Below are 72,089 nucleotides of genomic sequence, written 5' to 3' on the forward strand. Positions count from 1 at the left end.
AAGGGGTGGCAGGAAGTGGGAGGAGGAAACTAAGTCATTGGAGTAGAGCTGTAGAGTATGCTGAGATCTCCAGTAGGAAATAAATGTAAACTTAAGTCTGAAGACAAAGAACTTCGTCAGAATTACTCTGTTTCATAGATTGTAAGACATTCATGGTCTAATATTTTAGCATCTCTGGCATTGGTTTGCACTTCACAATTGGTGACATACTGGATTTCATAAAATATGGTCTAGCATGAAAGGCACAAGCACACAAGAAAGAGGTAAATCTTTGGCAATAAACAGTTCTCAACAGACGTGAGGGGTAAAGGTATACTTTCTGTTGTTTATTAAGTGGGAGTATTGTGAACATGGCCCTTTTGCCTCTCACTGTGATTTTTCAAATGAAGTTTTTGAAAAAGTCTCATTCAGATGCTGGATCTCAGCTTTCTCTTTTCTGACATTGCCACACATTCCTTCTCTTTTTTTCTGTTTTGACTCCATTATCCTGTATCTTTTTTATTTTTATTTTTATTTTTTTTGGTTTCCTCCTGCCTTTATCTAGATTTACAATATGCCGACAAGAGCCTTGAAGAATGTACATAATTAATGTTAAAAATATAACCTATGAGTTTAGGCTTATTGAGTAATTGTTATTTAACTTTCTCTAGCTTTCTCTTTTTTGCCCAAATGTTGAGTGATAAACAAATGTTGTTACTTTTTTTTAATTATGTTATGTTAATCACCATACATTACATCATTAGTTTTTGATGTAGTGTTCCATGATTCATTGTTTGCATATCCTGTATTTAGAAGGAAGTGGGCGTGGTAGGAGAGCAGGTTAATTGTCAGCCCATCAGAGAGGCCTTCCCAGACTACTGGACAAGTAACCATCCTCCATTCGCTATCACATCACCCTGTGTTCTTCTTAGCATAGCGCTTATGCTTTTCTGATAGTTTCTTATTCATTCATTGATTAATTTTGTTTACGATCCATATACTCTGTTAGAATGTAAACTTAATAAGCATAAGGGGTTTGTTCATTAAAGTGTTAGAATCGTGCCTGGCACATAGCTGACTCTTAGTAAATGTGTGTAAATGAGTAAATGGGTGTATGACCTTGAAAAGAGTTGAACTCTTCCCTGGAGAGTTAGAGCTCCCTGGAGTAAAGTACTGAGCATTATATCCAACTAATGTGTGTTAGGATATTTTGTGGGTTCCTCTACATTTCCCATATATCTTTTAATCAAATAAAAAACTTTAAGAGTCATGTGATTCTGGGTCTTTAAGATAGCAACCCTAAAATATAGCTTGAGATTTTCCAGAATCTTAAATTAAAGCCTCCCCATCTCCCTGTCTGGACTTATGCATGCTGATCCAGCTTCAGATCAGCCAGCAGCTATTATTCACCCTAAAATTAAAAGCAAGAAAACAACCTCTCTTCTTGCAAACAGACATTCATGAAAAGTTTTGGCCTTGTTATGTTGGCTGTGGTCTTAGTGATCCATATTTATTTGGTTATAAAATATCTCTCACATGTTTAAGATAGATTTATCATTAATATTACACCAGTAGTTGTAATTACTAAGGTTATTACTGTAACACATTTAAACCAACTAAAAATGCTATCAAAAGAAATTAACCTACCTCCACATACAGACAGCTCTCAAAATAGCTCATTTATTGTCTAGAGATGGAGATCATGCTAGGGAAATTGTGAAAATGGACATGAGTCATGAAAGTAACTTTTAGCTTAAGCTACACTGATCCCTTGAATAAGCATCACTCTCAGAATGAAATTAACCTCGTTGATTTTAGCAGATCAAGTCCCATTATGCCCTTATTCTAAGTTAAAAGCAAAAATATAAACAAAACCTGTTAAAATTTTGAGTGTGTGTGATGCAGAGCCATCCAGGAATCATTTAGGAATCTCTCATGCTAAATTTAACAGCATTTGAAAAGGCAGGTCTATATAAGGAGAATAACCATACTAGGGTCACCTTGACGCTGGCCGGGGTCCTTGTTCATGCTGGACAAGAACAGTCTAGGCAGTCATCATCATCATCTTTAGCTTGATGGTTCAAGGATGAGGTTTAATACTTATAACAGTATTTGTTATTTCTTCATTCTGAAACCCTTGTTCTTCTGTATTCTACTTAGTGAGTGAATGTGTCTAAACTGTGATGACCTAAGGGCTCATTGGCTCATTTGAAGTTAGAATTCACTGAGCATCTGCTATATGGAAGGTGCTGAACTGGGTTCTGAGGATACTGAGGGAGACCCTGATCTTTTCCTTCAAACTGCTTAGGTACATATCTGGCTTTCCTGGCAATATTATGGCAGTGTGTAAATAACACTAGAGTGTCTGAGTCATCCGTGGAAAAAGACTCATCGTATGCCTGTGACATGTCTTACTTTGAGATTATTGAAAAGTGAGACCCAACTACCAAATGACTGGCAGAAATTTCCCTTTTGATTTAAGTGTTTTCATTGTGAATGGTCATGACCATTGGGGTTGGGCCATTCCTTGGGTACTTTTTGATTTGCTAAGATCTATAACCTTGCAGGGTATGTGGCATTGTTTCCATGTTACCTATGAGGAACCTGAGGTTTAGGTAGGTGTAGATTCCTGTGGCTGCTGTAACAAATTACCATAAACTAGATGGCTTAAAACAACAGAAACTTGTTTTTCACAGTTTTAGAGGCCAAAAATGAGAAATCAAGGTGTTGGCAGGGCCATGCTCCCTTTGGAGGCTCCAGAGGAGAGTTCTTTCCTTCCTATAGCTTCTGGTGGCTGTTGGCATTCCTAGACTTGTAGCCACAAGTCTACATCATTCTAATCTCTACATCTGGGATCATATTGCCTCCTCCTTTTCTGACCCTGTGTCTTCTTTGTGTGTCTGTCTCATAAAGATACATGTGACTGCATATAGGGCCCACCTGGAAAAACCAGGATCTCCTTCTCATCTCAAGATGAATAACTTAATCACATTTGCAAAGACCTTTTTACAGATTAGGTGATACTTAGAGGTTCCAGGGATCTGACATGGGTATCTCCCAGGGAGCTATTTCCAGACTATGTCAGAGGTTAAGGCTTTTCCAGGGTCATGCAGCTGGTGGAAATGGGATTTGAACATAGCCAGGTCTGACTCTAGAGTCCAGTCTCTTAAATCTCCATACTGACACTCTGGGATCTATGTGGGCATTTGAATGATGTTGGAGTTTTCAGTGCAATTACATAACTAGTTTTCACCTAGAAATCTAGCATGAAGAACTAAGATAAAGGTTTTATTGATAGAAATATTTTATTACTATCTTCCTCTTGATTCATTCAGCAAGGATCAACCAGTATTTGCAGTGTGCCCAGGCTGTTCCAGGTTCTGTACTGTCACAGAAACTTGATGTTAACCAAAAACAACCACTACTCCTGTCCTTCCAGACTCACTGTGCTGTGCAGGGACAGAGATAGATACTAAGTAACACACGAATGAGTGTGTAATCACCAGTTGAGAAGGAAAAGGGACATAGAACAAGGAAAGCTGACCCAGGCTGGATGTGAAGAAGTTTTCCCTAAGGAAGTGATATTGGAGTCAAGGTTTGAAAGCTGAGTAGGAGTTAGCTAGCTAGATGAAGGAGGCAGGCAGCAGGGAAAACCATTCCAGAAAGAAAGAATGGCATCTGTGAAGGCCCTGTGGCAGGAGAGATCCTCAGCTTTTTAGGAACTGAAATAAGGGTAGAACACAGAGTGAGGCAGCTTTCTCAATATGAGCATTTGTTTCTAGGTGTCTTCCTGGGTACAGAGTAAGACTCAATGAATTTTCTACGTTGGCAAACCCTTTGAAGGCAGGGAATGTGTTTTATTCATCTCGGGATGCTCTGGCCCAGGATAGTGTCTGGAACATTAGAATATATGTTCAATGCTATACTTGTTGATTGCCAGTGAATAGATGAATGAACCAATTAGCCTTGACCTTACATATACAGGGTGTTTGACAGAACAGGTGAAATAGCCATAGTCCCACTTGCTGGGCCTTCCCCTTCTAAACCAGAGGATCATAGTGTAGCCAAGTATATTCTGGCCAGTTGTTACACCCACATGATTGTCCCATGTGAGCAGAGGGCTGGTGAGGGAGCCAGGAGTCAAAGCCTTTTTGCACCTAGTTGTGAAAAACTCTGGGAAGGCCTTGGCTTGAGGAGAGAAAGCTGGGATAATAAAACCTGAAAGAGCTTTCTCAGCCCTGTTCTCAGCTTTACCCCAGCACAGACATTGCTGACTGCATCTGCAGGCCAGAGCAGTGCCCTTGGATTCCTCCATCTCCTTTGAGGGGAGAGACAATGTGAGGCTTTTCTGCAAGCCAACCTCTGTCTGTTGCTCCATATTTTGTTGCACCAGAAAAGAGCTAGCTTTGGGTCCTAAAAAAAGGGACAGGCCAGGAGGAAGGCTTTCCCATCCTCCACTCCGAGAGTTTAACGTCCCTTGTTCACCACATGCCAACTGGGCCGCCTCCTGTTAGAATGTATGCTTGTGAGATACATAACTTCTATTAACACTCATTTAGCTTCTTTATCTAAGAGAGAACAAAATTCATTTCTATACTGAACTCACTCAAAGGGATAAGGTTTCAGAGATTGCCTTAGAGCTCATGTTGAGAGTTCCGCATGGGATGAAACCTGGCTAGTGGTTTTGCCCACACAGAGGCCGCAGATGTGAAGGTCTGGTCATGAAAATCTCATGGGCGAGGGGATGAAGGCCCTCAGAGACTTGTGTCTGTAGCTGCCACCATTCATACAGGAAGCTCTCAGAGCTGACAAATTGTGTCATGTATGGGGTGTCCACTCAGAAGTATGATATTTTAAATTTTGTCCTAAAATAGAAATTCTGCATTGACCTACTGGCCTTGTACTTCTAAGATTATCTTTCTTCCATCCCTTCCCTACCGTCTTTCCTACTTCTCTCATCTTTCTTCTCTTGTTCTTAGTCTTGTCTTGAGATGGTATGAGGTACTAAAAATGGACAGTGAATCAGGAGAGCTCTAAGCCAGGCTCTGGCCCTAATAAGTAGCTGTGTGGGCTGGGGCATTCCACAGAATGTCCTTGGTCCTCAGTTTCTTCCTCTACAACATGGAGCTCTGGACTCTGCATACCCTGTGAAGCACTCACTGCAGTCTTCAGACCTTTCTTCCCTCTTTTCCCCCCAGACAGTCCACTCTTCTTTCCCCTGCCCACAAAGCCCTCATCTCTTTCCAGTTGTTTTCTGTACTTCCATCCCTCTTCTCCTGTCTTTCCTCTCTCTTCCTCGTTCTTGTGAGGAGTGGAGGATCACAAGTTGGATATGGTATTTATTCTCTTTGGAGAATAATGGAGAGATTTCTAAAGCCCGAGTTGATAAGATATATCAGCCGTAATTGTAAGGTTTGCACTACTCTAATTAGGACAGTTGGTGCCAAGATATCATGGGCTGCGAGAAGCCAGGGACTGCCAAAATGTGCTGGTGCATGACATAAAAAGGAATTGGGATGAGAGGGAAGATGTGAGGCATCTCTTTTCCTTCGCATATCTGTGCCCCTATTTGTTTTCCTTGTATCCGGGGCCACGGTCCCCATATCCTCAACTCCAAGGGAGGTCAAGGGATTCCTCATTTGTGCCCCTTCACAGGACTCCAGCTGCTCCCCAACAGTGGACAATGTTGGCTAAACTCGCAAGAGACTCTTCTCCTCCTTTCATCTGCTCTCCCAGATTATACCTTCTTTCTACTTTGTTTTTCAGAGACAAGACCACCTCAGAATGCGGCTTCTTCCAAAAGAGCATTTGGCAGCTTTCTTCCAAGCCTGAGGGTAGACTGAGAAGTGGTTTCTTCTTTTTCCTAATACAGGTATTAAGCTGACTTAATATTCACTTACTCTGAAAAATCCCACTTCACAGAAACATTTTTTAACATGAGCCAAAGTGTTTCTCCCTAATTCAGCACAATTGTGCCTGGTTTATATCCATTGATGTTAAATGATTTCCCGTTTAATATCAATTGGAAATGGCTGATTTCCTACCCCAAACAGTACTTAATGTCAATTATGGCAGGCAGGGCAGAGCTGTTTTTCAATTAACTACACCACTCCGTTTTGTTTCCTGGTGAGTGGTGCAAAATACATGCACACAGAGCCACCTTATGAAATAGTGACAGAGAGGGATGCAGTTTTGATTGTGTTCCCTAGTCCTGACCATTGGTTTGGGAGGTGATGGTGGGATGAGGGTTGGTAGGGGGTGGTGGGAGCTTCCCTTTTCCCTTCTCTCCAGGGACCAGGGACCTAATTAGAGTAGTACAAACCTTACCCTTCCATCAGAGGAACTGCTGGTCTGGTAAGGACCAGACCTTGTTAGGGAAAGCACAATGCTTAACCATAAATAGTCTTGCTAGAACAGAGTTCGCAGACATGTGGAGGGGGGTTATGGATTCATAAAGAGGATGTGACTGTGAGGTGGATTTTATAGTAATTTTCAGAGAGCCTGGGTATGGTTGTGGCATAAGGCTGAGAATGGCAGCTAACATCTGTTGAATGCCTACTGTGGGTCAGCAATGTCCTGTTATTTAATCCTCTCAATAACCTTGTAAGGGTGTATGCCTCTTACATAGATGTCCATAGCTGAGGCTGATAGGATTGTGTAATGCCATTGAGCTCTTCAGCAGTTGGAGGTAGAGTTCAAATCCAGGGCTGTCTGATTTTATCTCATGGGCCAGTCTCCCTTTCTAGTGAAACAAATGGTTGAAAGTATCCCTGGTATTGTCTGTTAATCAGGGCAGTGCTCCTTGGGACGTTGGAGGATAGTACCGGAAAGGAGTGGCATCCAGGGGTTTCTCTTCTCCTTGGTCTAGGATCCACAGCTCGACACAGTCTTTTCTCATGTTGCCTTGTGTTTTTCCATCTCTCTCTGTGTGGAAGCCTTTCCTCACACTCCTGTTTGTGCTAATCCCATGCCTTTCAGGGACTAGCTTGAGATTGTCTCTTAAACATTCTTGATGGCTCTGCCCACCTTGGGCACTACCCGCTGAGCTCTTTCAGCACTTGTGCTCGAAGATCCTTTGCTCACATTTTCCACATATGGCTGCAGCAAACTTTCTTCAGAAACCAAGCAGAAAAGAACTTCGCATGAGGGGGCTAATAGGTCAGAAATTGAAACTGAAATTCAGTTTTGTCATGTTTTACCTCATTTTTCTTCATTCAGCGAAGATTTATTAAGAGCCTGCCATGTGCCAGACATTATGCCAGGAGCTGTTGATGCCAAGGGGTGTGTACACTAGCGGAGGGAACAGACACTGAAGGGGCGCTTCGGTGAAGGATCATAGGTACCATGGGATTGTACCAGGACAGAAGCACTTCATTCCATGATGGAGAGAAATCAAGGGAGTTTCTCTGGGGTGGACATGTGAATTGAGTTTTGAGGAGGTGGCCAAGCAATGGCAGGTAGGGATCAGAAACCTGAGAGAACATTTTAGCGCAGGAGTCAGCAGCTGCCTAGGTGTAGGTGACACTGGACCTGGCAGGTTATTGACGCTCTTTAGGTTCCATCCTTTGTCTACACCTTCATCATAGGGATGGTGTGAGGATGAATAACAGCATACGTTTACTGTTTACTCTGAGCCTTGTGTTGTTACAAACCCTTTCCTTGTATGAACTCTTTGAATCTTCATAACCATTTTATGATGTAGACATTGCAGTGATGATCATTTTACAGGTGAGGAAAACTGAGTCACAAAGAGTTTACCTCTTCCAAAATAACCAAGCTAGGAAGCAATAGGGCTGGAATTCAGACCTGGCAGTCTAGCTCTCGAGGCTGACCTCTTAGCCATTAATCTCCGTTTCCTGAATGTACTGGTACGTACAAAGTGCATAGCGCAGTGCCTGAATAAAGTAATCACTCCATTAGTAGTTATTGCCTTGATTTTTGCCTGTACTTAAACAACAACAACAACAACAACAACCCCTCTCCTCTTTGGAAAGGTAAGTTCTTTGCTCTTCAGAATACCACTTTCTTAGGAGTAGGTCTGTGCTAGCTGCACGGTGACCCTGTCTCCCCTTCACTGTGGGATCTAAAACAGAACAAAACGTGGAGATAAATGCTTGTGTGCCAGCCAGATTAGGAAAAAGTGAAGCTTCTTTTTTCTAAGGTTTATGCTAAGGTTTATCAGAATGCAGACAATTTCTTGTCTGGATATTGCCAAGTGAATGGGCAGCTCTATTCTTGGCTACTCTTTCTAAGATGGTTTGTGAATATGCTTTCTTGGGGGGAGGGGTCCTCTTGAGCTCTCAGATTCCAGGATAACTCATATATTTTTCGAGGTGGTTTGAGTGTCATAGTTGTGAATATAAGTTTTTCTAACCAATTTATTTGGAGGAAACGTCAGATACCAGTGCACGGACTGATCCCATTGGTTGAAAAATACAGTATATTATCCAAGTATTGCTCTGACCAGCCCTTGAATCTGTACGTTTTTCTGTTTCTTCTTCCTGTGTCTTCTGTTGACCTACATGAGACATTTTGTATATCACATATGTGTTTGAGATGTTCAGGTTTGTGTAAAAATCTGTTGGATTATTTGGTAAGACCATTTGATGACAATTTGGATTTTCTTGAGAATTCTTATAGTAGTAGGAATTTATTCTTTAAAACTTAAAGCAATTACAATCACCCATAAATGCTAGTTATTTTTATTTTCCTATATGTTTTTGAGTTTAGATCAACTTAAACACTAAAAAGGAAGAAGAATAAAAGAGAATGGACATAGGGAAGGGCCGGGACTTAAGAGCCCTTACCAAGTTATTGAGCCAGCATACCATTGTTTCCAAAAATGGTACCAGTGATAACTTGTATGCGGTAATTTCTAGTCTAAACAAGCAAAAAGAATTTTGTTATTTGACATTAGACAGTATTTATGGACGTTGTTTCATTCATCCTTGCAGTATCTCAGAATGTTATGAGAATAAATATCTTCTTCAATTCAGACTGGCTCAAGGTCGATGCATGGAAGCCAGACCTTTGGACTCCTTTTTACTATAAGCTGACTCCCAGTGGTTATCCTTTGCCTTGATTGAAAGCATTATTCTCTAGAGTTGGGCTTTCAGAATTGTGAAGCCCGGACAAGGGAGAGGTTAATGAAGAAATGAGAAGTTTGTAAAGAATGCCTATTACATGCCCGGTACCAGGATGGGCAGATTTTCAATACATTCTTAATTCTTCAGAGGAAGCCAGTTCTCTATACCTGATGTATGCACCCCATTGGCATAGTATTTACAATAATAGGTGGTGATTATGCCAGAGAATCCCAGGCCTTGCCAAATGAAAAACAGGTATTTGGCGTGGTGTGGGGCAGTAGGTCCACATTATTGTATCCATCTCACAGGTGTGGTGGAAAGATGGTCTCAAGTTTGTTTGGGCAGAAATTCTTGACATTTGGTTCAGGTCTTTGGTGCCTTTAGTTGCTCACCTCTAGCGGTACCTAATCCGACTGCTAATTAAGGGAAAAACAGATAGCAGATGAGAAGTGTGACTTTTTTTTTTCCCTTTCAAAGCAATTTAAACCTTTGGAAGATACAGAAATGTAGTCCTGTTCTTTGAGCTAATTTACAGTCCTTCCCTCGTCCACCACAAGGAATTTATGAACCTGGAAAAGCTGGAAGTCCCTTAGCAAAGTAAACAAACTGTAACTCAGGGTTGCATACTTTCAAGGAGCCTCTATCAGGTTTTATTTTCACACCAGAGGTGAAAAGGTAGTTTGGTGAGCCATGCTTTGTCTCGTTGGGAGCAGCCAGCAGCCTGCGTGCACCGGGCAGGAAGAGAGGGTTACCGCACAGCAGTTGTCATTGTCCTGCTGAGAACAGTGATGCAGCGGGAGCTGGCATTGACTGAGCCTCGCCATGGCTCAGGGACCATCTCCCACGTTTCAGCCTCGCTGCACCCTTTGAACTAGACACTGTTAGTATCTACATCTGACAGATGAGGAAACTGAGGCTTTTAGGTGTTTGGATGTTTTTCCTCTAGAAACAAAGTCAGAATGTGACTTCACAAAATTTAGCCACGGAGGGGGCATTATCTGAGGTGGAGAATGGACTCTATGTGTGTGTGTGGGGTGGGGTGGGATTGGATAGGGTTTCTTTTTAGAAAGGGGGGAGATTTCTTGTCCTTCTGTGTTTGTAGCCCCTTGTTTTCCCCTTCCAAAGCCGACTATGAACACTGGACTGGAGGTCAGGAGGCCTGTATCCAGTCCTTGCCCTAAAAGATACTGGCCACATGATCTTGTACACTTCTTTCCCCTCATCTGGCATCAGTTTTCTTATTCCTAAAATGAGGAGGGCAACACAGGTAGCTGGTGTCTAGGACAAGTGGCTCCTGGTTTTAATGGCTGGAGGAGTTGGTGAACCAGGGCGATCGATCTTTGCCTTTCAACCCCTCCCTTATCCACCCATGTGTGGGAGACAGTGATGCTTCTCTCGGTTGTGCTAGGCCCTAAAAAGAGAGAAAGTTGTTTTTTTATGTGCTGTATACTAGACGACCTTGATGTGATGGACTGTGGGATCTGGTGACACTGCACACTCAGTACTATTCAACACTTCGCCTGAAAGGGAGGAAGGAATGGATTTATTGACTTGCGACTCTGACTCGGGCCTGTGTATCAGGCCCATTATTATGTGGAATGATTAGGCTGCAGTGGCAGGGACAAGTTAAACTAGAACAACAAAAGACCTCCTTAACCTTTACCTGGACACAAGGCCATTCATAATGACTTGCATGGTTTGGAAAACCAAGTCTCTCCTGGAGCACTCAATATTTTGCAGCCCCAGCAAATGAGCAGGAAAGGGGAAGATGGATGGGTGAGGGAGATGAAATGTAATCCAATTCTGCATAGTCCTGTTTAGAATGCTGAGTTCAGGTCTGTGTCAAAAAACAGCGATGCCTTAGAGATCATCATCATTTCCTTTGGCTTGAAAACGGAATTTGAAACCAGATACAATGGTTGCTCACTGAGAAAACTTCAAACTATTTGTTATCCACTAGAGCAAATTATGCTGTTTCTGAAAGATATTTTCCCTCTTGAAGGAACCATGTGCCTTCTATTAATGTGAAAGGAACTGGATACATGGAGCTTTCTCACACACACACATATGCACACACACACACAGAGTCTCAAATACAAGGTCTCCTTGAAAAGCTAAAATAACCATCTCAGGATACTCTTACTTCTGAAAAATACTCTCCCCTCTAACCCAGCTCCCTGGCTCATCCCGATGAGCCATAATTTTTGGTGCAATGGCTGTAATGTCAACCATTTCAAAATCTTAGGTAGCACTTTTTTTTGTTTTGTTTTTTGTTGTTTTTTTCAGACACCTTCCCCTAAATATTGTAAGTATTAATGGAGCTGGATGTGATATAAGAATTAGAGAATCACAGAGTATTGCGGCAGGAGGAGACCTTAGTGATCATCTAACCCAAGGGTAAACCAACCTTTTCTTCAAAGGGCCCAGTGGCAAATATTTTAGGCTTTGTAGGCTAGTCAGTCTTTGTCACAAATACTCAACTCTGCTGTTATAGCAAGAAAGCAGCCCTAGACAGTATGCAAACAAGTGTGTGTGGCTGTGTTCCGTAAAACTTTGCTTCTAAAACTAGAGAAGTGGCAGGACAGATTTGGCCCAGAGGCTATAGTTTGCTGATCCCTGATCTAAGCTGTTGATCAGATGATGGACACGGAAGCCCAAGATGTGAAGAGGCTCACCCAGGGCCACCTCAGCCAGCTAGCCATAGAGCTAGGACTGGAGATCTGTGGAGTGGGAGTCAGATGCTTCATTCTGGGGTGCCTGGTCTGGAGAATTTCTTTTAGCAGCATGGTCTCAGTCTACTTGAGCTCACAAATATTTCAGATTAGTTTATTGTGAAAATTATGAGACTATGGAAACTATAGAGGTCATGGCTGGTGTGAGCTGAGACTTGAGTGTGGTTGTTGGTGACCCTGAACCCAAACACTCCCTTACACATGTCATCCAGGCAGGCTCTGACGGTCTTTGGACTTATGTGGGACTGTGGGAAGGAACTTAAATCCTTTCAGTCACTGGGACAAGCCTAATTAGGAGACTTGAGTGGGGTTGGTTCCAACAGATGCCAGATTGCAGAAAAGGACACTGGAGCACAACAGAGTGAGCAGGTCTGGTAGAAGTGGACCAACTTAGCCGTATTTGGTGAAGGACCAGAGTTCTGGGACAATAAAAAGCTCTACTCAAATCTAGTTGACCTGGTCACCTGGGGGCACCCATGAATCCTGCCACAATAAAACTAAAAAAAAATATGAGATTACTAGGAACCCAAGCATCTCTGCAAGGAGCTTCTGTGTTCACTTAGTACAGCCAAAAATAGCACGTATTTCTTTTCCTGATGGAGATTTATGTAGCCTGGAAATGTGGAATGAGGCAGTAATGGAGCACCAGGTAGAGAAGCTGGGAAAGTGGACACCAGGGGGTGATGAAGGTCATGAGTGGGCCAGTACCACCAGCTAGGTGGCATAAATGGGCACTGAGGCATAAAACACAGAAGACGCAGAGGCAGACTGCAGTAACAAGCACAGGGCAGTGGCAGAGAGGAGAGACTACCTGAAGTGTTGGTTGCGGGTGGGGGTTTGTGATGAGTTGACATCAGTATGTTAGGGACTCAAGCTGAGCCTCAGCAGTATGGCAGGTCAGTGTGCTTGGCATAGGTGTGGATGAACCTCGAGAAACAGACCTGTCATATAACAATTTAACCATCTCTGAGCAGTTACTGAACGTCAGACGTTACACTGCCTGCCCTTCGGGTGTTATATTATTTGATCTGCATAACAACCCTTGAAGGTAGGTACTGTTATTATCTTCTGGGCCAGTCAGCTATTGCTGCAGTAACAACCCTCCCCAAATATCAGTGGCCTACAACAATACAGCATTTTTTTCTCATCCACATTTCATGAGGGCTGCAAGTTGGCTATAGCTCTGCACCAAGTTGAAGGTCAGTTGTGGGTCTGTTTATATGTTTCCTCATTCTGGGACCATGGCTGAAGGAGCAGTCCCTATCTTAGACATGTTGTTCTCATAGTGGGACAATGGAAGAAAAATGCCAAGAGCAGGTTGAACTTTGTAATTACTTTTGAAGCTTCTGCTTGGATGTTGTGTGCATCAGATCCACTCACATGCCACAGGACAAAGTAAATCATGGCCAATCCTGACAGTGGTGTGGGGAAGCAGTCTCTGCCTGCCAGGAGGCAGGACAAGTCACATGACAAGGAAAGGAAAGGGTGTTTGTGACTAATTTGATCTATCATGTCATCTCTGTTTTATAAATGAGAGAGGAGTCATTATATCACATAGCCATTCATTCATAGCCATTCATTACATTATACTTGCGGTGCGAAGGAATACACAGCTGACTTAATTATATGGGAGCTCTCTTATGCCCTTTTGTCCCCAGTCCATATATACACACTAAGGTGAGGCCATCTGGCAGGTGGAGGATACTGTGCCTCTAGAATGAGGAACACACACAGGGCATCTTAATTTAGAGTCTATAAAGTTGAAGCTCGGACAACATTGAGATTACACTTTTAAAATTCATGGCAGAAACACTTTCCTGCTATTGTATAAAAAGGCTTTTCTTCTACCATGCCCAGTCCTCTGTGGTACTGTAAGGACTCTGATCTTGCAGAGTCAATAGTATTATTCTAGAGATAGGACTGCTCTTTGAATCAGGCCGCCTTGTCAGATTGCTTTGGGTTATATTTGAAGAAGAGTGTCCCCCTGTCTTTTTATTATTTTCAAATCTGCAGAAAGGTTGGAAAGAATTGTACAGTGACCACCAAGTTTCAACAGTTCCTATTTTCTCTATCTGCAGATATCTAAACACACATTTATATGTACATATACATATATGTATATACTGAGCCATTTGAAAGTCAGTTTTAGACACCGTGATATTTCATCCTAAATATTTCTGAATGTAACTCCTAAAAATGGGCACATTCTTCTAAATACCCATATTACCATTACTATACCTAAGAATAATTTCATAAGTCTACAAGATGTCATTTGTAGCTGGTCAAAGTTTGGTACCAATCAGGATCCAGTCAAGGTTTATGCATTACATTTGCTTGTAACGTTTCTTTAGATTCTTTTATTTAGAAGAGTCCAACAGTACCCCCACTTTTTTTTAATAGTATAAATTTTTTAAAAGAGACCCGGACAGCTGTCTTGTAGAGTATCCCATCATCTGGATTTGCTTGGTCATTCTCTCTTGGTGTCATTTGATTTGTGCCACTGTCCCCTGTATTTCTTATAACTGGAAGTCAGCTCTAAAAGCCTGGCAGGATTCCCAGGTGACCTTGTTGGCCAGAATGCTTTACAGGAGGTTCTGTGTGCTTGACATTGCTTCTTACCAGGAGGCACATTGAGCAGGACATCCCATTATCAGTGATCTTGAGTTTGATCATTTAGTTAAGGTAGTGAGCACACTTTCCATGATAGGTTTATGTTTTTCCCTTTGCCATTTAGAGTGAAATCTTGTGACTATCTTGTTCCTTATAAACATTTTACCACATAATTGTAGCAAATAAAAATACAGATGCCCAGTTAAATTTGAATTTTGAACAAACAATATAAACATTTTTTTGTATAGTGTGTCCCAAATATTGCATGGGGCATATGCATATGAACATTTTTTTCTTGTTTATCTGAAATTCAAATCTAACTGGGCATCCTGTATCTTGTCTGGCAAGACCAGTTTCTGAGCTCAAGCTTGGGTATATTGGAGGTGGAGTGTTGTGGAAAAGGAGGGGAGAAGGGAAGGTACCAAATGCTAAAGACAACCTGCATGGATGTGGTGGGGCTGCATGAAAACAGACTTGTACCTCAAGGTTTGGACAAGTGTGTCTGGGGATGCTCAAGATGCAGCTGCAGAGGCCTGGAATGGTCGCAGTGATATGTGAGGATCATCTGAGAGGGCGAGCTCTTCTGCCGCCTCCCGCCATGTGCACCCTGGACTCAGTCCCAGTGCAAGGCAGAGTAGTGTTCTCATGCTTCTTTCTCCCGTTCTTCAGTGTATTTCGGACAGTGGAGGGGACTTTGACGCTTGAAGTCTGGGCAGTGGTATGGATCAGCATTTCTTTAATGTCAGTATTCATACAGGTCATCTGAGGACCTTGTGAAAATGTAGTTGGCATGGACTGAGGCCTGAATTCTGAATTTCTAACATATTCCTGTTGCTGCTGACTTCTCAGATGGTCTTCTAGCTGTCTCACATGGTGGGGAAGCGAATGGTATTGGAGCCAAAGAAGCCTGAGTTCAGGTCTTGGCTTTGCGGCTTCTGATCTGTGTCCTTGGGAAGTTATACCATCTTTCGAAGCTTCCATTTCCTCTTCTCTAAATAATTATGTCTAGCAAATAGGGTCGATACAAGGATTAAGTCAGGTGGTAGCTGCAAAGTGCTTATCATGAGGCCTAGCATATTGTAAAATATGCAATAAATATTTGCTGTTTTTATTAATATTCACAACAATCATATATGTGAAATGAATAGGTATCTACGAGCTCATGCATTTTGTTCTGCTGGAGTGGATGAGATCCACCCCCAACTTGATGTGACTTATTATACAATGTACAAAGTACAGTAGACAAAGAGGGCAGCTCTCCTCTTATTCAGAGTAGTATATTTCTGTCTAGGAAAAAGCATACATATTTTCCAAGAGAGGACAACAGATTAATTCCATGAAGGGAAGAAAGCTGTGATATCCAGAACTAGGGGCAGCCTGGAGATCTGAAAAGTAACAGGTGAGGGGTGGGGAGGAGTTGTTAAGTAGATAAGTCAGGGTGAATGTTCATCATTGTGGGGTTATTTAGTGTGAGGAACAAACAGCCTTGCTTCATTTCATAGTCACTACTGGGATCCAGTTTCTCAAAGAAAATTCGAGATAACCATAGCAAAGGCTGATATATGAGGACAGTAGAAATTCATTAGAAACAAATGACATTCAACTTCTGATTCTATACTGTAGAATTTCTTGGGATTACTTGATGATGGCAATATGGCTGGACCAAGAGGGGTTCATGACCTGTAACCAGAGTTGTGAGTTTGGAAGGGCATGTGTACACCTGGCTATAGCATGAGCTTTCAAGCCAGACAGATAGAAATCTTTATCCAGGCACTAGAGGGTAGTGGCTAAGAGCACTAGTTCCAGAGTCAGACTGCCTGGATTACATGCTACTTCTACCACTGATCAGCTATGTGACCTTGAGCTTATTACCTACCTTTTCGAAGCCTCATTTTCCTCATATGTAAAATGGGGATAATAATCATTATATCCTCCTCATGGCATTTTTATAAAGCTTAAATAGTTTATGTAAGTATATAATGTGTTCAGTAAGTAGTAGTTCAGTGAATAGCATCATTACTGATTTTTTCATTACTGTTATCAATGAGAGTCACCTTATTTATTTATTTATTTATTTTTATGTCCAACCCTGAAAGCTCAGTATTATCTATCAGGGATAAGGCTCTGCCAACAGCCAGGGAGCATCTTGCCCCCTGTTTTAGCCAGGATAGCAGGACGTGCAGCAGCTTGAACTGAGAGATCTGATGGGTTGAAGTTGAGGTGGAAGTGGGGAGGAGGTGGGGGTGAGGGCAGCTCAGAGGATCTAAGTCAGAGATGTGGAGATGTCATGGTATGGGAAGCTGGATAAATAACTGAAGGACGCTATCAGGAGACCTGGTCTGGAAGGTTGAGACTGAGACCAGCTAGCTCATTGTTGAGGTCAGAAGGTGAGGGACCAAGCATACACAGGTTGGAAAAGGTTAGACAGGTGGAGATGTGGTGGGGAACACAGATCAAGACCACAGTGCTAGCTGTGTTTTGGCCAACTGTCCCTTCAGTTGCACAAACCAGAAACCTAGATGTCATCTTGACAACCCCTCACCCACACGTCCAATGCAGCTCTCTTTTCTTCTACCTTCTAATGCATTTGCTTTTCCCCTCGTTTCCACCTCCAGCACCACCCTTAAGAAAGCCAAATCATCTTGCGCTTGGACTCTAAATAGACTCCCATCTGATCTCCCTGCTTCCATGCTTCCATGCTGGCTTCCTTTCTTTTTCCCATCCTGCAGCCAGACGGACTTTTCCTAAAACCAATAGGATCATGTTGCAGCCTGCAAAAGTCTTTCATGGTTTTGAGTACAAAGTCGCAGTTTCTAATGAGTGTGGTCGAACTCCCATGCATTCTTCTGCAGTTATGTCTTCTTCCAGGTGCTTCTTCATGGTGTTCACCTGTAACCCTGGTCTTCCTTTAGTCCTCCTGCTCACCACACAGTACTGAGCTCTCTTGATTGCATTTGCCTTTGCCTGGAGCACTCTTCCTTCCTCCTTTTATCTACCTAATATCTTCCCGTCCTTCTAATCAGAGGTCAAGCATCAGGAAAATTATCCTTGATCTCCCTTATCAGTGCAACCCTCGCCCTTCATTTTAGGCTCTCAAAGAGCACCATGAATTTCTCCTTTGTGAAACTTAACACAGTCGGAATTCCACATTTATTTGCAATTAATTATTAATAAGCTCCATGAAGGCAAGAATCATGTTTGATTTTGCTCAGCATTATATCTCTAGAGTGTAGCATGATGTTTAGAATATACTCTGTACTTGATAAATATTGGTTGAGTAAGTGCATGCATGAGTAAATGAATGGATACATATACAAAAAAGCAGAGATTCAGGCAGAATCAGGATGTGGGATTGTCTAACAGTACAGGTTCCTCAGGAGACATTGACAGCTGAGTCATCTTACCAGGAGATAGCTCAGATCTTCCCTGATTGTTCCATCCCTTGAGCTCACCCTTTCAACCATGAGGGATCTCTACTCTTCTACAAAGTTCAGGAATACAGAGGCTCCATTCTGGTTGGGTCGTCTCTGCATCTTCAGTTCATCATGTGGCATGCGGTGGGCACTTAATGCATTTTTTCCCCCTAATGAGTGAATGAATCATTGCCCAAGGGGAATAATTCCCCACATTCTCATCTTCCAGTTTACTCTTGGAAAGTTGGGCTGGGATGTCTGGTCTCTGTTGGAATTGGTACAGACAATGCCTCTGAATGTGTCTTAGGTCCACCTCTCCTTCAGAAAGGATTCTGAACACTGTACTTTGATGTTTTAGGTCATTCATGATCAGAGTTTTGGTCTCTCTGTCCCATCCCTGCTATGTTTTGACATACCTAACAAACCTAAGCCCTCTTATTCTGGGGTGAATTTGGACCAGGGCTGTTGTCATTCTAGGGCACTAAGCTGGGTCAGGAATCTTCCTCCCTTCCAAGGCCTGGGAATACCTCTCTTTCCTCAGTTGTTCTGAGGAAATTACTTTTCTGGAAAGAATAGACCCAGCCCCCAGTTTCTTGGCAGCCAGCATGGGAGGGAGAGTGTAAGCTGAGCCTCATCCTTTCTCCCCGCTCTTTACAAATATCTCATTCTTTATTTCCTTCCAACAACATGTGATGACCCTTTGGCAAGTCCTTAGTGCTAAATTTCTTTTTTATGGAGGCAGCAGTAAAAACTCTAGGGCCTTTGATAGGCAGTGCTGGGACGTTGAGCGGATGTAAATCACTTGAGCATTGGCTGGATTCGGTTGACAGATTTCTAGGTTCAATGAAACGTTCCTTTTCCAAATAAATCAAATTCTGACCTATGAAGGTCTTAAGCTGGGAACGCTTCTGAAGTATCTGAATTTCGACTGAGGTTGGAGGTTGTTCTGTTGGGGTGATGGGCATGGATTTTGTAGTAAAAATGAGGGGAAAACTCGCGATGTAGAGTTTTTCACATTTCCCTTTTGTTTGAGGCTTTTGGTACTTTCCTCTCCTTGTCCCTTAAATGAATTGGATGCAAAATATGTGTAAAGAAAAATGAGGAGGTCTTGGAATAAGCATGGAGAATTGAACCCAAGCTTTGGTGATGGAGACATTTTTACTTGAAAAGAATTGTGTGTGTGTGTGTGTGTGTGTGTATGTGTGTGTGTGTGTGTGTAACTCTAAACTCTATGAACTTGTTGAAGTTCACAAAGAACAGCTATGGCTGGACCCTTATAAGGGATTACTACATGGAATGGTATTGAGGAGATCTGCTTTTAGGACTTGGAATTTTAGAAGTGTCCCCAATGTGTCAGTTATCTTGCTGTGACTCAAAGTACCTTGAGGATCAGAAGGACCTGACTCCTATTGGACTTAGTTTTATCATTTCAAATGGTATATTGTTTCCCCTTATAACACAAGTGCCCATTAGCCTGTTCAGGGACACAAGGTGTCCAGAATGGGTAATTTAGAAAGGCACTCCCTCTACCTCTCACCTGTATGGGAACCATCACAAATGGAAATGTGCAGCTCCTCTGAAGCCGGATATCAGTCAGGTGGGGGACTGCGTTGACACTCACTAATGGCCCAGTTATCACGGAATAGCATAGTGCCATTAACAACTGATTATACACATTATTGGGTAGCTCACAGCTAATGGGACCTGTCACAAGATCTCAGAAGACTGGGCTTATGATCTGTTGATAAATAGATATGTGGTACACGTGGGTCAGTCATTTCCTTGTTAAGGAGGAAGGAGGAAATGAAGCGACAGCCTCAGCAGTTCCGCACGGACCATGGCTACGTGCCTGGCTGGAGTTTGGTATCAGGATGTGAGACCTGAGCAGGGGCTGGAGTGCAGAGGGACATGGCTCCATTCTAGACCTGCAAATATAAAGGGTGGTTGTGGATAGGCAATGCCACGGAGATTTTAAAGAGGGCCTCAGAACCTCAGCGGCCTCACAGCAGGTGTCCCCCTCCTAGCAGGCCCCTTGGGAACCTGGCAATGCTTTCTGGTGGGGCTGTCTTTATTCTTGTATTTTCTTTGTGGGATTTCTGTGGGGGGCGGGGAGATGGTATATCCTTTTTGAGTGTCCTCAGTTGTGTCAAATCTTTAAAGGAGTAGTTTGAAGATGTGAAATAAGCAGAGATGGGAATATTACTACAGACTGTACTGTATAATTTAAACAATGGTTGAGGTCTTCTTTCCATTCTGATAGTTATCCAGGGTGATAGTAAAGTAGATCTGAACTTTCGGCCACAAATACAGGTGTGCAACATTATTTTATTGAAATCAAATTGTATTTGATTTAGCTCAGATGAGAAATCGAATCTCACTCATTTTGATAGAGAGTGGGGGATGAAGCTGTTTCTTCAGGCCACTCTGGTATCAGTGGACCTGGGTATTGTTCAGACCCTAATCTGCATTGGTTCCTTGGTCTGGTGCTTCCTTGGCACCCTATTATTGTCAAGGCTGGGAATCTTTCTGTCTAGGGTCAGCCTTGTTAGGTGCATAATGCCAGCTCTCCACCAGAGGCCCTGTCACTTCCTCAGGGCATCGCAGAACCCTGGAGTCTCACCCCCTCTCCAACCTCATTCCAGTCTTGGGAAACCTCTCAACTCAAAAGCATCTACTTCTCTACCTATGTCTCAGGGAGCTCAAATTTTTAGGGGGAAAATAAGACAGGTAAAGACTTCTCTGCAGGCAGTTTCTATGTTTGGCCTTTACAACCCTCTGTTAAAGTAAGGGAACACAAAGAGCCTGGCTACTTTTTGGGAACTAAAGAGGGGGAAATATAGTGAGAACAAAACACACATTAATATCTCAGTGCATTATACTGCCGTGATAATGATGGTGATGACAGTGATGGTGATAAAGATGGTGATTTATATTGGCATATGGCTTTAGAATTTCAAACCACTGCCTGGTATGTTCCCTGTAGTAGGCCAGTAAGATAGGAGAGTGTGCCAAAAGGAAATGAAAACTCAGAGAGGTTTTGTGAATTGGCCAAGGCCACACTGTAGGTTAGTAACCACAAGTCCTCATTTGCTGGTTCAACATAGTTTTCTCTGAAAAGAGGCCACATGTTGCCATCTTTTGTTTGGGGAATACCAGACCTACCCTTCTAGGGCAAAGTGGCTTCGAAGTGACTTAGAGACAGTCAGGGTCTTTGACACACAGGGATGTTAACAGAGGGAACCTGAGACTTCCAAATCCCTCCAAGTCTCCCTGCTTTCTGGGCAGCAGGGGTGCCTGTCAGGTCAACCCGAATTTGATGCCCTGCCATAGGGATGGATTCTCCTGGAAAGGAAAGAAAGTTTATTTTGGTGTTGTTTTTCTCCTCTGCATCAATCTCCCTAAATGTCTGCTGCTCCTTTCCTTGTACCAGGACTAGCTGTTTACTTAATTATTCTGACAGTCAAAGTAGTTAAGGGTTGGACAGAGGAGGCAGAAAAAGATTGTGCTGGAAGGAAAGAGAAATGTTCTATTTTTTCAGAGGGACACAGATTTATTTCAGTTTTAGTAGTTCTTATTCAAATTCATCTGAAGTAATTAATGAAAGCTAGAAGAAGGCCTACACACACACACACACACCCACACCCACACCCCTTCTTAGGATTTTTTCACTCTTATTTGAATTATGTTGAGCTGTTTGGTCTATTGGTTCAGTACCCCAAGCCTAGTGCAGTATTGTCATCCCTTGCTTTACAACACAGTCATTATATCCCTAAACCACATTGTGATACACAGTGCCTTCTGTTTACGACTCCCGAAACTCCCACTCCATATATCACCTGCCATAAAACCCATCAAACTGCTGCTACTAAAATGGTGCACAGTGGTCTAAGCAGGAGCCAGGCAAATTGTGTGATACCCTACTGTGGTTAATGAGAGTGAAAATGTGGTTAGGATTTTATTCAGGCGATGTTCATTTGTAGGGCCATTGTAGTGAGATGGCAAAGAAAGATTCTTTTGTTAACTTGAATGACAATATATTTTCTATTGTATGGAGTGGCTCAGTGCAGAGTTTGCCAAGTTATTTGTCAATTGTAAATAAGTCAAACTGTGACCTTGAACGACTAGCTTTTTTTTGCTTGGGGGTCCTGAAAACTAATTAATATACTGAAATTGTTATATGGCGTATCAGAAACCTGTTGCCAGATTTTAAAGTACAGTAGTGAAATTCGAGTCTTAATAAAGACAAAAACAAAAGTTAAAATAGAATGTCCCTTTTTTGTAGAATAGATAAAATTTATTGTGTCTTTTACCTTGGGGGACTTTTTTTTTTTTTAAAGAAGATTGATAAGAGAGAGGGCATTGTACCTTTCAAATTTTTTGCATTCTTCTGAAACCTGCACATATGCAGAAAATTCTTAGTAATACCTGTAACCATCACTGAGTCCCTGAAAAGATATGTGAGGATCTTCTCTAAAAAATAATTAGAGCAACTAAACAGCTTTGTTCTGTAAATAATCTTAATTAAATGGAATTCTCACCCCTCCCCCTACCCTCCCTTATCTCCAACTCTAGAGCCAAGACATTTTGATCCTAGTAAAGGGATTTCTTAAAGGTTCAATCAATGCAGGTATTTTACTCAAGGAACAAGAATGTAACTTCTCTCCTGTTAATACACAAGCCACCTTATTATTGTCTCACACACAGCTCTTTGTTTTCCTCTGAACAATTAATTGTGTAGCATGGAAGACAAATACTGCTGATAGTAGAAACTTTCTTCCACAAGCCTTGGTCCATTATGAAAACTTTAAAGAAAAAATTAGCCCAGTGTATATACAGCATGTCTGATCTCATTAACTCATTAATTCATCACTGAGATATGAGTATCCCCAGAGACCACTCTGGGCAATGTCATGGAATCAGAGCTTGTCCCTGGCATATTTTTCCTCTTTATTTGATCTTCTCCACCACTGCCCCCCTCCCCCCATGATTGGGGTCCTGCTGTCCCTACAATAGTGTTGTTATCATTGCCAAAGCTGCTGTGGACATCCCACCAAACCCCAAGTTCTCCACTAAGTGCTTCCTATATGTAATTCATTGACACACACAACAATGCTATGAGGTGGGTTCTAGTGTATTTTCTGCTTTACAGATAAAACAAATATGAGGCCCCCTGGAGATTAAACAATTTTCCGAAGGTCAAGTGAATAGGAAGAAGTAGGACCTATCGTGGCCTCCTTTCTTTTAGACCTTTTCCTTCTTCCTCCTGATCACCTTCGCCTGGGGTTCTCTCCATCCCCAGTCCTTTTACCCCCACCATTTCTTTAAAGTCTTGTTCTCTTCTGGGGAAAATGAGTGAGCAGGGGATGAGCTATATAACCTCTCCTAACTCCCATGTAAGTGCTGCCTAATCTCAGTGCAGGGCTCTTGTTTCCTGGAGGTCCTTAAAATGATGCTTTTCCTGGGTATGTTACATGCTAGAGCCTCAGCAGAGAAGCCCTTGGGAAGGAGGCACTAAGCCTGCTTCATAAGTATTGGGGGCTGGCCCCCTCTGCAATGAACGGATTTCCTTAGAGATTCATATCTCTGTGTTCATATCTTGGCAGCGCTAACCATGGAAGAGAGTAGAGTTCCTATTACTAGGAAGGACTAAATAGGGGTGAAAGAAGTATCCCACCCACAGAGGTTTTGTGGGTGATACTAATAAATTCTGTGTACGTTCATGAGGCTTTGTTCATCAACCCCAGTATTACACCATCATAATGCTGAGACAAATCATTCAGGTAGAAGCAAAAGGATAGCAAAGGAAGAATACTATTCTCCATAGAATGGCCACAGGCTGTGGGGCAGAGTTTTCAGATTGGGCCCCTCTGTGATCTGTTTGACTTCTTTGGGGGAAATCTGATTTCAATTGAGTCATATTGTTTTGAAAAAATTCCAACCCCAAACAGCACCACAAAGAGGAAATTAAACTATAAAAAGTGCATTAGGGTAAGGGTAGGGCTCTAAGTTACTGTCCCAGAAACAAGTCAAAATCAAGGTTAAGAACAGAACCTGTAAGTTGCTCTAGTTAGACATTACAGATAGCACCGGTATTTACAATTGCTTGATATAAAACAGTCTATCTTGCAGTGGATGCTGACATCATAAGCATAGCACTTAGGACTTGGGGGTCTCCAAGTACTTTTATAAGCATCCCTTTACTTATTCAGTTCTTATGGAAAATCAGATAAATAGAAAGTACCATTATCTAAGCCACATGGATAGAAGTGCTCCAGTTGGAAGTGCATTCTCAATATGGGGGCTAGCCAGGTATTGTTGGCCCTCCAAAGGCTTGGCTACCTTCTTTCCCTGACTCAGCATTCTTGCACTTTGTAATGTATATTTCTGGCATTAGAGATCTGCATTAAGATAAGCAGTTGGGGGCAGTGGGCTGGCTCAGTCAGTAGAGCATGTGACTCTTGATCTTGGGGTTGTAGGTTTGAACCCCATGTTGGGTGTAGAGATTGCTTAAAAATAAAATCTTAAAAAAAAAAAAAAAAGATAGGCAGTTGGGGAAAGATAGCTATTTATATTCTAGCTAGCCTAACTAGCTATGTGACTTTGGGCAGGCCACTTATCCTCTCTCCCATGCCTACTGTCCAAAGTTATTTTGAAGATCAAGCAATAATAAATGAATAAATAAATAATGTGGTCAAACCTATGAAAATCTAGAGAATGAAACAATTGTATTATCATTATATAGGAGAAAAAGAAGAAAAACAAAGGAAAGGTATAATTTAAAAAGTTAAGGTGAGGATGGGCCACAGTGTTTTGCAGGCATGTAAACGTAATATCAAATTTAATTCAGGTGTAGTTGTACCCTTCCTAATTATTTCTTACACCTGGATGTGGCCCATGGGAAAATTCTCTCAGAGGCCATGCATTTAGGGTCTTGTATATTTTTAGGTTTCCTTATTAAGTAGAAACCAGAAGCCTTTTTATGTCTCCATGGGGACACCTCCAGAGCTTGTATCAGCAAAAAAGAAACCATAATGTGAGGTGTTGGGGTTAGGACAGAAAATCTGAAGGGGTTCAACCCCAGAGAAATGGGACACCAGTCCACTGGCTGGCCTTGTGGGCTGTACAACTCGATGGTCTTCTCCTGGACACAGGATGGTTGTTGTGTTTAAAAGGAGCTTTGCCTTTTAAGGAGGAAGGAGTTTAGAAGGGTGTGTGCGTGTGTGTGTGTGTGTGTATGTGTGTGTATGTGTGTGTTGTGTTTATATATAGGCTCTTAATCAAAATGTTTTGGGTCTCTTCACTAGCAATAGGTGAGCAGTATCAGAGAAGGAAGAGAAGAAAAAAAAAACAGCTAACAGATACTAATTGAACACCTGGTGACATAGAGTATTGTGCAATATGTTATCTGTGATAATCCTTTTTTAAAAGAGGTTGGACATGGCCGTATTTTTTACTCTCAACTACTTACTGTTTGCAGGTTCACCAAATCATTCTTTCTGATGGTTAATTCACTGCAACCTGCCTAGTTTCAAGCTGGGTTCTCTGGGGTTCAAAAGAAATCAGAGTCATACTCACTGGCCTGGAGAAAGTTATGGACTGGTCAAGGAGAGTATACTGATAAAAAAGAGAGTTCCTAGGGGTGCCTGGGTGGCTCAGTTGGTTAAGCGTCTGCCTTCGGCTTAGGTCATGATCCCAGCTCCTGGGATGAGCCTGCCATCGAGCTCCGTGCTCAGCGGGGAGCCTGCTTCTTCCTCTCCCTCTGCCTGCCTGTCTGCCTGCTTGTGATCTCTCTCTCTCTCTCTCTGTCAAATAAATAAATAAAATCTTAAAAAAAAAAGTGCCTAAAGTGAGAGTATTTGCAGTTAAGTGATGCATCAAGTGGCAAAGGCAGCCCATGCTTTGATGGGTTCAGAGAAAGGGTAGTTTCAGTACTGGAGAAATAGGTATTGGAGTTGCAGATTGGGAGTAGTGAGATCCCCTGGGAGTGCTGGGACCAGAAGTGGCAGAGAGATGTGGGTAGAATTTGGAGACTTACCTCTATAAACTCTATAGTTCTGTGAGCCTGGGACCAGCAGAGGGAGCACAAGGTAATAAACAGCTTTGGTTTGAGAACTTGACTGTGCTCTTTGGAGCTCAAGGAAAACAAGGCCACAAGAGCAAGATGGGATCATTCACCATTATCTTCTCTCCCCTGGTATGTACTTGCTGCCTTTTAAAAGTCTACCATGTTTTGGGCGCCTGGGTGGCTCAGTTGGTTGAGCGACTGCCTTCGGCTCAGGTCATGATCCTGGAGTCCTGGGATCAAGTCCCACATCAGGCTCCCTGCTCAGCAGGGAGTCTGCTTCTCCCCCTGACCCTTCCCCCCTCTCATGCTCTCTATCTCATTCTCTCTCTCAAATAAATAAATAAAATCTTTAAAGAAAAAAAAAAAAAAAGTCTACCATGTTTTGATTCTTCACTCACTTACAAATCTTGTTCTATGGTAAATGCAGAAACAGACCCCATACCAACCAAAAGAGCCCACAAGCAAACAAAGAAGATCTAGACAAAGAAAAAACAAAACAGTAGTTCTTAATTGTTCTTTAAACCAACTTCAATTCTTTAGCCTCCCAATTCTTTGAATAATCGGGTAATATGAAGAACTCACAGAATATTGTAACTCAGACACCTGTCACTTTAATATTTTCTCTGCCTTGGGGAAATGGGCTATTTAACAAAATTCAGCAAATCAATGACTGTTGGAAAGGAGATTTGAGGGTAACTAATGCAATCTTTCTAAGGCTTCAGTGGTGAAACATGCATTAAAAAAGACTGCAGACTCATGTTTATTCTCAGCAGAACTACTTTAAGTTTCTACAAACTTGGCCAAATATGGCCATAGATATGTTAGAATGAGCCTCCAGCTTTACTGAGCTGGCTCTGCTTGGCTCTCCATGGCCCATTTCCTGGGTCTTCCATCAGTTCAGCAAAGAACAACACAACTCCGCCTGCCTTGGGGCCTTTACACATGCCATTTCCACTGGAAGCCCCACTCTCGATCTCCTCTTCAGCCTTTCTTTGGCCAAGTTAATTGCAACCCAGTATTCAGATCTCAACTCAGGCATCACTTCTTACGAAAGTCATCCATGACCTACAGACGAGGTCTGTCCGCCATACATTCTCAGGGCACGTTGCACTTTTTATTCATAGTGCTTAACAAAGGGTGCAGTTGCATATGTATTTTTGTGACTGTTCCACTCATTGTTCTTTACCTTACTAGACCGAAGCTCCAAGGCACAGGGACTCTGTCCTTTTTATATACCGTTGTATCCTCAGGTTGAAGTATAGTGCCTAGTACTTATGAAGGTTCAATAACTACTTGTTTATTGGATGAAAAAAATATGTAATAATTATCAACTGCTAATAGCAGGTGTTACATTCTGCTAAGGGAGTGCTCTGGGAGTAGAGAGAAGAACTGAGACTTAGGGGAGGACAGTAAGGTGAGGAGAGCCTTAATAAATACTAGTTTTTTTGTTTTTTTAAAGGTTTATTTATTTATTTATTTGAGAGAGAGAGAATGAGAGAGAGCACATGAGAGGGGTTAGGGTCAGAGGGAGAAGCAGACTCCCTGCCGAGCAGGGAGCCCAATGCGGGACTCGATCCAGGGACTCCAGGATCATGACCTGAGCCAAAGGCAGTCGCCCAACCAACTGAGCCACCCAGGCGCCCAAATACTAGTTTTTGAAGGAGAGAGTTGGAATGGGGAGCAGAGTGGGAAGGTATTAGGAGAGAGGCTGGACAGGGAAGCGTGCATAGTGCTGGCTAAGGGATATATGGGGACATATGACAGAGTATGTGGAGATAACTGCCCTGTGCCAACTCTGGGTTGAAGCACCAGTCACAGTTCAATGTACTGTGATCTGAAGAATGTTACTGATAGTGCTGGTTATTCTTTATTTGCTTCTCACCCCTGAGTTCATTCTATTCTTTATATTCTTTCTGTGTCCAGGAGGCTGACCTGAACTCCTGGTTGGATTTGGCCAATAGAAGGCACTGGCATGGACTGGTGGGAGAGGGAGGAAGGAAAGAGTAGGTGGGTATGCCCACGCCCTCACTTCCTTGAGTGCACATCTCTGGCGGCATCTGGGGCACCTCTCCCTTGGCTGAGCTCTCACTGGTCTCAGGAAACCATTTCCTACGCTCCTTCCTTCCTTAGGGCCTCCTGCTAACTTGAGTCTCTTCTTGCTGCTCTGCTTGTTCCTTGTTCCTTGCTTGTTTCTTTAACTCTGCTTACTCCTCTGTTAGTAGCCCCTTGTTAAAGTCTCATTTCAATCATCTGCAGACAACTCTGTTTCCTATTGGGATCTTGACTGATGCACTTACTTTCTGCAGGTGATGGCCATTTGTCTAGATTCACATTAGAAATCACCTCTTTATTTTTGAGCAGCACATTGGCTGTTAGATTCTTGGCTCTGTCAGTGGATGGAAAGGCCTCTCTTTCTGCTGCTTCTACTGTGCATGCAATGGCTATACAGTTAACAACCTGATCCCAAACCTAAAATCTCTGAAGAAATGTGACTTAGAAAACCCCAAGCTGGCAGGGGCATGGAGAATAGAACCATTAGCAGGTAAGAGTGCTTATTAGACATCCAGTCTGCAAAATTCAGGTCACCACATTTTTTTGAACTGGATTATTTCACTAGCTGCCTCAGTTTTCTAATTTATTTTGCCAGTGCAGACCCTGGGTTTGCATCCCTTCTTCTCCCCTTGCCCCAAATAAAAAGTACAGCAGAGGAGAATGGGAAGATGATAGGTGCAAGAGATTTCTCTCCTGGTTCCAGTCCTATTTTGATATTATCGGCTAGTTAGATTTTTCTCCCTAGACATATTGAACATGTACCCCCAGATCTATAAAATGTCCAATTAAGAAACCAAATGAAAGTGTTCAGGAACCAACTCAGTTATACTGGTACATAATGTAAGGCTTTCAAAAATAGAAGAGAATAATTTAAATATGTTTTTAAACTTATGGCGTAATATTTCTTCTGACACTCCCCACACTCAACTCCCTGCCAGATACCCAGAGCAAGAAAATACTAAGAGTGAATTTTCTAAATTAGGAATTGAGAAATGACCCATTTACAGAAAATCAAATGGCAGTCTCTCACACGTTCTGCAAGTACCTGAAGAAAATATATAGACGACTCATTTTAGAATATGCCACAGAAAGGGCCAACCCTTGATCTGTAGAATCCTTTTCACTAAGGAAACCTTTCGTCGTAGGATGGAATGTTGGAATAGAAGACACCAGGGCCTGGATCCTGTCTTCACCTGGGCTTAATGGGACTGGGCTGGGATGCCACTCAGAGCTCCATGACCGAGAGGAATGGAAATATCATGTTGGGGATTTAAGGTAGAATGGCTGGCTGCCTGATTGTTTATTCTAATTTTAGTTTCCTTCAGATTACTTTAAAGAACAATTTTGTATTATACAACTTGTACTTTTCCATAAATAGACTCATTCTGTTTGTTTTGAGGCTCTACTATCATTTTTCTTGCATTCCTGAGTAGGAAATTCTACTCTGAGACCATCGTCCATAATCCTAGGGCTTCAAAGGAGAGCTGACATGGCCCCTTGCTGCACTTCCCGTGTGCAGACCCTCCTCTCTGCTGATTCTAGAATGGGGGTAAACAAAGATAAGCGTAAAAATAATCTGGATTGTACCTAAATCAAACCTCTGGGCCTTTTCCTTAGCCAATTTCCCCATCCTTTTCTTTCTCAAGAAGTATATGGCTAAAGGAAAACCACACTTTTTACAATTGGTCTTGGAGTATTTGCCATATGTAAGGGACTGTTTATAGGGCTGATTTATAAGTATGTTGACTGTGGTTCACAGCAGAAATTCACTTAAGTAATAACTCCAAGCCTTGCTGTGTTGGTGCTCCAGGCTGGCTGGACTCACTTCAAGGAGAGTCAAAAGATGCTTGAAATAAATTATTTTAGATTCAGTTTCACTTTAAACATATAAGCCAACTCGTTGTAGTGGCCTGGGAGTCAGAAACATAGCTCCACTTGTGCTACGAGCTCGTTGTGCAATTTGTGGCCATTCCCTTACCTCTTCTAAACTTCGCATTCCTCCCTGGACGAGGAAATGTTTGGATGCAGGACCTCTGTGTTGCACAACTGCAGGGGGCGCTATTTACATTGCAGTCTGTATGGTGCTTCAGGGAGGCTCCATTTGCATATACCACAGTGAGAATGGCATCTTCTGGAATGAGCGGTACATTGCTGAGGCCCAGGCTTGACTTCTAAATCAATAATAGCTGTTGAGTACTCATTTTGGCCCAGTGATAGGCATGTAGAAGGCAGAAGGCACAGTGCGAGCCTTTTGAGGTTGGAGGGGGAGACCTGGCTAACAGAGGTTAAGCATTATTTCATGCACGTGTTTGTGTACTTGTTTCACAGACACGTGTAAAGAATCTACTAAGTGCCAGAAATTGTGCCAGGCTGATCCATATTTTTTCTTCTAAACTCAGCTCAAACCCAATTCCCTTCATGAAGACCCAGTCCTTCCCTCAAAGAGCTCACAAACTTGTGGTGAACAAATAGGAACTTGTGATAAGTATCATGGTAGCTGTATGAGCCCAAGACATGGCAATATTTAGCCATAAGGATTTTTGGATTATCTGATGTTTTATATTATTCCCATTTCTCTTCTCTATGGATGAGTAATTGAGATGTCAGTGGACTTCAGCTAATATTTATTGAGCGGGGGAAGCGCTATTAAGGATGCAAAGGTGGGTGACATGTAATGTGCGCTGTTGAGGGTTAGGAAAGTCAGACCGATTTGTAAGTAACACGATTGGACTTTGTTAAGGGCTTAGCAGTGTGCTCTAGGATTCCGAGAGAGACACAGAGAGAGACAGAGAGAGATCACAAGCATACACATGCACACCTGGCTTGGAGAATCAGAAAGGCGTCCTCGCAGGAGGCGCCATCACAGTGACGTGTTCTTGTTCTGCTGGGATTGGCTTGCTCTGGTTCACACTTTTGTAGCTCCCAGGACTCGGCCTTTTTGGCATGTCTCCCAGTTGTAATTACACATTATTTCACTGTTGGAATAATGTCTGTGCCACTAGATTGTAAGCCCCGGAAGGGTAGAGACTGTGTTCCTTTTGCTTACTATGTTATCCACCAGGCCTTAAACAGTGTCAGATTAGAAAACGTTCAGCAATATCCAATAAATGGATGAATGAATGGGCAATGAGTAGGTAGGAACTGGAGTAGAGAAGGATCTTCTGGGTGGAGGGAACTATGTGAGTGATCGCCACATTGTGCCCAATGATAGAGAGGCATGTAGAAGGCAGAAGACACGGTGCGAGCCTTTCGAGGTTGGAGGGAGAGAGCTGGCTAACAGAGGTTAAACATTATTTCATTGGGCACAGAGTATAAGTGGCCCCCTGTTAATCTCTGGAGACTTTATGCGTGTTAGAAATGGCAAACTGCAGCAGATCCTTTCACTCAGTGACTAGAGGGCTTATTGAGAGAAGCTGTGGCAGGTGCACAGAGATTGTCTAACCTCTCCTTACTAAACTCAAGAAAGATTTGTCATCCCTGGTTTCGTTTAAGCTCTTCTTGAACTTAGTAGGTGCTCATTAAATATTTGAAAACGGAATGAGAGCATGGATGGATTTCCTGATGTTTTCTGTCCGACAACCTTTTGGAATAACAAGCTCTCATTGCCTACCCCATGCCCCCTCCTGCTTCTCACTTAAGCCATGTCTTTATGCTGTGAGAAAAATGGTGCAATATGGGGGAAAAAAAAAAACAGGGCATCTGGTTCACCAGATATGCATATGGCCACAACATATGGCAAACCCAGGGCATTTGACCATCGTGCTCATTAGGATGTGCCGGCAAACCGGATGCCGCACGGTCCCTGTGTCTGTGTCGTTTTTCTCTCAGCACGTCGACCTGGTGTTAATCACCAGGGCAGGCTTGCCTCTCCTGGGCAAACCACTTCCCCCACTCCTGCACCTCTGCTTCCTTCTGAAATTTCCCTCTAGGTGAGTGCTGACTCTGCAAGGGTTGGTGGCCTTCAAATCCGCAGGATGGTCTTACTCTACAGGTCCCATTGAAAACATCAGCAAACCACACTAACAACAAAAAGCTGCAATAGCAGCTTCCGGCTTCTCAGGTGGTGAGAAGAAAACGCAGAGTCTGTTGGCATTAGGCACTAAGGGAAATGTTTCTGGTTTTTGTTTTTGTTTTTTCCCTTTTTTTTTCTTCTCAGAGAGTCTGGGATAATTAACTTTGCATAGAAGAAAGAAAACCCAGCCCACCCTAGATCTCCTGATTTTCACTCAGATTTTCCAACTTCAGGAAGAGGAGGGACAAGGGAGAGTGAGTGGAGCCCCATCCCCCACGCTGGCAAACCAAACAAAACAACCAGCAATTCAAAGGACTGAGATGGAGAGTGGGTCCATATTGAGAAGTGGAACTGCTCATTCATTTTGTGTATTAGATTGTTTTCCCCTAAAACGTCCCTGCTCCAGCTTTCCCAGGCCCAGCTGATGTCTCTGTTCCCCTCTCCCTGCAGACCTCCACCAACCACTTCTCTAAGGAAATTCCATTTTTCAGTTTTTGTTGGCAATTGTTATACCATTCATTTAGCACACTTGCATATTTCATTTTAGTCCAGGTTGCTCCTCTCCCGTTGCATTTCTAAAAATGAGAAATGAGATCAAAACTCACATTAACCTCGATGTCATCCCCTTTGCTTTTCGTTCATTGCTATTCTTTGTTTATCATCTTTCAGCAAATTTTCAATCCATATGACAATACTCCCATCGAAATCAATTAGAACCAGTTTCACAAAATAGACTTACTGATGCCCTCTGTCAATCTTCTCTTGAATTCCAGCTGTATACTGTTGATGCACATTCACTGATTGCTAGATATACATTATTCCTTTCATCTGCTGGTAACTATCAAAAAACAGTAACAAATTTGTCCGGAAGGATTTATTCACCACATAGTTCCCTTCTTTTCTTTCTAAGTATTGCTGATGATTTGATTGAACTCAAAAGAGTTACAGATTTTTCTCATTTAATACCCACTCCATTATTTCAAGGCAGGAAAAGTGCAGATTTTTTTCTTTTAAATAGTTTTATAGACAAAGTGAAAGATTTTTCATTCTTGCTTCAAATTCATTGTGAAAACAGAAGGCAGTTTTCCCAGATGGAAATCTGTCATATCATTATGGAAATGTCAGATTTCCACCCAGGGCATATTGACAAAAAGCCATGGTTTTTGCCCAGGGGGTGGAATTTCACAAATTTTCCCAAGAAGAGCTGCACTCCCTGGTAGAAGACACAGGCAATTTCTTTCCCCATTTTAGATTTGCGAGACTGAGCTCTAAGAGATTGGTTTCAGGCAAATACCCAAAGAGGAGAAAAGAAGATTTTCGAATCTCCATTACTGGCCAGAGCAGCTTGGCTCGCCTTCGTGAGTCAGTCCTGGCTGTATTTACTTTGGTGTTAGAGTTACCCTGAGCTGTAACTCTATTGGTGCTGTCACATAAAATGGGTGTGTCACATTATAGAACGAAGGAGAGATTTCATTCTTTGACTTACTTGATTCTGCCATGTAACCGTCTCCCTTTTCGTTAATAGATATGCTCTTCTTAAAGTCTCTCAATTTTGGTAATTGTCTTTTTTTCCTCCTGGGAATGGAGCATTTTAAACCTCTGTTAGTGGAGTATTCATGCATGCATTAGAAATATTAGCAAATCATGTCCATGTTAATGAATGATAGGACATTTAGAGGAAAATAAAACAATCCCCAAACATTTTCATACATTTATAGTCATCAGACTCTCACGCTTTAAACAGATGAAAGAGATTTGTGAGTGGCATAAGTCACGGCAGAAATAGCCTTGGGACATGAGTTACTCTATTCTATTACGTAAAAGTCTCACTGCCTTGTATAATAGCCCTGTAGATTAGCAAGTACAATGCAAAGGATCTAAATATTTTTCTTAAATAAAGATTTGCTGTTCTCAACAAAAAATCTCCTCCAAAGATTATGCTAGTATAGGTACTCTGAGCCATTAATATAAATGACTCTGATGTATATTTTTTCCTAGCAGAAATACCTGCATTAAAAAAAAAATACAGCAATAACTTCAAACTTCAAAGGTCTAAACTTCAAAAGGTTTCTTGCATTCTGCTTGATGGGACAGCATCTTACGCACACATGCTTTTTTCCCTGCTAAATGCCTTAATAATGAGCTTGGGTTCAGATTTTGTGAATCGGAGCCAAGTAACTCTATTTTATTATATTTGCTGGGAAATGAACTAGCTCAGGGTAATTAGGAAAGCAATTTTATTAGCTTCTATTTCATAAAGATTGTTTTTTAATCAGAGTCAGAACTTACTAGAAATGATTCTGTGCTCATTGCTCGGGTCTCAGGAAATGAAGTGGGGCACCATAGGTCCTAACCCACAGTAAAACCAATGTGATGAAGACAGAAGCTTTGCTCTTAATCTCTAACAATGCTGTAAAAATAAACCCAATCTGATGGCATTGTAAATAAAAGGGTCACGGCTAACGATTACCTGTGTCTAGTTTATTATAGACTAGAGCCTTGATAACTGAAGGAGTTAAAGCTTTCTTTTAATTGACCAGGGAGTCTTGGATTCAAGTTGTGGACAATCCTGGTGTGGGGGCTGGGGCTCCTGGGGCAGGTAGGAAGAAAAGTAAAAACACTGGATTAGGTGAATATGTCTTCAAGAGACAAATGGGAGAAGGAATTGGGACTGATAGTGTATTTAGATAATACAGTGCAGCTGCGAAAAAGACAAATGCTCTACTGAGGCACACAGCATACAAGGGGGGTGTTGCTTATAGGAAAATGGAGTTCCTGTAATCATGCCTCTCCCGGCAGCCACTTACGGAGCACGGCATACTGTTTGGGGCACCTCATTATAAAGAGAACATCAATACTGTAAATTAGAGAGAACTCAGAGAAGGGTGACAAAAAAGATAAAAGGATTAGAAGAGGTGACCTATAAAGAAAGGTTAAAGGAACATAACATTTAAAGCTTTCAGGAAAAGGAGCTAGAGGGATGGAAGCCTATGCTAACTGTCTACAAATATTTGAGCAATAATAATTTTAAGGAAAGAAGAGGATTGCTTGCAGTGGTTGAGAATGGTCTAATAAGAAGTAACGGCTTGAAACAAGGAAAGGGGAAAATGTCGGTTAGGAGACATTAGGAAAAATTTCTTCCCAGTAAGGGCAATTAGGCACCGAAGTGAACTGCCCGGGGAGGTGGCTGAGGCCCCATCACTGCAAGTGTCGCGGGAATTCCAGGGGAGCTCAAAGACTCTGGGAACTCCGGAGACAGGAGAGAAAACCCGCCTTTTCTGAAGACATTCCGGTACAGGAGAATGGGGCTAGAACAGCCAGGAGGCCGCAACCCTAATTTAAATCCTGTGTGTGGCGGGTGGGGGCGGAGGCGGTAGGTATCCTCCAGGAGCAAAGCCCATCCTGTCGGGGGTTAGGGGGGTGGGGAACCTTTCTGAAAGCTGTTCTTTTCTACTGTCGATCGTTCGATCGTTCGTGTTGGTGTTCCTCATTTCCCTTTGCAGTCATCAAGGCATTTACATAAATCATTGTACAACACCTCCAGAAGTCAGAGCTAGAGTGGGAAAGGGAGGAATGCCTCTGACAAGGAAGCCCATTTAAAAATGAATGGTGTGAGGTTGTGTGCATCAGTTTCTGTTGTGCAAGCAAAGGGAAATAGAGAAAATTGCCATGTTTTATCATGTCAGATGAGCTGGAATAGGTGACGCTGTGATCAGGTGTGCATGCATAATCACTCCCCCAAATAATCGCCATGTGGAATAATTTCCCCCCAAATCTTGCAGCTTCAACTTATTCTCTGCGAGTGACTCATAAATCTTGGCCTTGAACGTGAATCAAGATTCCAAGCTGCAGGCTCAGGGGTTTGTTGGATTTATTCAACTTTAGTTTTTATTTATAGACATAAAAGTGTATTATTGGTTGTAACATCCAAACAAAAGAAAACAGATTGTAAGCATCCATTAATGTTTTCCCAAAAGGGAAATCGCATGTTTCTCTCGGGTCTTTCATTCTCTCTCTTGTAATATTAAGGTGATGTCATAAACTCATAATTACTTTGTGATGTTCTCGTGCACTTTATATCTGTTGGTTCAGAGACGCAAATTCCCTTTCTGATCAGAATGCAGCAAACAATATGAGCAGGTGGAAGATAAGTCTTCAGTGGCCTCCGATTTAGAAACCTTTGAAGTTTTGAATGCATACTATTTAAACTGTTCTCTGGGAGGGGAAAGATGCTTTTGAAAAATCTTGGGTCTTGCATTATATACATGAGATGAGGTGTTAATTTACTGGAACAATTACTCTTTCTACCAGAAAAGAAAATGATTTTGGCTAACGAAAGTGGAGGCTATGTGAAAAATATTATTGTATTTATCAGGTGGGAATTTTTCATCCATTAGTCATCTCCAGGAAAGCAAAAATACTTTAAAAGAAGGGGTGTATTTGTATGCATATTATTAGCTAAGTTTGGCTTTCAAGGATCTGTGACATTGGGAAAAACAGAAAAGGGGAAACAGATCTGTGAGAGAGAAATCGATCACAAGATGGTGACTTTCTCTTTTCTTGACCAAATCTTTGTTCTTTTACTCTCAGCTCATCTCCTCAATTCTGTAAGAAAGAGGCCATAAAGTATCCATTTCCATCTTCTTTAAGCCTTGCTCAGATTTCTTATTGCTCATTGCTAACCATTTTAATTTCTGACCTCTTCTGCTCCACTAGTTATAGACCCATTCACTGACCCTCTAGGATTTCCAGCTCGGTGATTTATGTCCTTGCCACATTCATGTGAAGAGCCAGCATCAACCTCCCAGAGAGGGGAAGAGAGACAGAGAGAGGGAGGGAGGGAGAGAGAGGAAGGGGAGGGAGAGAGAGAGAGAGATACTTACCATTCTCCTGCTTGGTATCAGAACAACTTTTCTTTCTGTTTTCTCTTTTCTTAGAATCTTAATAATCTTGGTGCTGGCAATTTTAGATGTCCCCAGCAATGTCCCTCCCATCCCTAAAAAAAGAAAAGGACTCCTCTTTGGGTTTTAATTGCTGGACCTATTACAGACTGAGAGGCAATGTTCTCTTGAGTGGTGGAGTTTGGGGCAGGATGGAATGAGAAGTGATCCTACAGTCTGTAATCCAATCAATAAAACTGCCGACTTCTGGGAGAGTCAGAGAAGGGAGGGGAAGCCTGCTTCTGCCTTGGCCTTTGTACCATTGCTCTCCTATGGGGAAGCAGAGCCTTTCCCCCTTTCCTGTCAAGCTTTTGAGAGTTGTGGAGCCATCTGTTAGAAGGAGCTGAGCCACTCTTATCACTTACGTAGTATATGCTTGCTCCGGTCTTATAAGTTGACAAGTAGACCAGCAAATGTGGGTGCCACATGCCCTCCTCAGCTGAGTCATTTGCTTTCAAGGTTGAGTTAAAGGTAATTTGGCTTGAGATCTCTGTTTTGCCAGTTTTGTATATATTCCTTTCTGTATCTTTTTCTCACCTCTGTGTTTAATTTTTAGCCCTTTCCCCCCTTCTTTGCATTCTTTGCAAATTGTAGGTCTCCAGCAAACACCACTTCTCATGTGAGCCCTGCTGGAGGATCAAACTTTCTCTCTCTCCCACCAAGGCATGTGTTGTGTGGTAACACTGTTCAGAATTGCATACGAAGGCAGACTAGCAAGCCTCTTTGTCAGGATATGGACGTGCCCCCACGTCGATCCTGTTTAGTTATTAGAATCTGAAAACTTAATCATATGCTCTAAGAAAAGGCTTTGATAAAGAATTTTACTCCTGCATGTTCATTTAAGATTTAGACTTGACGTATTAACGCCAAATTTAAAATTGTGTCCTCTTCATTGCAATCCTCTGTAGTTACAAGGTTCTAATAAATATTATGTCCTCCCATCATGCAATTAAAATTTTCCACCTCATTTCACAATGCAAAACATTCACATGTTGTCAATCATTTTGAAACATGATTTTTTGACATCATATAATTTCACTTCATTTTTTCAGACAGACATCACACTAGGAAATTATTTAAGAAAGAATCCTATTATATCTATTTTTCCACCAAATTTCACCTTCAAATGCAGTCATTTGTGTACATTTCAGTAATTTCTACAATAAACTTGCAAGGAGAGGGAATGGCAACTCTTTAGTCAGACGTTTGCATATGGGTTTTGCCACTCTTGCAAGGCTGAGGCTTAGTTGTGGGCACCTGGTTAGAAAACACGGTTTTAGCCACGGGAAGTGTACAAGTCTTGCTGCACAAAGTGAAAAGGTTGCTGCTTGAAACAGCTACCACCTGGGAAGCTGGGAGAAAAACATGCGTGTGCTTTTGAACTTTCCTCTGTTTAATAACTAGCAGACACTAATGATTTGCCAAACATCCTGATTTAAAATGGTGGTAGTCAAAAGCAAGGCTGCCTGCTGGTTGTCAGGTAGCCCACCTGTTCTCCAAACCAAAGTTCCCCTGACCTGTGCCCAACACAAAGCTGTTATCCTTTAAACCGCTGCTAGATGTGCATGTACACCTCGTTGGTTTCTCTTGCTAGCATTCTGGTCTGCCATCAGAGAGAAGCTTCTTACCGGAAGCTCCACGTTGCCTTTTTTAATGAAGGAAGATCCTTGGGGAGTGATCTCATGCACAGTCTTTGGGAAGGTTGGGGTGGGAGTTGGGGTAGGGAGAATGAGGGCTCATCTTGTCTGAGCAGCAAGGGAGAGTTAATGGTGACATGTTGACCAAGACAGTGCTCAGTTCAGAATAGGACAAGTATTGCTGTCTAGTTTTTGTTTTTAAAGAGTGGGGTGGGCTTTTCTAGAAAGATCAACCATATCATTCGGGACTTGGTGTAGTTTCTATGAGAGGAAAAGTAGGAAACAGCCAGTGGTTGAGGTTGGGGAAGATATGACCTGGGGAAAGCAGTGTTGAAATGGTGTCTGTAGTCTCTAGTAGGGTGAGCAGAGGTGGTTTTTGATTAAAACAGAGGGCCCTGGGGGAGTGGGAGAACACTATTTTAGTGTGCCCTGAAGTAGGAAAGTGAGTAGAAGAGTTTATGAAGTATCAGTTTGGTTATCATTTATTAGCACAAGTAAGTTAATTTAATTAGCACTCTTAGGATAGTCAAAACCGTGTGGCCTTTGCAATGGGCCAGGTTACTGTTTCCAGCCAGCCATGTAATGGCAAGAACATGGAAGCTGCTAGGCCTAGGCTCCTTTCTTCATGTTTTACTCCTATTTGTTTAAGATACTCTAGGTCTATTTAGATACTATAATGTAGACATCAATGAATATATCAGAGTGAAACATTCTATAGCGTAGGAGGGAATTCTTTTAAGATAGTTCCATCTAGTACTGAGTATTATATTGAAGTGATTGCAGTTAGGATTTTATTAATGGTTAATCTGTGAAAGCACTTGATATGGAGTAAGATTTTATGGCACATTTTTGAATGCCTACTATGTACTGTGTTTTACAAACATTATGTCATACCAACCCAACGAAACTGGTATTATTATCTCTCTCTTACTGGTGTGAAATCTAAGACTCACACTAAGTCATATGGCTAATAGTGTGGCAGAGCTCAAAATCAAATCTCCCATACCCTAAATGTTTGTTCAATGAATGTTGACAATTAAATCCATACCATATTCACTTATGGACATTCACCCATGCTTATTCATTAATTATACGCACACGTCAGAATACCCATCTGTTTTTGTTGTTGTTGTTATTTTGATGGATGATTAGTAGATTAGAAGGAGATCCTTTATGATAGGTGAGAGCATGCTTCCCCCTCTTTATTTTAAGTAAAGGCCTTTGTAGTATTCTTTAAGTCCCAATCCAGAGCGTTTGTCTCCAGGGAGCAGGGGATGCTTAACTTTGTTCTCTCAAGCCAATTGTGCTACAGATGAAGATAGTTGTTAGCATTCGTTATCCTTGGTGATTTTTATCTCCCTCTCTGGGTTGACATAGTGCTTATCACTATGCTACCAAAGTGCATTGACGTGTTTGCTAACTTCTCATGAAACAATACTGGGAGAGTAGCCCCTTTCTCTCAGCTGTTCAATGCCTAGCTCATAGATAACCATTTAATTTTCTCAATATTGCAAGTCCTTCAATATCTGAACTCCTGTGTTGTTTACCCTTGTCCAGCTTTCATGCAATGAAATTCTTACCTGATGGTGAGCAGTCCTTTAAACCACAAGATACCTTGAAGAGTTTGTGCCATAGCATGTCTACTACTTACCACTTCTTTTAGGAATTATTTGGTACAAGGAAGAGAATGTACATGAATAAGCTAAAAAAAAAAAAAAAAAAAAAAACTAGGTGTTTTTAAAAGTCTTCATGGGTCATCTCCTGAAACCCAGGTGTACAAGTAGGGCAGTGGTGGTCTTAGCCTGCAAATTGACATGACTGTGTACTTCCTGTTTCCCTATTTCACATTCCTGGGAGAAAGAACCTGCTGCAGCCCAGGTCACCTGTCCACTCCTGGTCTGAGCAGTTGAGTGAGCGAGGGTGGCTGGACAGGTGGGACCCCGCATGCTGGGCTACTTCCTCAGGATGCTGGGAAGGTCTCCGAAGGAATGAATTAGGGGTAGAGAGGTTTGTCTTTTTAGAGTCATCTACACTTGATCCTTGAACAGCATGGGTTTGAATGGTGCGGGTCCACTTGTACATGGATTTTCTTGCAGTATGGTTTATTAAATGTATTTTTTCATATGACTTTCTTAATACTTTCTTTTTTCTAGTTTACTTTATTATAAGAGTACAGTATATAACATACAAAATGTGTGTTAATCAACTGTTTATGTTATTAGCAGGGCTCCCAGTCAACAGTAGGCTATTATTAGTAGTTACATTTTGATGAGTCAAAAGTTATACCAGGAGTTTGGACTGTGTAAGGGGTTGATGCCTCTGACCCCCATGTTGTTCAAGGGCCAACCATATAGTAAGGATTGTGGGGGGGAAAAGTGGACTTAACTATGTACATTGACAGATTTTTAAGTCAATATACCCAAGAGAGAAAAACTGAATGCTCATGCAGAAAACCCTGCTTTGGACATTTGTAGATAGCAGTACTTCTGCAGGGCACCAGGGAAACCGAAGTACCTGAATTTAGATCTAAAGTGAAGAATCTCCATTCTTTCTGTACTGAAATCACGGAGTGTTTCTTGGAAGGTTTCATTTCTGTTTCCACATGCAAGTCCATTTGTTGGAATCCAGGGAAGAGAGAAATTTAAATTCAGCCAAATATCCTTTCCCCCTCGATGCTCCCCCTCCCCCCAACCCTAGAATACACTGGAGAATCACCTTTCTCCTTTCTACTCCTATGTGATTTTCATATAGCACATTAGCACAGCTACTACTGTAGTATTTTTGGCTTTTTGCACATGGCCCCAAGAGTCTTGAAGTCTCCTGAAAAGTTTAGCTAGCTATTCAGATATTTCTGTCAGGCTGATTGTAGGTTATAATAGGGGTTTCTAATAATCCTGAGTAGATTTCTACGATTTGCTGAGGAAAGGTTAAATTATAGTCAATCTCAGGGAAGTTTCGATTGGAGGGCAGCTCCTCTCGGTGCCTGGGAGCTCCCTCCTCCTCTCAGTAGCATCATCATGGTCTTAGATAACTTCACTCAGTTCACTTGCTGTTTCGCCAGACTTCCGTGGTACCCAGGCAGCCACTTGATCCTCAGTGAGATAAAAGCATCTGTATTTGGACAGGCTGAGACATCAAGTTTTTTCCTGTCATTTTAAGGTTCCAAGCAGAATTGTTATGCCATTACAGAGCGACCAATATGGCCTACCAGGAAAGAAATATGATCCCACTTCTGATATCCTTTTTGCATACTTCCTTTTCCAAAAGTACTTTTTACACAGGTTGCTGGCCTTGAAATATGGGGCAGAGGGTTTATGAAGGGCTTATCTCTCCAAAAGTGCTTCACTCTCCAGTTGGAGACAGACATACCTACAGCAGCTTGGAGTACTGTGTTCTAGTTCTAGTGACAGCGAGTTCTAGCACAAAACACCTTTGTGAAAACTGTTTAAGAGCATTAGCTTTGTCCCTTCTGCTTCAGTCCTTGGCCTCTATAAGAGACCTAACCTTGGGGGGATGCTGAAGATTGCGTGTCCATGGATACTATCAAATCGTTCTACTAGGTAAAATAGAAGAATGTAATGAACCCAAGCTTGAATGGAGTCATACAACAATTGAATCACTTGAAAGAGACACTGGTTTCTGATTTCTTGTCCTCTGAAGTCTTGTTATATGTAGGCAAAAGAGACCAATAGCCCTGAGTCACTGCTCCTTTCAGAGCTATGTAACTTAACACAAATAACAACATTTTAAAGTAAGCCATGTACTAGACACTGTTCTAAGTTAGCTTCACCTGGATCATCTCATTTAATTTTAAAAACCACCTTTTAACATAGATATTTTCATTATCCCAATTTTATAGATAAATAAACTGAGGTTCAGAGAGGTTAAGTAACTTGCCTAACAGTCACAGAGCATGAAAGGAATATATCAGGGATTGAACCTATTGTGAGTTCGGGCTTTGTGTTTGGAGCACCCAGCCAGTTGTAATGTGAGCATTTAAAGGGAATGACTAAAGTGCCCTTCCCTTGTGATCATTCCTTTCCAGGCATACCTCAATTCTCATCCTCAGACCCCAGACCTAATAATGCTTCCAAAACTATTTATTATGTGTGGTTTTGAAAATAAGGAGACAAAGGAGAGGGGACAAGATCAAGAAGAGAAGAGAAAACTAGGAGCTGGGAGGGGGCGAATGAATAGGAGGAGCACAGAGGATTTTTAGAGCAGTGAAAATACTCTGTATGATGCTATGATGATGGATATCTGCCATTACACATTTCTCCAAACCCATAGCATGTACAACACCGACGGTGAACCCTAATGTAAACTATGGACCCGGGGTGATTATACTGCATCACTGTAGGTTCATCAGTTGTAACAAATGTACCACTCTGATGGGGGACATCGATAATGGGGAAGGCCACACGTGTGTGAGGGCAGGGTATATGGGACATCTCTCTACCTTCTGCTGAATTTTGCTGTGAACCTAAAACTGCTATAAAAAGGTAAAAAAACCAAACAAACAACAAAACAGCAAGAGGAGAATGTCGGAGGAGTGCTAAGAAGCTTGTTGATGATCTTTTGAAGAAGGAGAGTGGGAGAGAAGGGTCACACGGCTTCCTTGTTTGGAAATGCTCATCTGTTTTTAGCGGCTTCTTTCTCTGCTATAGGTGCCCCGTAGATGACAAAAAGCAGGTCATCAGAGAATAGGCACTAGGAAAGACTGAGGGGAAGGCCCTTCTGAATGCGGGACGATAAACTTTGCATCGGTTTCCCATGCTGCTGTGTTCAATGAGTTCTCCTTACTGGAGAGTATGAGAGGCAGAGTCTGGCCTCTCAGGCAAGAATCATGAATCAGAAGACTCTGGGTCCATCTTTGCCTCTCCAAATAAGACCATGGGGTCTGTGGCAGGGGAGAAGCCAGGGTAGGTCTCTACCATGGGGAGAGGTTTTAATGGGAGCAGTTGGGTAAAACCTAGTAGGATGATCAGACAGTGATCAGATAAGTGGTCTGAGCATAAGGCCCTTCCCTGCAGGTGGCGAAGTATGGAATTACCGCAGGTGAGTGCCCAGTGTGAGCCCCCTGCCTGCGCCCACCCACTTCCTGACCTTCTCGCCTGCTTTTCTCCCTTAGTCCTTGTTGTCATGGATCATCCTGGACATTTTACTGATTTAGGTTATTCATTATTTAGCTTCTTCCTCTATGGAACACGTAAGCTCCATAGGGGCAGGGAATTTTGAACATTTGGATCACATTTGAGGGGTCTTCTTAGGTGTTCACTAAATACTGTTGAAGGAATGAATGCTGCTGCTGGACACCCAGTAGGACAGTCTGGCCAGGAGGCCCTGCCTTTGTCTTTCTGTTCACAATAGCCATTTTGTCTCCTCTCTTACTGTCTCTATGTCTCAGCTCTTTTATGGCCAGGGGGCTAGCTGGAGAGGTTGTTTTCATTTTTGTCCTGGGCTTTCTCTCTCTCTTTTTCTGTCCTCTATACCGTATTCCATTCAGTGTTCCTCATGGTCATTTGGGGCAAGTTCCTCTCTCTCCACAAAATCTTTATGCTAAGTCACGATGTAGTGTGAGAAAGGTGAGGGTGACAACCTAGGGTAGATAAGGTGACTAGCCACTTGTCCAAGGGGGCAGGTGGTTGAAGAGCATCCTGGTGTTAGGAAGGCAGAGCTAAGGGGGTGCACCCATTCTTCTCTGGGTCCGTAGGATTAAGTTACCTGGGCAGAGAGTAAAACATAAGTCCACATCCACACTAGGTTTCAAGATGAAATGTTTTGCTTTTTATGGGAAAGAATTTCAAAACCTCCCTTGATAACATTTCCTGGATAAATACTCTATGTATGTGTGTACTTATTGATTTAATAAACACTCTGTAATGCTTATTATGTGCCAGGCACTGTTCTAAATGATTAAAAAATAAATATTAAGGCATCTAGAAGTAAGTACTAGTCTTATCGTCTCCTCTCCCACCATATTATAATGAAGAGCTAGGCGCAAGGAGAGGTTAAGTAACTTGCTTGAGACTGAGACGTAATAGTGGCAGAGCTGAAATTTGTGCTTGCGGACCCAGATCTGGCTCCAGAGTCAACACTTTTATCTAATAATTAGGCTACGTCTCCAATATTTACTAATAGTTTTGAAGTATTAGTTATGGTCTCATTAAAAATCTTCCATAATTCTCCAGATCTTTGCAATGGAGATGGTAAAAACCCACAGTAGAAGATAGGCAGCTATTCTAACTTCAGAGAAAGCGAATTTTCTGATCCGACTTGTTTTGTGTTAATACATTGATTATCTGGTATGTATATATGCGTACATATATATTAAATATATACAAACATACATAGATCAGAATATATACATACATATACATATATATTCACATGCTACATGAATATATTGTGCCTAATCCATACAGAGCTTCATCAATATTTCTTCTTTATTCTCCTTTATGCCAGCAGCTTTCTTTATGCATTTCCATTTTCCACATTTTTCAGAGTGATTGGATTAGGTTGCACACACTTCCCCTGAAATATTAAGTGCATACAATCTGCATCCACACGTATTGGGTCTGTAGTTATGATCTATCATTTCGAAAATCCACATGTTAAAAAAGAGCAGAACAGGGGCTTGAGTGCTATGAAGTATTAGGTCCAAAGAGCCCCCTGCCATTTATCTTCTCACTAATGCAGGGACTAACAAGACCCCAGAGTTTCTGTCTCATTGGCAGATCCTTTGTCCTACTGAAACCACACACACACACACACACACACACACACACACACACACACATGCATACCCATACTCCCTTGCTCACATCTACTTTATCTAAGAGAATTAACCCATTTCATAATGAGTTAGTCGCTGCATAGTCAAGTAGAAGGAGGATGTCTAACTAGTGGGCCATTTCTAAAATTTCTACGGGGGATGTGGTATCAGTACAAGTGTCAGATTGTTGAGCTTTGTCCCCAGGACAGTTTGGGGAAAAACTAGGTACAGAAATGGTTGGGCAAGACATCATTTTTAACTTATAATTGCTTCCACCTGATGTTGTCTCTCTCTCCATACTGTTTCTTCCTTATGACCTTTAGCATTAAATATTTCCATTGTCTAAAGGTGCCACTGCTAGATCTTCCCCATTTATTTTCCTCTCATCTCTTAAAAATATGATAAGGCAGCCTTTCTTGTTTGACTTATGGAAATTGGTCTTAGTGCTTTGGAGTCAAGCCATGCTTGTTGCAGTATAATTTCCTGGCTGGTGGTGTCTCACTGTGCTCACTTTCTGGACACCCCCATGCTTGTATTGTGTCCACAAATTCATTTTTCCTGCTTTTCTCAGTGGATTTCTGCTATGGTGTGTGCTCACACCTCTGAGCATACATTCACTTTACTTCTGTCTTCCCTTGAAGTCCACTGCTCAGAACTTCTGGGTCCCTGTCCTCTGCTTGTGAGATTTCATGACTGGTTTAAGGTTGAATCTATAAGTAGAACAAAACTACCAATCCCTTCAATATGTTTAGATAAATTCATGAGAAAAAGTCAATTTGATTGAATTAGTTTGTTCAAATGGAAAAATCTTACGTCCTGTGTGAACATGACGTTATTCACTGGGTATCTTAGTTGCTAGTTATTTATGCCTATAAAGTCTACAAAGCCCAAACACCCAGGTTTGGTTGGTCATCTTTGTCTGTACAATTCCCCAAGTAAGGATACTCTTACATATACATAAATCCTAATAGTTAACATCATGGTCCAAACATCCTGATTATTTTGTGAATTTTTCAGAATGCTTTCCAGTAGGTATCTCTTTGAATTTGCTCTGTTGATGTAGAACAAAGTTTCATTTGCTCACAGGTTTTAATTTAAAAAAGAAAAGCTAACGAATGTTGGATTGCATTCTTCAGCGAAGGTAATAAGCCTCGTGTGTATATATAAAAAGCTACCGCCCTCTGATTGTCAAAGTTTACTTCTTTCTTTTCAGATTCTTCTTTGTATTGTTTTACAATCTAGGTATATCTGTTTAACATGAAATGCAGAAAATGACAGGGCTCAGACAGCTACTGCATCCAGTGACAAAGATTACTGTCATCCTGGCTCATCAGTTAATTCATCATTGGCAATGGTCCATTCCATTTCCTGGTAGCCTAGCAACAGCCAATGGCGGGGAGGGCTGTTTGCCATGTGACAGTGGGATGTGGTACTTTCCAGAATGCTTTTACATAAAAATAGGATGATAATTTATAAATTTACATTTTTATTTTAATAAATGGGAATATTTGGTTTTAGGGGTTGACATTCAAAAGGGAGACAATTTTATTTTGCAGACCATGACTTTAAAGTGCTGGACTAGTGACTTGATAACAGAAAGGAAGCTATCAATTTCGAACATAAACAGGGGTTTAAAGTTGAGCCTGTGAATGCCTTACTTTACCTTAGAATGAATGATATTCCCCCCACAGAGTAACTATAAAAATATAATTAAATGAGAGCTGTTCTTATATCTTACACACACACACACACACACACACACACACACACACGCGCGCGCGCGCCTTAGGATTTTGAGTCTGAACTTTGGCTCCTAATTTTCTCTATCACTGGATAGAGAAAAAGCAAAGAGATCCATGAGCAACAACAATTACTGTTGTCCTCAATATTAAAAAAAAAAAAAATCTTTCAGTTTCTCACAGTCCTAACCCTCTACTGATGATTCATGGTTCGGCAACTCATTTGAAAATCTGCTCATTTGTTTTCACTGATTGAACTCCCTGATTGTTAGTGTGTATAAATGTGTTAGCTACTTTTGAAGCGATCTTCTATTAAAGAATTGATAGAAAATCCTATTTAAATGTCATAATGCTTTTTCTCTTGTTATGACAGTATCATTGAGTAAATAGTTTTATTTGAGTGCTATAGTTAAGAAAATCTATAATCACCTTCTCATAAATCTTTTTTTAAAATCTATATTTAGCCCCATCTGCAGAGATAGGAGTGGAAAATAGGCGACTACCTAAGACATGAATTCCGTTAAATATTAAAGAGATCTCATCAATGATTTTATTAGTCTCTGAGCTCAGTAAAGGCCTCACTGACATCTAAAGCCTAATGATTTTTTTAAAATATATTTAAATCCTTGCACTGCACCTTTAAATATTGAACAATATTGAAAAATATTGAAGCCCCTTTTTTGTATATTAGCTTTAGGCAGAACTGTTGTATGATTTCCACTCCTTTCATGACATTGTAATGATGTTACCACATACAACTTTATCTTGCATGAAAAGGTGAAGTCATGAGTGATTTCTCCAATTTAAAAGCACTCAACCCTCACAGTGCTAGAAATGAATATTTTGCATATATTCATGCAACAATGATTCAATTTAAGATTTCTATTTTCAAACATTGCTTGAATCCTTCACTATGTTAGTAGTAAAATTGCCAAAATGTGTAATAAGATTTATTATAGATGAGTAGCATTTTATTTAGTATTTCATGTTAACATGCTTTTAGGGTTACCTGGTTTAGCAGGAGAATTCATCTTTCCTTTCTAATCAGAGATAACATTTTATTGTATTTTAAAAAATACTCTTCCCGTACACATATATATTGTGGCACAAACTGAATTTTCTCTTGCTGGCAACACAAACTCAAACATTGCTCATGTCAAAGCTCAGTGTACCCTCACACAAAGACAGTCTGATTAAAAAAAAAGAAGAAAGACTTCCCTTTCTCCTTTGTAATCACTGTCCCTTCTCTCCAGAATAGCCATTAAGCCCTTTTGCTGTACATCCTTAAAATGGGTTCAGGGGGCGCCTGGGTGGCTCAGTCGTTAAGCGTCTGCCTTCGGCTCAGGTCATGATCCCAGCGTCCTGGGATCGAGCCCCGCATCGGGCTCCCTGCTCGGCGGGGAGCCTGCTTCTCCCTCGCACTCGCCCTGCTTGTGTTCCCTCTCTCACTGCCTCTCTCTCTCTGTCAAATAAGTAAATAAAAAATCTTAAAAAAAAAAAAAAAAAATGGGTTCAGACTTTTGCTGCAGGTTTGCCCCTTTATAGGGGTCTTGTTACACTCTTGTTTATACTGTGTAGATGCTTCATGCTGTAACAGCATAAAAATGTGTAACATTATAAGTTTCCTAGAAGCCACATCAAGCACATGTTACAGGCACAAGAAGTATAGGTTGGCGGAAGCTCTTACTTGAGGGGCTGTGTTTTTGAAAGATGCTTGCACAGATGGAAACGTGGTTATCTATGGGCTTATAGATGAGGCACCAGGCAAGTGTATAACCGTTTCATGACTATACCTGTGATTATCACAGGGGAGGCGTGAGGAGGTATAAACTCTTACTATTTCTGTGTTCATTATGTGTCTTAGGTGTTAAGCCTTCTTTCCATTCCAGATTTTCAGTCATTTCAGCACATAGTTCTTCCTCCAGAAAGGAAATACTCACTTGATTTTCATTTAGCAGAGACCTGTAGTTGCTAGCAACCAATCCCATTTGTTGGCACAGAGCCACTCACAGATGACACATACATACAAATGTCATTTTTTTTTGTTTGTTTGTTACCTTAAATTTTATAGTTAGAAAAAAATGTTATTGGCAGCTGGATATGTAACATGCCGGTTAGAAGCTTGTTCTGTATTTTGGGAGGGGAAAGAGAATGGCGATCTTATTAGGCCCCTGGGTGGGCCAAATTTTCCTAATTACATGGAAATCAGAGGCAGCCCCTAGACTGGTCTCTTACCTGCATGGAGTAAACACTCCCCTGCTGTCACTAATGTCCTATAAATCATGTTAAAGAGAAGCATAATTAACATTTTTTTATCAAATCAGGCTTTAAGGTCATGAGGTGCTTGAGTGAATAAAGCTCCATTTCAGCATCAGCAGGGAATAGATTCTCCAGAGAAGGCTGAGGATGGTCTGCACTCCTCCCACCCACCTATACCCCTACCCTTTGGATACCCACCAAGGCAAAGGAAGTTTGGAGGAGAAAATCCTAGCATCATACCACATTTAATTTCATGGGTCTAAGTTCATCAAGGAGGCAAAGGGCATGGGGTAGAGAGGGGGGAAGCAACCCCATGTCTGAGAAGAATGAGCAAATTTATTTTTTCAGTCCAATGAAAGGGTATTTTTTCATGGCCAAATTGATTCTGCTTGTCTATCAAACCATTTAAAGAGGACGATATTTAGTTAATGGACAGGTGGTTTTGCACAAATCATTTCCATCTTCACTTTTTATGTATCTTGAGAAAATTTCTAACCAGTTGCTAAAGGCTAATTAGAACTCAGGCTCATCTGGAGGTGGGTGCCCAAGTGGAAGAGTTGAAATGTATTTCAGAAGTTTCTAGCCTCCAGGATAACATCCATATAGAACCCTGGAACTCTTGGCATGGGAGACAGTGCTTTTCTTTTTTTCAATGACAGAGGAGACTTTAGTGGCTAATTTCCCTGGAAGTTACTGGTAAACTTGCATTCACACCAAGGTATAAGAGTTGATAGCAAAGTCTTGGTGAAGGGAATAAACAAGGGGTGGGGAGAAAGAGGGAGCTATGGGTGCCCAACCAGACCAGTATATGGAAGGAGAGAGAGGTGGAATAGAGAAGGTTGTATGACATGTAATCTTCTTTCTAAATGTCACAGTTTTAATCTGGGTTTGGCTCTGGCTCTGAGAAGGTCTTAGTAAGCATCGGTGACAACAGAAGCAGAGGTGGTAATGGAGGACCCCTGCTCCTGAGATCAGTGCCACCACAGCAACATGTCCCATGTTACAAGAAAGAAATTTTCCCTCAGTCCCTCCATTGACTTTGATACTCAGGGAGGAATGGGGTCTGGCAGCAGTGGTGGTGGGAGCCTGGGATTAGGGTCTGTGGCTCTTCCAGCATTCCCGCTGGCTCCTCCCATCAGAATGGTACATGGATTTGCCTCCTCCCCATATCCCTTCAGTAAATGCTGGCTTTATCCTTCCTGCATTGGGTAGGGGTGGAGCCTCTGAGAGGAAGCGATCTTCTCCACTTCCTGCTCCATCAGCTCAGTGTGTGGGGTTGGGGAGGAGGGAGGAGGGATATGCCTGATGCTAGGTTATGCTAAAGCTCCTTATTTAAATAAACCAATACAGTAGTAAGACTCCAGGAGCTGTGTGTACTCCAGGAAAGAAGTACATTTTCTGCTAGGGTAATACAGATTACATTGGTTTTGAGGTAAACTTACGAGAACCATAGGTTCTGGATATTCTTTTCAAGAAAGTACATTTTTAAAATAGATTTTATTTATTTTATTTTAGAGAGAGAGCATGATGGGTAGGGGTAGAGGGAGAGGGAGAGAGAGAGAGAGAGAGAATCTCAAGCAGAATCCATGCTGAGCTGAGCATGAAGGAGTCAGAGGTGGGGCTGGATCTCATGACCCTGAGTTCAAGACCTGAGCCGAAATCAAGAGTAAGACCCTTAACTGACTGAGCCACCCAGGTGCCCTTCAAGAAAGTAATTTTTAAAAATAACAACCAAACATAGTTTAAATTGTATAACTTGGAAAAGCTTTTTATATAAATGCGCTTACAAATCACAAAAAGGATTCTTCATTAGGTCCTGAGTTCTAAATTATGACTCAGGAAATATGGTCACTAGAGATATGCACACTGCCCTTCTTTTTTCTTGGATCTAAATGCTTGAAAAGCAAATGGCTTAAAAAGGTAAATGCAGACAAACTGGTTACTTGGCTGCTTAGAAAGACCAGATCCTGCTCTTCCTTTCCTCCTACCCCATGCAGAGGGCCCACCACAGTTTTTCTTTCTTTCATTTTGCTCCATGTTTTTTTACTTGGCTGAATGCAGGCAAACTGATCTGTGTTTAAAACATGAGAGATGCGCAACTTGAATTATTCTGGGAAAACAGTGTTTCCTCTTTGTAAAGATTCAGTTAGCTTGAACTTGTACTATGCCACAGGAACTGCAGTCTGGACAAATCTTCCTTGGAGTCCTGTAAGTGATTTCCTGAGGTTATGCTTGCAACAGGTTGCTGGATCAGTTTGAGTACCTCTGTCTCTAAAGAGGAAAAGTTCATTCAGCTAGATAATTTGGCTACGTTTCTATCCAGATAGGCCTATGGTCATGACTCAAATGTTACCCTCTCAGGGAGGTCTTTACCAACCTCTTTTTTGTGCTTTGTCTCCAAGGTATCTACTACCATCTGATCTACTATATGGTTTAATTATGTGTCTGTTGTTTGTCTGCCTCCCTCTACCCCCAGCCACCCTCTTCACAAATAACATAAGCCCCGTGAGAGCCAGGATTTTTGTCTGTTTTGTCCACTGAATCCACAGGGCCCGGAATAGTGTCTGATACACAGTAGGCACTCAAGAAATAATTGTCAAATAAGCAAATGGAATAAGTGGATTGGATTTATCAACTCAACTGGTTTTATTTTAAATATATAACAAATTTAAGTTTTATAAATGAGCCAAGTTGATTTTTCATTTTTGCATTCTCTTTTTGTCTTTACTGTTTTGGTCATTTTCTTTTCTATGTCTTGTTCTTTTGACAATTTATGTGACACTTAAGTGTGGAGAAAAGAAACAAAATATCCATCATAAAAGTTATTTTACCTCATGTAGACCAAGAAAACTGGCTATGTCAGCAAATTTTTCACCTTCCGACGGGTTGTTTTGACACTTTGAGAACACCACTTCTGTTTTATGCAGTGTCATTTAGTCTTCATGGTTTCATAGCACAGAAATTTGATCATAGTTCACTTGACACATTCCCCAAAGTACCAGACCTGGAGTGGGTAGCTCGGGGCTGCCAACCTGGAGTGTTGAAGCCTGAAGATTGAAAGTATTGAATTATATGAACCTTTCCATCCTTTGACCCTCAGTGACACATATACAATTTATATCATACATAACTATTGACTATCAATAGTCATTAAAAACCTGGTTACCATGTTGTATCCTTCTTATATTTCTGGGAACAGATGTGTGTGTGTGTGTGTGTATGCATGTATATAGGCATACACATATATGTAATATGAACATTATATATATATAGACACAGAAATTATACATGTATGTGTATATATATTAGGGGAGGGGAAGAAAGGAGGGAGATAGACGGAATGAATGAAGAAATGATATGTTGAATAATGCTTGAATCAGCAAAACAGCGTAGTTCTGCTTTTCGCTTTAGGCTGCTTTTACCCTGCATGAGGAATCCATACCTCTTTACTTTCTGCCCCTCTTTGGCTTTCTTCTGGATGAAGAAATATGCCCTACACCTGCTGGTGTGTTTTTATGAGATGTTTGGGATTTTCTGGTGTCTTCCCCAGAGGTGACTGTGTTTTGGTGGTGAGTGAATAATGCAAAACAGTCTACAGGCCGTATGCACTGAGTAATCACTGGGAATTCTTCAAAACAATCTCAGGTTGGTAAAAATTTCCACAGAAAATAATAGTAACAGTAACAATGGCATACCAGCAACAATAAACACGATATGCCCTGAATGCTTCCACCCAATTATTAGCTAATAATGCATAATTATGATGAATTCCACTCTTTAAATGCAGATTCTAAATAGCAATAACCATTTATTTTATGTTTTCACATTATTTTCCTGCACGTCCTTTATGTCAGTTATGTGTTTTCAGGCACATCTGATTGTGCTCTACTGTGGTTTCGATGGTTTGGTAATTGTACATTAAAAAAAAAAATAACACGTGTTTAGTATAAAAATTAATTACGTTAAGCATTCCTACTAATTTTGCTAGGCAAAAAATGGCATCCCACAAATTTTCAGCATAAAGCTGGTGGCCAGCCCACTTAGGAGCTTTATGATCTGTGGCTGGGTTTTGTGAGTGAGCTCTGTCAAGGCAGTTTTCTCAAAGCTGAAGACGGAATGCAGTGGACGGCAGCATGCCCCTGCTCTGGTCCCCATGTTCCCTTAAAATTTGTCTCTGGTCTCCATCTAATCAACCACTTCCTAATTACAATTATAATAACAGCGCTGAAAATATCATTTTGAAGTGTTGCTGCAGTCCAAATTGACAGAGGTTCTGCCAGCAAGCTGGACGGTCAGGGATGTAGCTTTCTTCTTTTGGTTTGGTCCCGTTTATAAGAGGTTGGTCCCTGGTAATAATGAAGAAGAATATTAGATATGCTATAAAAAAAATCTACCCAGAAAATCAGTGGGAGCATGGGAGGGGAGCAGTAATGGAGGGGAGAAAAGAAAAGGAGGGACAGAACCAGAAGGAATTGGATGAAGGAAGTCTGCTCAATATTGCAATCTTTCAGGAATATTTTCTTGTAATGCATTCAGAATATCTGATTCTTAAAACAATTTTCTGCTTCTGTAACTCAAAATAGGGCTCAGTAAGGGGGCAGGGAAATGTAACAATTAGTTGGCTTTATTTCTGAGGTTTTATTACTTTGATTCTTTTTGATTTAATCAGCCACAAATGCAGCTACTCGCAGACGGTGACTTTTCCCTGAAATGTGCTTCCTGCCCAGAACAGTGGCGTGTGATTGTAGGTTAATGTTAATGAAACATGAAAAGGCAGACCCTTTTTAGGAAAATTTGTTATTAACAAATAAAGACTTGGTAACATTTAGAATCACACCAGAAATCACACCATCGAAAATATGGCCGGAGCAGATTCGGGAGCCAGCCCGCCATGCTCAAGTGATAAATTTGTTTACATCCTTTAAAAGTTCTAACTCAGTACAGACGAGGTGACGTCCTACTTTTCACATTCATGTTCAATTCACAAACATAAAGAGACTCTGAGCCATTAGGGAAGCTTTCATTTTGGCTGGGGAAGGATGAAATGATAGTGATAGTGGCTTTCATAGCAGAAAATAATTGTATACTTTTCTTATTATTATTTTTGGCAAGGCGTGCACATTTCGGCTTTCTGGTGTATTACATCATTACATTGTATAATGCATCATAATGATAGAGTGAATAGAGATGAAGACACGCTAGCGTCTGCCGCAAGTTAGAAGAGAGACACTGCATGCATTTTCAGCAGGGGAGGCTGCTCTTCAGCGAAGGGTTCTCTGAGCTGAAACAAAGCTGCCTTCCCACTTGGCGTTCACATTAATTGTGGACTTGCCACCCGGCCAGTTTCATTGGTGTATAAATTAGTGGGGAATAATTCCACTTGTCTCAAAAACCAGCATATCTGAGGAATGCTTCCTGAGGTGGTGACTTGTTTGCTTTTCTGTGGTTTGTGCCCAGCTCCCAGCAAACCTCCAGGATCTGCTAAACACAAAAAAAGCTCTGTGTCCTACCCTGGCATACCTGTGTGAGAGGTAATGGCTGCCATTAGGACAAATAGAAGTTTTATTATTTTCAGCGGCATATTTTGCAGATGTATTAAAATCATTTTGCAAAACCTCATTATTGAAAAATGAAAATCCACTGACATCTCCTGAGTGGAAATTTAAACATGCTGATTGTTATTAATAATAATACTAGTAAATGCTAATTGAGAGTCGATGATAGTCTAGGAGCTGCCAGTCAGGACGTGTCAACGGGATGCTAAGATAACCAGTTATAAAGGAAAAGAAGATTCTAGTCAGCTCACTTAGTTTGTTACATTTGTTTGCCACTGTGTTGCAAAATAAATGCTTCTTCAGTGACTAAAATATATTTTTTTTAATAATCCAAATTTAGCCAAATCTATTTGACACCACCTCCTAAAGTGTCCTGTTTTTCTTAGTTCTACAACAGACAATTATAGTGAGGATAAATATATGGCCCAGGGCTTTCCATGTCCCTTTAACCTTTTACACTTAAAACTAACTGAATCTTAAACATTCACCCTTTCATGCCGTAACGTGAATGTATTGGGCGCCTTCTGTTGTGCTGGCACCAGAGATATAAAGGTGAATGACAGGCTCAGACCCTCTCTTCTTGGACCTTGTGATCCGGAGATCTAGATGTCCTTACACCAAAACAGCTTGACGATTCTGGCGATACCAGGGTTTGTACACTTGCATCCAATCTGTTCTGATAGTCACTTTTAGTTGGACCAGTTAGCCTTGAATTTATGGAGAAGGGCCATATTGGTCTTAATATTTATTCAATCTTCTTAAGCCTTAGTGGAAAAGAAAAAAAGTGTTAAACCATTTAGTTGGAAGCAAAGTGCGTGGTTTCCATTGTTACCTGTTTATATGTAGGCATCAAGGAGACCCACATTTTTTGTCCTTCAGATAGTAGAACATTTTGGACTTTCACCAGTCCTGCAAGGCAAGACTTAACATAACCCAATGAAATAGAGGTGTATTTAGTTATTGAGAAAATCTGAATTTCTTAGCTAGTCAGTCAGTCAGTCAGTCTGTTACCTGGATATTTGACTATACCCACACACATTATAGCTGCCAAGTGGTTTACAATTTATTAAATGTTTTTGAATGCAGTACCTCATTTGCTTACTGGTGAAGATCATGGGCATTGGAGTCATTTAGATGAATAGGGCTGGGTTCAAATAGTGGTTCTGCCATATATTTATGAAGTGACCTTAAATTCCGTAAGCTTTGGTCCCCTTGTAAAATAAAGGATAATAGCTATTTCATAGGGTTGCTATGAGAGACAATGAGATAATCCATTAAACTAGCTTATGGGAAACACTCAATAGATGGTAGCTATTTTTGTTGTTTTTTCTAATAATTCCTAATCCTTATTACAACTTTATGAAGAAGCCTGCTAATGATCCCATGATATCCTCCTATTTATTTTCATCTTCATGTGGCTATACAGGCAGACTCCCTTTCCTGGGATTCCAGGAAGCTTCCCTTTTCTTCGCTTAAATATTTCCTGCCCATTCCTTGGGGCTCAGTTAGACGTTTTTTTCCTGACTTCAGCACTCGAGTTCAATACTCCACAAATACTTATCTAGCTTCACTGAATGCAAGTCACTACATTAAGTGCCGCAAACACAGTGACAAAAATGGGAGAGATCATTGTCCCTGCCTCCATGGAGCTTACATTCGATCAGAGGAAGCAGCTTCTCAACAAATATTACAAAGATAAGTGTTTACCTCAGTTGGATGAAGTGCTCACAAGGTGAAGGGTATTTAGGAGGCATATCCCTGGGGACTGACTTGGTCAGGGGTTGGAAAGATTTCCCTGAGGAGGAGATATTGGGTTGAGTTCCAGAAGTTGATGATTAATCCAAGGGAAGAGGATCAGGCAATGTGGGGAGAGAATCTACCTCGTTCTTCACCTGTACAGAGCCTTGAGGAGCATGTAGCCCACCTTGTAGGAGCTTCTGATTTAGGGGAATACCTTTTCTGGCCACCCTAGTGAACAATGAACTGCTTTTTCTTAGAAGCTCAGGAATGCTTACTGTTGGAAGTATTTTTTTGACTTCTTTCCAGATATGCATTGTTTATCCATTCATTCATTTATTTGACAAATATTTATAGAACATCTAGAGAGATTCTCAGGTATAGAAATGCCTTTGCTTTACATGCATTTATGTAACCAACTATCTTTAAGGTATATTTTTATACTCTAGATCTGGTCTTATTTACTCCGTTACAGTCCCGACTGCAGAATCCATGTCTTTCATCACTTTTTGTTCCATTTAATAACTTGCACACAGTAGGCAGTCAGTAGATACCGATGACCCCAGGTGAGCTCTGGGCCGATCTTTCACATGGCTATTATCTGCCATACTTTTAAAATCCCTGGCAACATCTTGTGATGTTGAATGTTTCTAGCCTAACAAAAAACATAATTAGGAAGGTAAATCTGCTGAAGCTGAAACAAATCATTTAATTCATTCCACAAGCCAAATGGAAAATGATTTTGAGATTATCCACCGTATTGGGTTATCTGCTCTACTGCTCCGTACCATTAGCTCAGGCAGTTGGGAATTGCTTGCAATTCACAAAGAAGCAGATTGTGTTTGGTTTGCGTTGGCTGTGTACCCTCCTCTGAAGTGGCTGCAAGTCCTGTCCAATTCAGTGAAGGCAGCCAGTCTGGGTGGCCAATAGGCCGAGTAGGTTTCTCCCACACTGGTGCTTCTGTGTAGTGTGGGGCTCGTGTGCACACGTGTATGCCTGCGTCACTCCATTCTAGTTCCCCATCAGCTGAAGGTGGTATCTGGTCCATACTTAGTCATCTGAATTTCTGGATGACACATCGCTTCCTGTTAACCTTTCTTCTTTCTTAGGGGTAAAGGTGACCCGATACTGTGTTATCCAGGGTCATTTTCCTTTCACAAGAGGTGGGATGCTGCCTCTGGTTCCAAGAAGTTCTGGAAAGACATCCGACCATATAGAAGCCCCTTTGCCCATGGGAGGGTTTGGGGTGCTGAGCTTTTTCACAGTCGAATCCATTCATGTGCTTTAATGTAGTTCACACTGTTCTGAGATTTCTTCCTGCTTCCCTGGCTTTTGAAAGCTCACATGTCTAGTATGGCAAAGTAGGGTAGCGCCATCACGAGACACTTATTGCAAGCTTGGTGGGAACCTACCTTAGACCAACTTGCTTTATTCAGGAACAGTACTGAAAGACAAGAGCTGATAGAAACTGTACTTCTGAAAGGTGCAGTTTTTAGGTGTGCACTTCTAAGGGGACTGGGGCCCAATGTTGCAGTTTTAAAGAGGGTTCAGATGTCTAGTCACAAAACCTCGGAGTGAACTCTTCAGTAATTGACCGTCAGATGGGGAACCCATGGATGGAAAGGTAGACAGTAGATAGATAGATGATTATTAGAAACATACAGCACTGAGGCCTTTCTGGACTTGCTCCCCGGCTCGCTAGGGAGTTACTTAGGTGGTCTTAAGAGTTTTTCTTTATCATCTCTGCTCAATAAATCTGGGGCCCTTCCCATCCTTTGGAGCTGTGAAGAGTGACACTGGTACTTTGCGGGCCTGGATGCTCCTGCAGGGCCAACGTGGGCCACCCTGGCCAGGCTCCTGTGAGGCCAAGACAGGCAGACCCAGGCATTGGCAGGTGTCACACTTTATTAGAAAAGCTGCTTTTGAGTTTGGCTGCATGTCCTCAGAATGTAGGAAGGCTGAAGTCTTGGGGGAAATAAGTTAATAAAAAGAAAACACCTGACTCAAAGCAGGTTACTTAGATAAATTAAGCAATTTGCTAATATCACAGTACAAATGATGCTTTTCTTATGCTAACCCAGATACAATAAAAGACAACCGAGAATGTCTCATAAAAAGTATCATAACTTTTGTATCAAAAATATTGTTGTAATCTAAATGCTTGGTTCCATCTACATTAGCATGAGAAAGACCACGGACTTACAAATCTAGCATGATGGTAGTATGACTCTCCGTAATAGAGACTTTTGCCTAGATTATTTTGCTCAGGGAGAACTCCCAAGCTATTTAAAAAAAAAAAAAAAGAAAGAAAGAAAAAGGACAAGATCATCTTAATCTCTAATAGCACTGAAGGACACTAGCTCCTGAGCTGTGGTAGCAGCCCCCCCCGCCGGATCTCCATCCCCTGTGTCTGTCCTCATTACCTATGCCTCTGCTTGGGAGTTGACTAAAAAGCTAAGTCAGGGCATGATTCTTATGGCGACGGCCAGTGAGAAGCCAGGACTCTTGGTCATACAGCCACAAGGAATTGAATTTGTCCAACAACCACATGAGCTTAGAAGTGGATCCCAAGCTCTAGAAAGGGACACAGCCCTGATGGACACTGCAATCGCACTGCAACTGAGTAGAGAGCCCGGCTGAGCCAGAGGCCAGACCCCTGACCTGCAAGCAGAAACTGGGAGATAATAAACGCGTGTCATTTTAAGTCACGAAATTTGTGGTCATTTGTTGTACAGCAATAGAAAACCGGTACAGTGATTCTCTTTATAAAATATTCCATTGTAAAACTTAAGTAACAAAGTCACTGGGTGCGCGTCTAGGATGCAGTGTGTAAAGCTGCAGCGGACACACAACCTCTAGCCTATAAGCTAAAGTGTAAAGTCAAGTGCGTCTGTGCTCCTGCTGCCTCCAAGGGAGGAGCACCTGCAGTGTGCCTGGGAGACTCTGGCCTGTCCCATGTGCCCCCACTGTCGCAGGCTCCTTTTCAGTTGTCTTTGCTCACACATACATTTGATCCGAGTGGGGATTATTAGTCCTGAGGGGCCTGGAGGGAGGGGTTGGTGGTGACAAGTCTCTTTCCTCTCCTACCAGTCCTAACCCTCCTGGAATTTCAACTAAAGCTGTACATTGAGAATCCACAGGGTTATCCAGATAGACTTTCATGCTGGTCCTTTTGTGTTTCGCCCCAGGGAGAATCTGGCCAACTATATATTCATTGATATTTTCCCCATTATTTATTACCTAGACAGAATAGCATGATTAATTATTGATCATAGACCAGTAACTGATTAAAGTGTGGTTCTGATCAGCAGTCAAAAGTCATTTGTTTCCAGGCATTCATGGTTCCTGCATAGAGAATGGCAAAACAATTCTCTCTTTTCAGTATATAAAATATGACACCTGTAGGCAGGCTGTAGTTATAAGCCAGCAATGGAGCCCTTCGACTGTACTTTATCTTAATAAATGGGAAATAATGATTTGCCAAAAGAGAGAAACTATTTGGAAGATTTACATGTAGAGAATACAATGTGAAGTATAATAGGAGGCTTCTAATTAGAATTGTTTCTCATGGACTGAATGCTTTGCTGAAGAGAAACTCACTAGGAATAGCTCTTTACCATCTGGGAAGCATATCAGATTTTGTTTCATTCTGACTTTGTTTCTGGGTTTATTCTCCTTCTCCACCTCGTCTTCAATCTCCCCTTCTCTTCCTCTCCCCCTTCCTCCCTGGTTGTCTCCCTCCCTCCCTTCTTTATAGCTTTCACTCGATAGTCTGCATCAGGAGTTGGCCGACTATGGCCTGCAGGTCAAATCTGGCCCACCACCTGTTTTTGTAAATAAAGTTGTGGAGCATAGCCAGGCCCCTTTGTTCTCATACTGTGTGTAGGTGCTTTTGAACTACAATGGCAGCTGCATGGTTATGACAGGGACCATGTTGCCGCAAAGCCTAAAATGTTTACTCTCTGGCCATTTACAGAAGAGAGTTTGCTGACCCCCTATTTTATGAGCCAGGCACTAGGAACATAGTCCCTACCATCAGTGGCTTCCGTTATGTGAGCATCTAATTATACTATGTTATGGAGGGTAGGATGATGGACATCTGAATGAAGTACCGTAGGAACCAGTGGACAAACATATATTTAAGAAGTGGGATGAGAGGATGACATCTCAGTGAAGGTAATATTTGAGTTGGGAGTTTCCTGGCAGTTTGGAAGTGGAGAAAAGGAGTCCGGACTTGAATCCTGTAGCTCGGATATTTTATTTCAACCCCCACAAAACACCCAATCCAAAGTTACAGTTCCTTCTTTGGATGATATACTTTTTTTTTTTTTTTTCTGACCAGTTATTACTGGGTCTTCTGCATAGAGACATCTCAAGATATGGATGGTTTTGTGGAATCTAATTTTTCTCTTAGATATTAGAACCTCCTGAATTGGTGAAGAGTCAAGCTTCCAGTGGTGGTGAGTGGCAGGAGATCTTGATTGGCCAAAGTGTCTTAGACCTCCAGGGATGCTTACAGAAGCTACTGCTTTTGTCTTGAAAAATTTATGGGCATGTCTTCATTACTCTGATAATTGCAGATGGAGTTAGTTGGCACCAGATGAGGAGGAGACTCCCACATGCCCACAGACAGAAGTGGCCTTAGGGTTTCCAGCAGTATTTCCTCCGAGAGAGATGTCCCTGAAGTTTTGACAGTGAGCTCCCTCCACCCCCTGCTTTGAACTTGGCTGGAAACTAACTTCATTCCAGAAACAAGCAAACATTATAATTTTTCTTCTGTCTTCTAAAAAAAGTTTTCAAACTCAAAGTGGGTTTCATTTTAGGAACCTAGTTTCAGTCCACCTAGGATACTTAACAGGCCAAGCAAAGACAAAAACCCAATTACAAAAATCAGGTAAAAACCAGAAGCCAAGTTTAGATTTAGGAACTCTTTTTCCATCAGAGTAAAAAGTAGAATTGGTACCACTTTGCTTTCTAGAAAAAAGGAAATAGTAGAAGAATGCTAGAAATCATTTGAAAATGAATTTTTAAACTATTGGGGAAGCAAACCTTTGCCAAAGAAAGAAAGTAAAGCCCACTAGAATAGGTGAAAACATCCCACTTCATCTCCCAGTTATCAAGATGTCAATTCCTGCATGAGAGGATTTTAATCCAAGATTTCTAAGGCAAAAGGAACTTCCCTTTATTGAATGTGGACTGAATGACAGTTGAATGACATGGCATATGTTGACTTTTAAACTTATACATAAAACTCTGGAATTTTCTCCCTTGAGCTGTTAGGTTCTCTCCTCTAGAAACTGTAGAGACTTCTGGCATACCTAGGAAAGGTAATGGTGTCAAGTTAGGAACCTAAGAATTGAGCCAACCAGGCTTGCGCTTGAATCTCTGTTCTCCATTTCTTAGCCTGAGGCCTTGGTCAAGTCACCTGATTTCTCTGAACCCTGGTTTCTTCATCTGTAAAAGGGGGGGTAGTAATACTGATGTGATGTGGCAGTTGTGAGGTTTTCATGAAGTCATGTGTATAAAGCAGTTAGCATCATCCCCAACATATAGCAGGTGATTAATAAATCCTCGCTATTCTTATTTTTAGGTCAATGTTACAGTAATTTGATTTCCTAGGATGTTTGGGATATTCAAGGGTGACTTGGACTTTCAAGTTCACTCTTTTGCCCACACACATTTGGAATGTGCTCACCACATCAATTAAAATCAGAATGGTGCTTACCAAGCAATTTGTGAGCACAGATTTCTGAATGTCTGCTTGAAGAATGGACAACAGAAAGGACAATGGCATCTTTAGGAGACAAGTCTATTTACTCAACAGCCATTGAAAAGGCATTATGCGTCAGACACTGGGCAATGGCTCGGGAGACAAAGATAAATAAAATATTGTTCTTGGCTCATGGCTTTATAGTCTAGTTACTCTATGGACATGTTAACAGGAGATTGTAATTCTGTGTAAAAAGTGCCATGGTGGAATTTGTGGGATTCAGATGGCAGCAAGGGGATAGGAAAGGCCTTGTGGAAGAAGCTTCTGAGCTGAAATTCAAAGAACAAGCAGGTGTTTTTCAGGCAGGCAGGTGAGGGGAGGACATGGCAGGCAGAAGGAACCATGCAGAAAGACACCGTGGTAGTTCAGCACTGCTGGGGTATAAAGCACATGTAGGACATAGTGGAGGGAGCTGCAGCTGGACAGGTTGGCTGAGCCCTATGTGCCCCACAAACGCATTCTGTTTTAATCCTGTAGGTGGGAGGGAGCTGTTGAGAAATTCTGAGCAGGTGAGTCACATGATCCAATATGCTTTCTAGAAAGATAATCTGGTTGGCAATGTGTAGGACTAATTGGAGGCAGGGAGTCAGGGAGTCAGGGAGTCAGGGAGACAGATGAGTTATGAGGCTATTGCAAGTACCTAGGCAAAAGATGATGAAGTTCTGACCCAGGGTTGTGGCAGTTAAGAAGAAGAGGAGGGAAGGCATGTGAGTGATGCTGAGGAGGTAGGAACTGGTACAGATGGACAGGAGTTGATTATTATTTGAGTGGAGTCTGTTTCAGGTATGCAGGTCATCAGAGATCTCCTGGGTTCTGAGGTGGGATCTAGACCACAGTATGGACTCTTGATGGTTTCGTCTGGGAGACCACTGTTGGCCTGCTCACGTTAGCTCCTTGAAACTCTAAATGGGGTCAGAGACTCAGTCCTCCAAGGTCAATTCTTGTTGATTGATATGAGGTTGCATATTTCACAGTGGGTCAGCCTAAATAAAGATTCAGTGCCCACAGTCTGTAGGTCTTAGTTTCTCATCAAAGAGAAGTAGTCTGTCAAAATTGGACAATTCACACTTTCTGGCTTTTTGGAAACTGAATAAAACTCTAATCTCTCAGGGATTATATTTAAATATTATACTGTTTACTGTCCACCCATGCATCTGTCCATCCATCACTTATTATTGTTGACGAGCTATAAAAACCACCTGTGAGTTTAAACAGGTAGGATGAATCAATTTACCAACCATTACTATCATGAAAGAGTCAGGAAAATTCAAAATGTAGATTTGGAAACATCTTTTGTCAAATCTAAAATCCACAAAGCCTGTTTGTTTGCTTGCTCTCATAATGCAAATCTTATGTTTGTTAATATCCAGTATGCAATTTTGTAAACATAACATAAGCATTTTGCACATATGTGTGTGTATGTGTGTGTGTGTGCGCATGAGTGAATAGAATGTTTCTTTTTAAAAGGGTACTTGCTAATGAAGTAATTAGTAGGGGCATATTTTTTGCTTTGTGTATGTGTGTATAAATATGTATATGTATATATGTGTGTGTATATATATATATACATATATATATTCAATCCCATTCTTAATATATGCTAATCTCCATAGCACATGTAATATTAAAAGAAAATTTGGTAATACTTTAAATGTCCTATCATTGTGAATTCATTTTATATTCATTGTAATAGCATTGATCAAAATGAATTCATTTGGTATTCATGTAGATGTCACATGTACTTCCATAGGTGTTTCATTGTAAATTAGCATTTCTCAGAGGACACTTAAAATAAGTGTTACTGAAAGTCCTCATTACACATATTGCCGAGATTAGTACATTAAGGATCATGTACTTACATAGTACTAATGCATTTCTGCCACTTAAAATACTACATTACCCATTTCTGATATCTAGCAAATATCTAAGGCAATTTTGAGAATTACTGACATCCTAAAGGAAGTGGTACTTTTATGATTAAGCAGGTTGCCTATATTTTGTTCTGATTTTTTTTAAAAACTAAAGTTTAGGTATAAAAAAAGAGGATTAAAAATGAAATGTATATGATGACAACAGTGGTTTTTAAATAATTTTCATATAGTCAGGCACACAAAGAAAGTAGAACCTTATGTAATCTTATTTTTGATCAATAACCTTGTTTAAAAAATCAAGTGAAATGTAAATTTTGTGGACCAGACTATAGATTTGCCAAAGACACACTGAATTCTTGGATTTACCACTTGTGAGCTTTACTTATCTCAGATACAACAAACAAACACACGAGCAAATTAAAGGTCATTTACCTTTGTGATTTATGCTGTCTTTGTTACTCTCCCATTGCTATTTGGGGTAAAATATATGTTGTGATCATCATGGATGTTGGGAGGAAATAGTGGTGGCTCACCTGGGTAGCAGTTGGCTGCAGTGGAACGCATGAGTAAGTCAAAAGTGTGGTTGGCTCTTCTCAACTTCCTGAGAATTCTGACAGACAAGCGGGGAAGAATCTGATGGCTGACATGGTGGTGGCCACAGGTTTGCAGATCAACCAGGTATGGCTTTGGGATTTATCAGGATATTCAGAGTATTGGTTGGGATGTCTGTCTTAGAGTCATACTTCAAAAAGATGTTATATATGCTTTGAAGAATAGCATTTCCTAGTAAATTGTTAGTGGGATTACAAAATGGTGTAGCTGCTAAGGAAAACAGTATGGAGGTTCCGCAAAAAATTAAAAGTAGAACTACCATATGATCCAGCAATCCCACTTCTGGGTTTTGTCCAACAGAATTGAAATCAAGATCTCAAATAGATATTAGCATTCCCATGTTCATTGAAGCACTGATCACAATAGCCAAGGTGTGGAAACAACCTAAATATCCATTGATGGATAAATGGATAAAGAAAATGTGGTATGTACATACAATGAAATATTATTTAGCCTTGAAAAGGAGGGAAATTCTGCGATATTCGACAACATAGATGAATCTTGAGGATATTATGCTAAGTGAAATAAGCCAGTCACTGAAAGATAAATACATGATTCCACTTATATGGGATATCTAAAATTGTCACATTCATAGACTTAAAGAGTGGAATGATGGTTACCAGGAGGCAGGGGAGGGGGGAAATGGGGAGTTGCTACTCAAGGAGCAGTGATAAAGGAGCAAGATAAAGTTTCAGTGAAGCAAGATAAGTTCTAGAGATCTGCTGTACAACATTATACCTGTAGTTGACAATACAGTATCGTAAACTTAAAAAATTTGTTGAGAAGGTAGATCTTATGTTAAATGTTCTTACCAAGATAAAATTAAAGTAAAATCAAGTAAAATAAAATTAAGAATGGCATTTCCCAATAAAAAGTATGCACTACAGGGTTTTAGGGTCATGCAAGGGAAAACCCATAGATAGTGCTTCTAGGACATACGCAGTCATCAAATGTAGGTCCCAAGTTCTTTTCCTTTTTAGATTCCTTTGTTTTTATCTTCCTCTCTGCATGGGCTGTTTGCTGTCTTACACCTGGTACCACAATGAAGGGCTGCCCCAAGATGGACTTTCTCCCCTCAGCCGCGCTGGCACCATGGGGAGACAGCACCTTATTTGGCGCTGACTCAGGGGGAGCCAAGTTTCCAGCAGACTACCGACTCACACCTGCAGAATATGCTGCACATCCGTTTTGCAAACACACAAAATGGGTAATTGGGCACACAAATGCCTATTTGCATTGCAATTTGGCATTTGTATACACAGTGATGGATTTTTTTTCATGTGCAAATGTGGGGGATGCAAGTGCAAAATGGATGTCCTCAAGAAGGGGTGCCTTTAAAAACATATATATCTTCTCAGAATCCTGCTAGAAATTTGAGGAGTGCCGGGAAAATAGGTAGGCGCATGGATGGATGTATTTTACTTTTTTTTCCCCTCCATTCGGGGAAAAGTCCTGATAGCATTTGTTCTTTTTTGAAGAAGAGTTACTTTTTCCCAAGCAGGCAGAGGGACATCCAGGCTTTTTTCACTGTAATAAAGGACTTAGCTAAGGTATCATGGAATCAGCTAATAAATATTCATACTTTAATGAAATGTGAGGAGTTTTTACATTCTTAGAGTGGTTGGCATTTTATAACGAGTGCCATACTCTGGTTTTGAGGTGTCTTGTTCTGTGTTTATGTTACACACACAAACACACGGAAATGTTAGGAACCTTAGTTTTTTTTTTTTTTTGGAACTAATCAGAATGATGCAGAAAAAAAATAACGAAGGCCCTTGTAGAAGGAATGGATGCAGTGTGGAGCTGTTCCACGTGTTTCAACTCATTTTCTGGTTTCTTTTTCTTCTGTCTGGCCCTGTCCCTTTACGCTGCAGTGCTGCTCACTCAAATCTCATTATGTCCAGAGGGGCTCAGGAAAAGAAGCTGTGAGTACCCACATAAGGGGTCCTAGGCTGTGGCCCAGGACTGTGTTTTGCTGGTCACTGACTTGTATATTCCTTTTGTCCCTGGCTCTTGCCCCTGGTACCATATGAGTCTATATTTTTTTCTGATCTCTTCTGCTTCTAGCAATTTGCAGGACCATGTCTTGGCTCTCTTGGATGCTGGCTTTTCTGCCTTGTTGGGCCTCTACTTCCTTTGCTTTGGCAGTGCCTGTGGCACTTTGTGGAATCTGCTTCTAGGAGATCTTGACCTGTGGCCAAGAAATGGTTCAGACTTGAACTTCTGCCTGACAACTATGGGTATTGATCAAGGCCTTGGCCCTGACTCTCCACTTCTTTCTCTGCATGTTCTTACTCTTTCTGAGCTCAGGCACACTCATGCCTTCCATTACTGCCTGTAGTCTGATCTACACCACCAGCCCATGTTTGTCCAGCTTCATTGTGCTGGTCTTATTTAACATGCCTACAACCAGATCTGGTTTCCTCTGCTTAATTTTCTCTTTCTAGTACTTGACTTGCTCAATCTTCTCTTCTCTTCCAGGCTTTTTATCCTCATTGGTGTCTTTCTTTTCTTGCTGCATCTCATCCCAAGGGCCATCAAGTCTCATTGAGACCCCTTTTGAAATGTCTCTTAGGTTCTAAGCCTTTCTCTTTACTACAGCCACCACCTTCTGGTGGTATTTACTGCCTGAGATGTCTCCTTGCTTGACTATTGTTTCATTAAATACTCTGGTTACTATGGCTTTCATCTGATTGTGAACTATATTATCTGATCAAGTTCCCACTACCCATTGTGACCTTCAAGGCACATATTCAACATTATTTCCCACAGTAATAGTGGTAAATTCCTTAACAGCTCTCATTTCAGACTTTTCTCTTCATTTACCCCCATGTGTGTCTCTCCCACCTACCTCTGCCTTTTTCCATGTGGATTTCTCAACCAGGAATGTTTTTCCCTCCTCATATTTATCTAACCCTCAAACAACCCCTGAGGTTTCCACAAACCCTAGTTCCTTAAAAAAAAAAAAAAAAACCCTACTTTTAATTATCTCAGCCCAATATGATTTTGCTGACTCTGCGTCGTACAGCAGAGAGCCCTACACCAGTAGTTCTAGATGAGTCAAGCATTTCCTTGAATTCTTTTTTTCAGGTCTTACACTGGACTGGAATTTCCTTAAGGATAGTTATTCTGCTTTATAATTTTATGTCCTTTGCAATACTTAGCACAGTGCTAGTCATATGGAAAATACTCATTTAATATTTCTTGACTATCTTCACATTTCAGAGGGCTGGAGGTTAGAAGAGGAGGTTGAAGAGTTAGCAGCGGGGGATGTCCTGAAGCTCCGTTAAATATTCCCTGTGTACAATGCTGCAGGCACACCAGGTTGTTATTATTGTTTTAAATTTAAACTCTGGTTCCTCCCCTTTCCTCCTCCTCCAGAATAACAAGGGCCTAATAGTCTTCATGCGTAAATGCCTATTTTTATTAAAGACAAGTGTAATCTTTTGTAGACCAAATGTCCCTATCATAAATGCTAACGGAGAAAAATATTAGGACTCATTTATTTATGAACCTGTTAATCATGAGGTGCAGTTATGAAAAAAGGCTTCCTCAGCAAAAGCTCCTGAACAAACAATGCACACTGGGGAGAAAGAAGCTAGTTAGCCTTCTTGACTTAGATAAAGCTATGGAGAAATGACAAGTGCCAGTAATTAGCACAGCCTCTTCAACAAGATAACCCTATACATCTTTGTCTATTTCAATCACCAAAGACTCCGATTCAGTGTAAAATTAAACCTTGGATGCCATCAATTTCTGTTAACCTCTTTATATTGTTCTGTGTTCCTGCCTATGTGATAGATTTTGTCATTTTATTAAATGGTGACATCTCTACAGACACGTGACCTAAAAATCTGTTTGCTCCTTAGCAAAGTATTCCTGATCATCTCCTAGTATGTTTCACAACCAGGGGACTAGGTTTATTCCCACATCCCATTGGTGAACTCCTAGTCTTTAGGTACTTGACCCTTTGGTTTGTTTGAGCTACCCTGCTGTTTTAGCTGTTTACCCCAAACCTGCCCTTCCCCCAATACTAGTCAAGGTCTAGCTTCTGGATCAGGCTGTTATATTCACATACCTATTAAGAAAACTCTGATTTGAAGCATTTTCTCCCTTCATGTTTATTTCCTTCTTCCCACTCAACACTAGTCTCTAGACTACTTTAAAGGCTCCTGATTACCTATGACTTCAACCGTTCACTTTAATCTGGGCTATTTTGAAATTTTAATGCCTACTATTTTTTGCTGCTGATAGACTCTTATTAATTAATTTATTTTTTATTGTTGTAAGAAGTAACAATAAGCTATCATCCAAACTGGGAAATAATCGGAAATTATACAAAACCATAGTTTAACTTCGGGGTCCAGGTTTATCTACAGTATCTTGGGTAGACTCATGATAAAGCCAGTAGAACCAATGAGCATTGCATATTTTAAGCTGTTCCACAAGGCACAGCTTGAAGTCAGTGTGTTGCTTATGTCAGAGGCACCTCTGTGTCCGGGGCACAAGGGAGCATCATGTAGCTTAAAGGAAAAGTATACAGAGCTGTTTGCATCTAATGTGCTCTAAATTCCCTGCTCTTCTTCACTAACTTTCTTCCAAAGTTTATTTCATTAAAATGTTTCCTACTATTTAATTTTTATCTGGTCTGCAATCCCTCCTGTCCTTTTCCTAGGGACCTCACTTCTCTGGATGAATAACATTTTTGTTTTAATGTGCTTATCCCACCTTTTCTTAACTATGTTGTGCTCTTTTCTCTTTCCATCTGTAGACAATATCACATGCTTACTCCTTTATAGTGAGAAAGGTGCCAAAATTCAACTTCTATAAACTCCTTTCCCTTTGAGCCTGGATTGCAGTGGGTCCCTGGGACATATTACAAGCTATCATTTACATATGTATTTACACAATATTTTAAGACACACGTTATCTAGCCAATAGAGCAAAACAGCTCACAACAATAAATGGAATAAAGCACACTTAGACGGTGTTTAAAAGCACAGGTTGCTTTATGGTAAATACTGAGGGAGCCTTTGCCACAGATGCTGTTTATCAAGGGGACGTTGTTCAGGGTCTTCACCTTATTGTGATTGTTTGCTGTGACCTGCAGCTTGGCCCTATGGGTTAGCTAGAAAGGACCATTGAGTAAAAAAGCCATTATAATCTTTACCTTTGCAAAGTTTTGGGCAGTTGAAGAAAGAGGTAGTGATGGGAAAAGAAAGGCAGAAAGGAAATTAGAAAGTAGGCAGGAAGAAAAGATTAGGAGAAAAGAACATCGATACTTTGGAAACAAAGAAAACCCACCTAGACAGCTATTCAGAGCAAAAAAGACATCACTATGGGAATGACATACAAAAATGTGCCTTTTGCTTATAAGTGGCTGTGACTGGGAATATTTGGATGATTGGCCAGTCTCCTGAAATTCATCTCAAACAAACTTATGAGAGGACACCCTGAATCAGCACAAATATGAATTCTGTCTGAGAGCTCCATCAGAAAAACAAATAATACAGCCACAAAAGGAGGAATTTTTAGAGGGAGCGGCTGTCCAATTTGCATCTCTAGATATTGAAAGGTTGATGGAACGCAGTGCTCCAAGTCATATTCACATTTTCCTTCACTCCATTCTGGCTCTTCTAATTTCCAATTATTTTGTTTCCCATCTAAAATGTCCAGGGCTGGACAAGACTCTGTGATGTGACTCTAGGGCCATTTCCGCCCTAGCCCTCCCACCTATACTTATCCTCCCCATCTTTTCCCCTGTATGGCCTGAGCTTTAACTCTCTTCTCCAGACACTTACCAACTTTTCAAGTGTTCTCCAAGTGTCCCTCCCCTATTTAAAAAAGAAAAAGAAAAAAAAGCTCGTGTGGTTTAATTTTCATTATTTTTAGGTGTTAAGTTTTAGATTAGCACACTATGTCTTAAACCACTGTATTAGAATGCTGCTTGACTCACTTCCAAATTGAAGACCTTTTAAAAAAATTGAAGCAGTCCAATAATTTTAAATCACTCTACACTGTGCATTGCAATTTAAAATTATTGGAGTGCTTCAAATTTTTATAAGCCCTTGAATTTGGAAGTGATCAAGGTTCTAGGCATACTCAGTGTAGAGCAATTTAAAATTATAAGAGCTGTCAAATTTTTATATAAGCACTTCAGTTAGAAAAGGGATTTGGGTTCTGGGCATGTGCAGAGAAGAGCCATTTAAATTATTAAAAGTACTTCAATTTTTTTTTCCCCAAGCACCTGATTTTGGAAGAGTTTTGGTTTGTGCAGCCTAAAGTGACAACTTCCTTTGAGAGAATCTGTGTAAAGAGACTTTCAATCTTTCAAATAAGGCCAGCACCATGGGGATGTGAAGTAGGGAGCTGGCTTTCTGGGGTGAGCTGGAGGACACAAGGAGAGTGTCTCTGTGGCTTGGCCTCTTGTCGCCTTTGAAGTCCTTTTTTTGGGTAAAGGCATTGCTTATTTCTCATATTAGCTTACTGATACACTAATGAGATTAATATGTCAGTGAAGAGCATGGCCCTGGGGGACTAAAGACTCACATTTTGGTAGAGAGGAGGAGAGACACAGGTCTCTTTAAGCCCTGTCTCTGGGAGATGATGGGATAGGTAAGGGGCTGGTCATCTCACATTGGGGTCTCTCGGATCCTAAGGCTGTGGCTGAGAATATTCCAGGTGGCCTCAGAGTAGGGCAAGAGCATAAAACTGACTTTGTGTGTCGAGATTTTGTTGAGAATTGATCCCCTCCCCCACTTAAGCTAATCATTAAAAAAGGTGGATTCTCTGGTACTTTTAATGTTCATTTGCATTACAGCTTGCCCAGGATATCAATTTTCTCTTTTCTGAGAAGTGAAATATTATTCATCTGAAGCATTTTAAGGAGAAAATTGAAAGGAAGGTAGAATCGATAGGTTCAGCTTTAAGGTTGATTTTCCTTATTTCAGGTTTTGGTTGGGAGGTTCAGTGATGTGAAAGAAAAAGAAGGGAAAAAATTTAACAAAATGAAAATAATGTTTCCCCTTCAAAGGTTTATTTACAACAAAGGGAAAGGGAAGCTAAACGATGTAAAATTTAAGCACTTTGCAATTGTGATTTTTATTAATTTCTCACCTCAGCAAGATTTAGGTGACCATTTCAAATATTTACTTTAATAAGAAATATGACAATCAGGTTGCCATATATGACTATGCCATTTGGAAAATGTTTGTGGGTCCTTGAATTTCTTACAGGGGAAATGGC

Source organism: Phoca vitulina, unplaced genomic scaffold, assembly GCF_004348235.1.
Source record: "Phoca vitulina isolate PV1807 unplaced genomic scaffold, GSC_HSeal_1.0 scaffold12, whole genome shotgun sequence".
NCBI lineage: Eukaryota > Metazoa > Chordata > Mammalia > Carnivora > Phocidae > Phoca > Phoca vitulina.